Consider the following 72,089-nt stretch of genomic DNA (forward strand, 5'->3'; position numbering starts at 1 on the left):
AATGTGATTCATTTCAGTTTTTTTTTTTTTTTTTCAGGTAGCTTTATCAGTGGTTCATGCTTGTTCATCAAAAAGTAAAATACCCTCTTTGACCACCAGCTTGTAATTGTCCAGTATTTCACTTTTTACATTTTAATGAGGGTGAATTGCCCAAAATGTACTACAGAAAAAGAGTACAAGCACATTAGTATAAAGTTGGACCACAGCAAGACACTTTAAAAGCAAGGCTAGGGGCGTGACCGGAAGCGGACCTGCATGGACGCTTACTGAGGTAGCTCTCTCCTCAGCCCAGCTACAAAGGCACATAAGGGGGACAATCCGCACCCATCCGATGGGGAGATCGAGGGCCACCCGCTCCACGGCTAACAGGGGACCCTCCGTCATCCCTCCGGGGCCCGGACATACTTTTCACCGCCAGACGCTCCGGCCGGCGGGCCTCCTAAGATGGCGCCGGCCACGCTGGAGGCGACGCTACAGGTCCCATCCCCGGCCTCGAGTGAGAGAAGCGGCTGCCGAGCGGGCACCATGGCGGACGGGACGCCTCCTCCACCCAGGGCAGCTGACCGGATCCCCGCAGCGGTGAGTGATACGCCACTCCCGCCCACATACCAGGCCGCCAGATTAGGCCCGAGGCCTACTACGAGGCCCCTCACTCCGGACGCATGTGAATCCAACCCCCCACGGCACTCGGAGCAGCACGCGGCCATGAGGGACCTGAGCCCACCACAGTGGGGCCAGAGGTCTCCTCCACGCAAGGCGCCCGACTGGGAGCAGGACAGTGGGGAGGCCTGGGGGGTGGCAGGTGGCCGCACCAGGCCGGGTCAGTACCCGGGGTACTTGGAGCACGGATCCCCTCCCCCCCTCCACGGACACACAATGCACGGGGGCCCTCCCTAGGCTGCTGCGGGCGACATCGGACCCCCTCCTCCCCACTAGTTCTCTGGGGTCCCCTCCTTCCATAGAGGACACTGACTTTCCAGCCCTCCCCCCGGGAAACCCGCTACCCTGGCCTCGGCGGGGACATGGGGGAGTGGCGGAGCCCCGATCGGACCTAGGAGTCCGGTCCCCACCACCCAAGTCCCAGAGACTGTCCTCCACGTGGGCCCCTAGCCCACAGCGGCACTGGAGTGGCTCCCCGGCCCCTGTTGGGCATAGATCGGGCTTAGACCCGTATCGAGAAGTGAGGCAGACCCGCACGATCCCCCTGGATCCACCACCTCCTCAGCACGGGGCGTGGGACTCTCATACCGGGCCCCCCCCAGACTCACGGGAGACAGACTATGGACCCCACGGACCTCCACTGCCGTCCCTTCTGTTTCCAACTGGGGGTGACCCTGGAGGGCCCCCCCCCGCCCCTGCACCCACAGTGGCAGCAATACCTACAAGCAATCCCCACTAAGGAGGACTTTAAGCAATTGATAGAGGATGTTAAATCAATCTGTCGCTCGGAAATACAAATGTTGCACTCCGGTCTCAAGCACTTAGCGGATCGGGTGGAGATGGCCGAGGAGGAGATACAGGAAACTAAAATAGCGATCCACAGGACCCAAGCACAAGGTGCCGACCATCGAATGCTCCTGAGGGACATGCAGCGTCATGTGGGGGACCTGGATAACATGGGGCGTCGGCATAACATAAGGGTGAGGGGGATTCCAGAGGCGGACGGGCCGGAAGATCTCCAAATTATCCTGCAAGAAATATTTAATAACCTTCTTGGGGAACCCCCCTCCAAGTTTATTGAAATGGACAGAGCCCACAGGGCCTTGCGCTCTAAAGGCGCGACTTCTACCCCCAGGGATGTCATCTGTAGAATTACTTTGTTCCACATTAAAGAGGACATAATGAGACAAGCCCGCCTGGCCCGGGTGGTGACCTTTCGCGACATCCAAGTGCAGCTCTTCCCAGACCTATCCTGGCTCAAACTGCAGAAGCGTAGACTTCTTCAACCGTTGCTCCGCACATTGCAGGACGCCCATATTCCATACCGCTGGGGATATCCGTTCGCTCTTACATCTAAATATCAAGGCAAGACGGCTACCTTGCGGTACCCGGAAGATCTACGTACCTTTTGTGAGGACCTGGGGCTTCAACCCCCCCAGCTGCCGGACTGGGATCTCGTGGCTGCGCAGCCTTCCACCCCAACCCTGGGGCAGAAGGTCCCCTCCCGTCAATGCCCTCGCAACCGGGAGGCACCTAAGAAAACGGCCCGCCAAGAAAAGGGCTGAAGCTCTGCATGGTGGCAATTTTTGTATATCTTTTTCTCCTTTTTTGATCCCGTAGGCCCGCGGGGCGCAAGGGATCGCGGCCCGTTTTGTTTGTTGGTTGGCCGGTGGACTGATGTCCGGACACTCCGAACTTGCCCTCTATTTCTGCCGTTTTTTTTTTTCTCCCCCTACCAAGTGCCTTCATGTTGAGTTTTGTTTTTCTTAAGGCTGATGTAACTGTGAGACTGAGACCATGGGTTTTTCTCTGTCTCTGTGTCACCCCCCTTCTACCCGGATGCATTGGTGTTGCATCCGGGATCTTGGGAACTGCCTGGCGACTGTCGTCGCAGGGGCGTTTCCTCAGCTCCCCCCCACCTCACGCCACCGGCTTTATCTACGCCTCCTGAAGGGGGGGGCTGGACTCCCATGCGGCCGCCAGGCCCGGCCCACGGGTTCGGGTTCTGGTGGCCCCCTGGGAATCCGATCAGACCTGAGCGATCTGCCTGTTCATGGTCTCCTATGGTTCAATTTTGTAATGTACAATGGTTGTTTATTTGCTGTGTACACCTTTGTTTGCGATACTAACCTCTTCTTTCTCTCTCCTTCTCTGCTTTTTCCTCTCCCTCTCCCCTCCCTGTTCTCTCACTGTGTCGTGGTCGGTGGGCAGCGTGGAACTCCCTCTAGAGCCCCTTCTCCGGAACAAGCAACCTCCTGGCCCCTGGCGGTCGTCTTGCATGGTGGATTATGGGTAAGACTCCGCTTACATTATCACCCCCCTGACACGACTGATGGCTAAGATTTTATCCCTAAATGTCCATGGACTGAATTCTAACGGGAAACGGCATCTGGCACTTAGGGAATTCAGGCAGTCAGGAGCGAATATAGTCCTTGTCCAGGAGACACACTTTGATAAGGGGGGGTCCTTCGCTTTCGCCTCTAGATATTTTCCTTTAGCTTACCTATCCTCGGGTCCTCACAGGAAGGCCGGCGTGGCCATCCTGATACGTCGTGGAGCCCCTTTTACCTACCTCGATCACTATGGTGATCCCGGGGGAGGCTTCTTGATACTTAAGGGCAAGTGGGGATCCCAGCCGATCACCCTATGCACCCTGTACGCCCCCAACGTCCGCCAACATAGCTTTCTCTCCAAACTCCTGTCCCGCTTGTTCAAGACGGACCATGGTTACTTAGTGGTGGGGGGTGATTTTAACCTGGCTCACTCCGCTATTGCGGACCGCTTGGCAACGTCGACCCGGCCTCCCTTCGCTAAAGCACTTAGGGATTCTAAACTATTTCGCCAGCTGACCCGCAGACACGCTCTCTTTGACGTCTGGCGGGCCCTTCACCCGGCGGACCGGCAGTACACGTTCTACTCGGCCCCGCACCAGCTGCACTCCCGCATAGACTACTTCTTTACTAACAATTCCACACTGAGAGTGGCCCGCCGGGCCCATATCCTACCAATTTCATGGTCGGACCACGCGCCGATCCTATTAACACTGGATCTAGCGGCCCCTGTAATTAGACCCTGCAATTGGAAACTCAACACCTTTCTCCTGCAACATTCCCCATCACAGGCGGAACTGGCCTCAACCTTGAAACTCTACTTCGCTGAAAACGCAACCCCGGACGTTGCTCTCCCCACTTTGTGGGAGGCCCACAAGGCGGTCATCCGTGGAAAGTGCATGGCTCTTTCTTCTGCTTTTAAAGAAGGATGCAGAGGCCGCTAAATTGCAAACGGAAAGGGAGCTGGGGCAGTTAGAAAGGGATATGCAGGCCTCTCCGTCACTGCGACTCCTCCGGAAGATCACTAGGCTTCGCATGGTGCTTAAGGACCTGGCGCTTCGCCAGGGTAGAAAAGACCATTCTGCGGGTTAGGCAGACGTATTACGACAGGGGCAACAAGGCGCACTCTCTCTTAGCGAGGAAACTTAACGATAAAACCCTCCTGTCCACCCCACATCAGATTAAAACTAAAAACAACACCGTCGTTTCTCACCCTAAGGAGATAGCAGACACATTTGCGAAATTTTATGAGGAGCTGTACAACAGCGACGACATACCCAGTGCTCCCCTGTTGGCGGAGCTCTCCCAACGCATGCACCAATACTTGACAGACAGTGGGATCCCCCGCATCCGAGACCTGGATCTGGCCTCCCTAAATATGCCCATCACGGAGGAGGAAATAGAACTGACCGTCAAGTCGCTACCGGCTCATAAATCCCCGGGTCCGGACGGTTTACCCTACGAATACTATAAAACGTTTCTGCCTCTTCTGCTCCCTTACTTGGGCAGATTGTTCAATGCATTTCTGTTAAATACCCCGGTCCCTCCCGATATGCAACGCTCCTTCCTCACCCTGATTTCCAAGCCCGATAAGGATCCCATTCTCTGTGCCAATTATAGGCCCATTGCACTCCTGAATGCAGATCTGAAGATCTTTACGAAACTCCTTTCCCTCCGGCTCAATAGGGTCCTCCCCTCCCTCATCCATAAAGATCAGGTGGGATTTGTCCCTCTTCGCCAAGCCGGCGACAACACCAGGAAGGTCATAGATTTAGTCGACGTGGCGAATAGGGGGGGCACCCCGTCTTTGCTTCTGAGTTTGGATGCGGAAAAGGCATTTGATAGACTGGGGTGGCCCTTCATGTTCGCCACGTTGCAGCACATGAGGATGAGGGGACCGTTCCTGCGGGCCATACGCCACCTTTATTCCAACCCATCCTCCCAGGTTAAGACCCCCTTCGCTACCTCCTCTGCATTTTCGGTCTCCAATGGCACGCGCCAGGGCTGTCCCCTATCGCCTTTACTATTTGCTATCTGTGTGGAACCCCTGGCGGCGTCCATCCGGCGGAATCCGGATATCAGGGGCGTCCCGGTTCGGAACAGGGAATTTAAGGTGTCGTTGTTCGCGGAAGATGTCATCCTCACCCTGACCCAGCCCAGGATATACCTGCCTAACTTACATAGGGAGTTGGACCGCTACAGCGCCCTATCGGGCTATAAAATTAATGCATCCAAATCGGAAGCCCTCCCGGTAAATATGCCGTCCCTGGAGGTCGAACATCTCCGAGCCACTTTTCCGTACCACTGGAAAACCGATTACCTGAAAAATACTTGGGGATTCATATCACCCCGACCTTTGACTCTCTGTATCAGGCAAACTTCCCGCCCCTGTATGGCGTTATTAGGCAATTACTTTCCCAATGGCGGAAGCACCAGATCTCCCTCTTTGGTAGGATAGCTTCGGTGAAAATGACGATTCTCCCGAAACTCCTCTACCTTTTCCAGACCCTTCCTATCCCAGTACCATATCACCACCTGAGAAAATTACAGGCGGACCTGCTTGATTTTACATGGAACTACAAACGTCATAGAATCCCCCGCTCGGTAATGACAGCCTCTCACTCAGCCGGGGGACTGGCGTTTCCGGATCTTGTAAAGTATCTCCAAGCGGCTCAGCTCCGGGCAGTGACCTCCTGGTTCACCCAGAGGTCGTACAACAGATGGACGGAAATCGAGAAGCTCTGGATGGCTCCAGTGCACCCTAATAGTATGCTATGGAGCGCCCCAGCACTGACTCCCCGGACCCAACTGCTAGGATCTATGTCCCATCTACAGAGCCTATGGCGCAAGCTTTCTAAGATATATGTTCTGTCTTCGGACAAATCGCTCCTGACGTCCTTCCTGTACCATCCTAAGATGCCAGATAGCCTGACGTATGCGATGTCCCACCCGTGGTCATCCCGGAACCTCTTTCATCTGGGGACCTTAGTGGACCCCAGATCGCGGAGAATGTTGTCTTATGCTGATCTTCAGTCCAAATTTGACCTCCCGAGACAGAGCTTCTACAGCTATCTGCAGATACGACACTTCGCCCAGACCATATCCTCTGACTTGCGCTTCTCCCCTCCCTCCGCTTTTGAGACCATAATCCTAGAGGGCACGGCCCAAAGGGGATTGATATCAGCTATATATAAAATCCTTAATGCACCCCCGCTAGCTCCGGTAGGCAAACATGCTTATATGCTCAAGTAGGAGGAACAGCTGGGGGAGGAGATAACGGATGAGCAATGGCAGACGATATGGTCCCAGGCCTCGAAAAGCTCTCTATGCACGCTCTATAGGGAGAACGCGTACAAAATTTTGTTTTTCTGGTACATGACCCCGGACGTCCTTCACGCCATTTACCCTACCACCTCTGACAGATGCTGGAGGTGCTTGACCCACAAAGGCACGCTGTTCCACATTTTCTGGCAATGTCCCCTGGTGGTTCCCTTCTGGGAGGGGGTCCGGCGCCTCTTGTCTGATCTCTTGGATCGGCGAGTGGTCCTGGATCCTAAGACCTTCTTGTTGGGCATCCCTTTCCCTAAATTGACGAAGTCCCGCAAGAAATTGTCACGACATATCCTGACAGCGGCAAGATGCCTAATAGCCCTACATTGGAAAAAGGTGCTGCCCCCCGCTCTCGGAGCACTCCATGCTAGAGTCCAGGACGTGGAGTTGATGGAGAGGATGACCGCCAGGATACGGGACAGGCTCGAGGCCCATGATGTGGTCTGGAGCCCATGGAACTCCCAGGAGAACCAGATGTGAAAAACCCGCAGGGACCACACACAGTGACTATACCCCCTGCCTTTCCTTACCCCTCCTTCCCCACATTCCCCTCCCCCCTTTTTCTTTTTTCTTTTCCTCCTTTGCTATTCTCTCTCTCTTTCTCCTTACCCCTCTTACCTCCTATCCTTCTCATCTCTGCTCTCGTTTTTCTTCTCTCTTTGCTGCTTGATATTCCTATTTCTTTCTGCCAGCCTCTCTTTCCCTTCTCATCATGGCTGGTGCTCTTACGTGCCTTGTTGCTCCTCTAGCACACTACTTCGTGGATGCTGCTTCTCATGAGAGGTTGATACTGTTAGTAGATGTTCATGACTGGGTTCGGGGCTACCCTACTGGACCCTATGGTGGGTAACGCCACTCGTTGATTAACAGGGTCGGCCCGGTTGTTCGCGGGGGGCCCCCCCGGGCTGGTAGTTGCCGGCCCTGGGGGGCCTACTGGGACGGGCCAATGGGTGGGTGGTCCCTGCAGCCTACTCTTTTCTGTCCTAGCTGTTTTACTATGATGTAGTAATGCATGACGTGTAATGCACTCTTTGAAAATAAATAAATATGTTATTTGAAATAAAAAAAAAGCAAGGCTAGGCCTAACTTTACTAAAGAGACAAACAACACAGACTGAGAATTAAGATACTGCAGAGATTCCGAAGTGCAAAATTGGCCAGTAGCAGGACCGGTTTGATTAGGGATAGTAAACAACAATGAGAATTAACATACAATTTCCTAACTGACCCTAAGCTCTCCTTATATAATTTTTCAGGTGCAGTATGCCTCTTTCTAGACATAGTTCAAAGGCAATGCGATGCACTACAGTTTAAAAAATGCTCCCAAGCAAACCTGTGTTTAGATTCGCTGAGACCACAGATCTTGAACCCATGGTAGCTGCGATCCCCATCCCTAGTGGACACCTGTCTATGACAAAGGGGCATAGCTAAACAAAACTATAGTTGAGACTTGAGAGGACTTAATGCCCAAAGTCATGTACAGTTACTTGTATATTTTCAGATTTTTTAAATCAAGATTTATGGTCACTCCTGATTTTAGAATTCTTAATAGTCTTGATTTCCTCAAAGCTGTCTTCACATCATTATTTCTTAATGTGTAGATAAATGGGTTTAGGAGCGGAGTGAAAGCAGTATACATAAGAGCAAGGAATTTGTCATACTGACTACCCTTGGGTCTGACATATACAACAATTGCAGTACAATAGAACAAGCTGGCTACAATAAGGTGGGATGAGCAGGTTGAGAAGGCTTTTTGTTTTCCTTCTAAACTCTTAATTTTCAAAACAGTTGTAATTATATGAACATAAAACCCCAAAATGAGCACAAATGGGACCACTGTTGCAAATATCGCAGCTGTACTTGTAACTATATTGCTGATAAAGGGGTTGGAACAAGCCAAATTCTGCAATGGAGCCAAGTCACAGAAGAAGTGATTAACCTCATTAGGACCACAGAATTCCAACTGAGCTGTGAATATTGTAGGTATGAAAGCTATGATAATTCCAATAATCCAAGGAGCACCTGCAAGTTTAACACATAGCGATTTATTCATAATAACTGTATAGTGCAAAGGTTTATTGATGGCTAAATCACGATCAAATGCCATGGCAGCAAGAAGATAGCATTCTGTTACTCCAAGAGCATTAAAAGCATACAACTGTGCAAAACATCCCCGAAATGATATCTTTCTGCTAGTTTCTATCAAATTAGCTAGAAGTTTTGGGATGGTGACTGATACAAATATAATTTCCAAAAAAGCAAACGTACTAATTAAAAAATACATAGGTGTATGAAGTGTACATTCATGTTGTACTAATATCAGTATGGCACAGTTCCCTAAAATGCAACCAATGTATGCCCAAAAGATAACCATGAACAGTAAAGTTTGGAACTGCTTCAAGCTGGAAAAAGCTATAAGAATGAATTCTGTCACTGCAGTCTTATTAATATTTATGTCACAGAAAAGCGGTTCCTGTGAAGAAATACATACATTTTTACAAGCATTGAACAAATATATCACTGTATATTAATATTTTTTGTAAACAAGATGAAACTCCATCATAAATTATTCTTAGTGCTTTATTCCATGAAACATTAGCTAGCTACGTGCATATGGGGGTTTACTAAAAGAAAATAGGCTGTGCATCCTGAAAAGTGAAGCTTTACCCAATTTGCTAAGCTCTGGAGCAACTGCACTTTCAAAGTACCCAATCACATGCAAATACAATGGAAAAAATACATTTTTGCTTGCACATGATTGCTTGATAGAAGTCAGCACAGCATTTGTTCATTTCTAATCCCTGGAACAACTGCTCTTGCAGAGTGCAACTGCATTCTTCAAAGTGCACAGTGTATTTGTCTTTAGTAAATAAATCCCATTGTCTGCACCCAACATACCACACTTCTTGTGCACATGTCACCCTCAATGAGCTTGTTCACAAGGATTGAGTAGGTAGCATGTCATATTCACTATAAACATTCTTTCATATTTTATTTGAGAAACATTTGTGAATCTAGGACACTTTTACTGATCTCCTGGTCTGTGTACCAGGATACTGAGCCCATACTGGAGTTGTGGCAAGTGAGTACCTCAGTGGTAACTTATTTTGTTTGCAAGATGGGTGACCTAAAAAAAAGAAAAGAAAGTATGATGACATGTCTGCATTCCACTGTGCATAATTGGTATGATCCATGAAAGCCATATTCCTAGATTGTGCCCCTTTGTATTCATTGTATACCAAGTCTTTAGTTATAAAGAAGTAATTGAAAGTTGGATGGATGGGTGGACATATAGACAGACCGAGAGAGGATTGTATGGATGGCCAGATGGGAAGGTTGAGGGATACATGTTTGAAGAATGAAAGGGTGTGGATGGATAAATGAATGGTAGGTGACAGGAAAGTATGGAGGTGAACATGCTGGAGTAATGGATGGATGAGAAGGAACGATGAATGGGTAAAAGGAATGGTAAAGTAAGAATAGTTCATGTAAAGCTAAGTTAGTAATGTTCCTTGTGTAAAAACTATATGGACCCTATTCCATCCTCCATTTACACCTCTGTTCCACATCTCCAAGAGTGACTCCACTGAAAACATTTATCATGTAACAGAAAATAAACAATATTCAGTACACATTTCAGATCAAAGTTTTAAACAAAAATATTCTGGAATTAATAAATCTCCAAGTGTATTTCCATATTTGCAGTCAAATTTGAGGAATTCCCATTATATGTTTATTATGTATTCCCATTCACAGAGCATGCCTAGAAGTTCTTTTTTTAAATGAATGTTTTGTCTTCATTAACATACCTAGCCTCTAAACCCTTTGTTAGGACAGACAGCATTCAAATCTAGTTACAATTGATCATGAAGATCTACCTGCATAATGCAGTCAAGCAGTGTCAGCCTGTCCATAGGGGCACACGGGCACCGCCCCCCGTCCATGCGTCCAGCCCCTAATCTACATGCAAGGCGCCAGACGCATGGATTCTAATGAGGGTTTTTTTTAAGTACACTATTAGAGCCAGAGGCTCTAATAGGCTTTAAATAGAGTGGACACAGCACCCGAAGCCCATCCAGTTGTGTGACACTAGCAAATAAATATTCACTAGTGTCACACTAAATCTCCTCCTGACTAATCAGGAATTTTCCCGATTAACTGAAATGAGAAGATATGCAGGCCACTGGGAGGAGGAGGGCAGAAACGCGAGGAGAGGAGACGCAGGTGAAGCCGTTCGCCCAGGGTAAGTGCTTGTAGTCGGCTTACCGACCAACTCAGGGGGGAGCTGCAGGTGACCCGACCGGGGGAGAGGCTGGCTGTGCACTGTTTTCCGCCCCCCCCCCCCAAAAAAATACCACTGGCTGCCACTCTAGTCAAGGATAATTATAGCAAACTTAGCTAACTTGCCCCCTCATAAACAGAGAGAACTACGCATGATATTTCCTTGCTGGAGGGTCCTGAATAGAGCACCCAAAAAAGGTGAGCTGCCATTTTAAATAATAATTTATGCTACGTGGAGGAGGACATGTAGAAAATCTAAAAAAAGGTGTTACCCCAATTTGGCTGAAAAAGTGGAAATACATGTTAAGTGTTACAATGTATGTAAGTACAGAGCAATCATGCAAAGAAAAAAAAAATCCTACCTTTCATGTCTGTGTTCCAATGTTCTCTGAGGACTCCTGAAATGATACCATGAATCATATAAACAAATTATCTTCATAGTGGATCTGAAGAGGTGGTGGCCTTCCTCCTGTACCTCTCTAACAATTATGCTCAATTGACATGTTTATATTTGTACTCGGAGTCAATCTGTGGATAGTAAAGGAAAGAAACAAAGAGCAACAGAGAACATAGACCTGAAGTGTGCCGGGGTCACATGGTCAGTATGCCTAAAAGGGGGCATACCCAAGTATGAAAAGAAATTAATGAAATGAAAAGAAAAACTGAATGGGTGGGTGGGACATGAGAGCCAGCTACCACGAGAAGGAGGAGGCAAAGGAGGGCAGGCTTTATGCAGCCTGACTCCTCCTACAAACACAGGCTGACCTGTGGTCAGCCTTACACTTGTACTCTGAGTCACTCTGTGGATAGTAAAGGAAAGGAAAAAAGAGCAACAGAGAACATAGACCTGAAGTGTTCCGGGGTCACGTGTTCAGTATGCCTAAAAGGGGGCAAAAATAACACAGTAGAATGAAAGCTACCAACCAGTCTTATTACCCACTGAATATACCCATGACCTGCCAAATTGGCAAATGCTTGTGGTATCTCAAAAAGTGGCACTGGGACATGCCCAGAGAAAACAAGATGACCTCCACCTACCCAGCTACCAAATAATAAGGGCTGGGGCCCCTGGCGCAAAGTCGCCGAACCTACACCTATCCTGAAAGAAATAGCCAAAATAAGCTTAAGGGTCCAGACCCTGATGACCAAACAAGGGGGCGGCAATGGAGTATGCATACGGCTGCGGAGAGGGGAAAGTCAGGAAATAACAGAGAGGACCATCCCAGGATTTGACAAATGTAGTATTGACGAGCTGGTAAAACCTACACTGAGCACCACTCCTTGCCAGGCTCCAAGAACCTGATAACAGTGCAGACCCCTGATTGCTGTGTCTTGCAAGCATGCAGATGTAACAGTAAAGGCCGGGGGGCCAAACCAGTTGATTGGCCAGAAATAAGCGAGACCCTGAGCCAGAAGCGCCATTCCCCTGCTTTGGGGACCGCAAAAAAAGGCCAGCTACAGAGCTGACTTGAGCTTCAAGCTGATAACCAATGCAAAAAAGGAGACCTGAGAGCATGTAAGATATGTCATGAAGAATATGACCCACAATGGGAAGGCTGCTGAGCACAGCAGGAAGGCTGCTCTTCTGGATCACCTGAAGATGGCTAAAAGAGTGCGCAGAAAATAAAGAAAAGCCTGTCAGAGGCCTTCAACAAACATGAAATGCTGAGTCTCAGCCAGATACGCGCCGAAAGTGCTATGGACCGATACGAGCTGGAAGAGACAAAAAACATACGCAAATAGGGACTGGATAAAACCAGTCAGGACTAGGAATCTTGCCCGGACTACCTAGAAAAACATCCCAAGCAGTATCATGAGCCTTTCTGGTATACAAAATAAAAACTAAATGATCAAGGCTGCTGCGTCAGCCAAATGGGAACCCAATGCCTCTGAACGCTGGAGACTGAAGAGAAGGCGTGACGCTGGCATCTGCATCCGAGACCTGCACCTATTGGTACTGGCCTAGGCACCGAGAGGGTTCCGGAATCCACCAAAAAAAACCTGAGCCAGTAGCAGCTGTAGGGGCTGCAATGGCTGACTTACTAATGGTACCATACTATTACGCCACTCCTGGCCTGCCGTAGCTAGGAAAAAAATGTGGATTTGGGACAGGGAAGAACCACAGTCAGCGGGGTAAACTGCTCCGCACTTGACGCGCAAGGGAACAGTAATCTAAATAACTTACCGAGCCAAAGCAAGGAAAGCAAACCCCCCACATTGAAATACTGGCAACAGAGCAAAAAGTTGAAGCTAGCTATGTGTGAACAATGAAGCCTTGGAATAGACTGGGTTCTAAGAGAGGGTGAGCTATCGAGCTTTGACCCACAGCTGGAAAAGGAGTGAAAGAAGCTAAATCCCCCAATCTGTGCTGCTTGAGACATGAGAAATGAGAGTAAAAAGGGAAAATTAGAGTAAACCTGGGAAAACGAGAGAAACCTGGGAAAATGAGAGAAACAAGAAAAGGTGAGATGGCATAGAGACAACAAAATGCATGAGACACACAAAAAGCATGACACACACAAAATGCACGAGAAACGTAAATTGCATGAGAAACGTAAGATTGGTTCAAAATATGTAAGCAGCATAAGAACAGATGAGGAGACTTGCCACAGAACAAGTCAATTAAAAACGATCACCTCAATCTGTTAAACCCATAGACGCGATGGGTAACCTGCAATGGAAGAACCTGCACAACCCAGCTGTGTGAAAATGACCAGAAAACATAGCAGACCATAAGCTCATGACCTAACAACACCCCTGGAACCTGATAAATATGAGAAAGACTAACAGCGCATGAAAATGAACCCAATGACAACACCACCCTACTAAATGCAGTAAACGAGCCAGAGCAACCTGCAACACCAAGACAGGAAATTAAAAACAAACACTCAGGGCTAAGGCACCCACAGAACGTGGTGGGTAGTAATAAAGGTGTAATGGTGAACGTGCACGTATGACGAATGGAAAACAGGCGAGAAGATTGTGGGACAACAATCAATTAAAAGAAACCTCAGCCTGTATAGATCTGTAGACGTGACAGATCTTGAATGTGAGCACAAGGAAAATGGAAATGCAGCGAAATGAAAGGAAACAACGTGAAAAAAAGGCATGTGAGATGAAAGGCAAGAAACACTGGAGACGTAAGAAACACTGGAAACATAAGAAACACTGGAAACTTAAGAAAACACGAAAGAACATGAGAAAAGTAAGGAAAACGTGAACTGGCATCAGAAGCGAGAGAAGAAAAAAAACGTGTCCGGACGCGGAGCAAGGAGGACGTGCGGTGGCTGAGCTCCGTACAGGCCGGGAGAAATCCACCGCCATCCATCCCTTAAAATCGGGGATAACAATACATCAGACCTGTGCTGAGCCCGGGGACCGCGGAGCTGTTCCCCGGAGGCCATCTGACGGGGCATATCTATCCTGAGCGGCGTACACATACCGGTCACATCGCAGAACATTTGGCGCCATATTGTGGCCTACGAGATCACCGGCCCACACCAGCCTCTGCCACAGCGCCACCGGAGTGAGGAGGCAGCACGCCCGGTGGACACACACCGCCACTCATCCGGAGACAACGCGGCCGGAACAACAGGGCACAGTGTCCAGCGGACTCCCTGAGCGACCATCCAGGCCCTGGAACCGGCCTATACCATCACCAGGCCACAGTGAGTACAAGGGGGGCGGAGCCGGCGGCCGGAGTGAATGGTGCGGTGAGAGAAGAGCTCCGTCGCATCAGGAGAATAGAAGCGACTCACAGCAGCGTGTGACAGCCTAAACCGGCTCACATCCACGGCGGAAGACGAGATCACTGTAATCCTCGTGATGGCCAAGACAAAAACCAGAGAGGGACCCAGAAAATTGACGGATTTTTACTCCGCGATCTCGGCCGGGATCATCCAAGATGGCGCCGGTGCAGAACATTCTACCTCACAGCTGCTTCCTCATCACAGTGGCGCGGCAACTCAGGGGGATGGTGAGTCCCTTGATAGCAGTTTTACCCCGCTATCTCCCCTGTCAGCCTCCAATAGTCCCCTGAAACAAAAAAGGAGACTCTGCTCTCCAGATGCAGAAGGAGGTGAGCTGGGGGATGAAGGGCAGGAGATGGACCAGTCTGATGTATATACTCAGAAATTAGACGCTCTTCCTGCCTCTGGTCAGCCCCTGACTGATACTATTATGAAAGATATGATCCTCACCCTGAGGGGGGCTATACAGCAAGACATGACAAAGGTTTCCCGCACAGCGCACAAAGAGATGAAGGCCCTGAGTGGCAGAGTCCTCCATGTGGAAACAAAAATGAGCGATTTCTCTGCGGCTCATAATGAATTAGTAGATGCGCATCTGGATTTAGAAAATGAGCTTAAGGCCCTTCGCCTAAAGGTCACCGACCTCGAGGACAGGTCACGCAGGAACAACGTAAAGTTTCGGGGGATCCCCGAATCAGTGAAGCCTGCTGAACTGCGTCCGTTCCTCCAACAACTGATGAAAACGGCATTACCATCCCTCACACCTGCGGATGTCATCATAGATAGGGCACACAGGCTACAGAAACCACCTCATCTCCCTGACACGGTGCCTAGAGACGTCATTGCCCGAATTCACTATTTCCACGTGAAAGACCAACTTATGAGAGTTTCCAGACAACATAATACCCTCCCTGATCCGTATTCAAGGATCGCCATCTACGCTGATCTCTCACAAGCCACCATGAAAGCCAGGAACAACTTGGTTCCAATCACTAAAGCATTAAGAAATAAAAAAATTTTGTACAAATGCGAAACTTTTGCTTGAACGTGGAGGAAAATGGTTTACCATTTCGTCTCTGGAGTCTGGATTGGAGCTCCTGCAAAGATGGGGACTGATCCATAAAGATGCTTGCCATACTTCCTCAAGCCCTGCCACCTCCAGGCCTAGTTCTATTGATTATCGCAATGCCAGGGAAAATGGAGCAGGCTAGTCTCCAGCTTGATCGCCTCTCCTGAAATGGAGGTGACAACATCCCTCGTCTTCACTACAGCAGTACACACCATTTCCAACTGAAACAGAATACTCTTGATGTTCGGCTGTATTGGACCGTATCAAAACTATTTCTCCCCAATTCCGTTTCTGGGATTATCCCAAATTCATTCGATTGACTTTAATTCTCTCTAATTTTCCTTTCTTAGTTTTAAACAGTTTGTGTTTGACTCATCCAGGTTCTTGGATCTTTCCTATGCCTGCATTGGCATGCCCTTTGTTCCAATCCTCTGCTTTGGAAAATGTTCTCTTTACATTGCGCTTATCCGATTTCACCACTAGATACCGACTAGGCTTCTCCGAAAACAGCTATGTCCATTAAAATGTTATCCATCAACGCTAGAGGACTCAATAGCCCATTCAAGCGACGAACACTGTGGAAGACGGCTCAGGAACAGAAATGTGATATTCTATTCGTGCAAGAGACGCATTTTTCAAGTCAGAATCCCCCCAGATGCTCTCACAATAAATATCCGCACATCTTTACGGCGAATGACTTTGGCAAACATAATGGTGTCTTGATTGCCATCAGAGACTCCGTTACATTCCATCTCATAGACAAATTGATAGACAGTAGTGGTAGGTTTATTATTATTATTGCTGAAATCAATCACAAACTCTATACCTTGGTAAATCTTTATGCACCTAATAAGAAATCGATGAGATTTATTCGTAAGACAGTACAAAAAGCTAAAGTATTACAAAAGGGTAGTTTACTGATATGTGGGGATTTTAATATGCTTATGAGTGAAGCAATGGATTCCTCCTCTGTGGGGCGGAGACACAGACCTTCTCTGGGACAGTACTGCCTATCCGAAGAGCTGTATGACCCATGGCGATGCCTCCACTCCACAGAAAGAGATTTCACATACTATTCGCCGGCCCATCGACACTATTCTAGAATTGATTTTTTTCTCACCGACAAATATCTGTTACAAAGCATACTAAAAGCTAATATACATAATATTACATGGTCTGACCATGCCCCAATTACGATCGAAATAACCGACTTACATCAATCAAAATCTGTGCCCTTATGGCAAAATAATACTTACCTTCTCTCCAAGCCTCAAATTCAGTCAGAAATAAAAATTAAACTTGAAGAATATTTTAGATTGAATGACCAACCAATAACACCCAGAAATATGATCTGGTGTGCCCACAAGGCAGTCTCCAGGGGCACATTGATTCAAATTGCTGCCAGAGAAAAGAGGAAAAAGTCGCAATGCATTACACAACTGCAGGTTCAAATCTCTGACCTAGAATCGGAACATAAACGCACAGCAGACCATTTCATACTGCAGCAATTAAACTCCTGTAGAGAGGAACTTAGACAAATATTACAACATGACTATGACATCTACTTTAAGAGACTCAAACTAACATATTATTCCCAATCCAACAGGGCTGGCAAACTGTTGGCCTCACAACTAAAGAAGCGGGGGAACCGTGCTAATATTTCGGTGCTTAAACATCATATTGACAACCAACCACATCACAATCCCAAAGACATTGCCAACACGTTTAAAGATTTTTATGAATCGTTATATAACTTGAATTTAGATAAACAAGTTCACCAACCCACATTGGCAGACATAAATACATTTCTGCATAATATTGCCCTTCCCTCTCTGGATCAGGAATCACTACAACACCTGAACACACCCTTTACAGAGGCCGAAATACAGGCGGTGATTAAAAATTTACCTAAACATAAATCCCCGGGGGCGGATGGCTTCTCGGCCGAATATTACCAGGCATTTGAGCAAATACTCACTCCCAGATTAGTAGAGATTTACAATTTAGCCGCACAAACTGGTACATTTCCCAAAGAAATGTTGCAAGCGATAATAGTGACAATACCAAAACCCGGAAAAGACCCCTCCCATCCCCAGAATTATAGACCCATTTCCTTGTTAAATACTGACCTCAAAATTTATGCCAAAGCACAGTGAGTACAAGCACGGCACCCCCCCCCCCCCACAGCAGACTTATTTCACTATATTTAGTGGGCGCATACACTCTATGCTGATCTGGGGAGCAGATACTGGGGGCATAGGACTCAAATAAAGGGGAGTACAGCTACACGGCCACCAGAGTAGGGAAAGCCTGAGGCTCTGGCCTATTCACTGGAGACGGCGGCCATCTTGCTACTCCAAGCACACCCTGCATCTCCCCAACTAGCTCCGCTTGGAGTGTAACCACCTAATCCTACCCCAGCTCAACCCCAGCACTGGTGCACACCCCACTAATAATACAGTTCTCCTACCCAAGAACTGGCAAACTCTATCACTGGGGCAGTGGCCTGGTGAGCAACACACATGACTGTAATGTAGAGAAACCCTGGTGACCAGAGGGGCCTGTGCACTGAAAACAGACCTGATAGACGAATATGTCCACGCAATCAAGGAGAAGCACACACAGATATATCCTCCGTTCTCTGGGAACACCCCAGAAGGAAAAAAAAGAACTCGCCAGCAAACCTTAGCAAATTTAAATACTGTGGAGGGAGTAAAAGCTCCAAAATGGCACTGACAGAGAAACGGTATTGTTGAGGATATGGAAGACTACGAAGTCTCCCTATCAGCATCTGAAGACTCAGCCGCAGGCAACGGTAAAACCGACCAACTTCTTACTTACGCGGCTATGACAGACATTGCCGCTGATATCAAAAGCTCTTTTGCTGCAGCAATCACAGATATTAAAACCGAGCTAATGAGACTCACTGAGCAAATGGCAATCTCAGACAGAGCTGGGAAAAGGAGGGACAGAGCACTGGTCAGACTGGACGAAATCACAAATTCGCACTCCCAACATTTGATCGATATGAACAGGCAGATTGAAGACCTGGACAACCGTGGTAGACGGAACAATATCTGAATCAGAGGAGTGCCTGAAACTGTATCCCCAGACCAAATTAGACCAGCCCTAATCGCCATCTTTAATCTCTCATTGAACGGCCGGAACAATCCCCCATTGAATTTGACAGGGCACATAGGGCTCTCAGACCCAGAGCGCAGGACAGAATCCCCCCAAGGGACATCATCTGTTGCCTATCTAACTTCAGCTTGAAGGAAGACATCCTCCAAAAAGCACGGATGAAGGAAAGGATAGTGCACGAAGAAGCCACGATTCAACTTTTTCAAGACCTTTCACCCATCACACTTAAAAATAGAAGAGCACTACGTCCACTTCTACAAGTACTGAAGCAAAAAGGAATCAACTACAGATGGAAATTCCCATTCGCGCTACAAGCAAACTTCCTGGGGAAACAACATATGCTAAAAGTCCCTGATGACCTCCAAACATTCTGTGAGGAACTACAAATTACACCGCTGGAACTCCTGGACTGGTATGCTGAATTCCTCACACCACCGGCAATTAACAACCTACAATTCTCAGCGGGACCTCCTCACGCGCAATCGCCTTATCAGCCAGGCAAGCATCGCAGAAGCACTGACAGACACAACTTCGAGTCCTCAGCATCCTCTAAAAGTGCTAGGAGCCCGAGAGGAAGGGAGCCAAGAGGCTATTGAAGTGGCCAAACCTTCTACAATACACATCTTGGCTTGAAGCAAATTACTACCCAGTTCCCTAGTATAGCACTTTGATATGGAACAACCCACCTTGTTTTGTTTTGTTTTTGAGCAACTCGCCCATTATCCCACCTGGCGGCTGTTACTATTTTGCAGCAATAGGGGAGCCCACAACCCTAAGAGCTAACATTTCACAATCCCAGGGTTGCTCTTTGAGATCCACATCAGCAACTGTAACAACCTGTCTATATGGGGCCCCCCCTTTTTTTTTTCCTTTTTTTTTTTCTTCCCCAAACATGGTTTGACTTACATATTCTGCAGAGAGACTATAATAATCTGCAGCAACACCGTTCACTTCTATTCTATTATGCTTTAACTTTTATCTTTTATTTAGGTTCTGAGAATGGCAAAAGTGTTAAGCGTCTTGAATGGTGCCACTTGCACATGTGACATTCCCCCACATCCCCCGAGATGGTGTCTCTCTTAGGACTGCAGAACCGTGAGTAACATTGCACGAGTCACCGCTTTATATCCCCCTCCCCCCAAAATAACAAGGGGGAAAGTATATCCTAGTGGCTTACGGCAGGGAGCAGCGTCAGGTTAACCCTAAGGACACTATTTAATACATCTTGACTGCACCTCTTTATGCATAGCCCAGGCAACCATCAGCGAAGATCCTCCTCTCTAATGCCGCGTACACACGACCAGACTTTTCAACATCAAAAGTCTGATGGAATGATTCCGGCAGACTATTCGATCGTGTGTGGGCTGCAGAGGACTTTTGATTTGCAAAAGTCTGACAGACTTTAGAAATGGAACATGTTTCAAATTTTTCCGAAAGAACTCCGCCGGACCCAGTTCCTACCGAGAAATCCGCTCGCGTGTGTGCTAGTCCGACGGACAAAAAACGATGCGAGGGCAGCTATTGGCTACTGGCTATGAACTTCCTTATTCTAGTCCGGTCGTACGTCATTACATTCGAATCTGTCGGACTTTGGTGTGATTGTGTGTGGCCAAGTCCGTTCATTCGGAAAGTCCGTCAGAACTCTGTCAGAACTCCGTCAGAACTCCGTCGAAAGTCTGTCGGACCTAAGTCCGGTCGTGTGAATGCGGCATTACTCGCTTTGACATATCTTGCTCTGGGACTGTAAGAGTGGACTGGGCCTATATGGGACAGAAACCAAACTGTGCCTTACTGTGGAAATAGACACACCTGTTATTGATCTTGTGGCTCCCCTGCTTGATGTGGGAAAATCACCGTCCTTGCACAGGGATTAGGATACCCCCAAAGTACACGGGGGTGTCTGGTCCTCAATATGCTAGGCGGAGATGTGAAAGTCAAATGCTCAGGATTTGAGTTAAAAGTTTAAAGTTTTTTAAGCTAGTATCTGTTATACAGCTTGGCGCCTAGGCCATAGTTTCTTTTGAACAGTTTATACAGTGTTTATAATGTTAACCTCTTCTGCAAACTGGTTAATGGCAACTCGTACACCACATTCCCCTCTCTCCCCCCATTACTCAAGTTTACTGTAGCTTATAATAGATGCTAATAGATGGTCTCAGATACCTTACCTACAGATAACCTCTTGATGGGGTTTAGAACCGTAAGCTGTGCCGAGCTCCTCCACTGGTCACCTTCATCACTGCTACAGAGCAGTCCAACGAAACAGTCGCTGTTAGACTGCTTATTGATCACCTCCCACTCTCCCCCAAAGGGAAAGTACTAACACATACGCACATTAGTTAAATCCCAAACTGACCCACCACCAACTGGTGGCTGGTGGGTACTCTTCTTCTTATACCTTAACTACTTACGTCTTTTATCCTCCTCTCCCCCCTTACCTTACCCCCCCACCTCCCTACTCCCATTCCCCCCCCTTCTTACCCACACGCACGTACGCAATTTCCTTCTCAGACCCAAAGCATCTTATTCTAACACACTCTGCGTCACCAACATCTTTTGTGAAAACCATTCACAGACGCGGCTTCTCCAGAACCCACCCATCCTAGATTTAAGGCCAAGATGGCATATGCTTTCTTAGGGAAAACACCAACTCTTATCTCGCATAATGTAAATGGTCTGATTATTCCAGAAAAATGGTCCAAATTGTTTAGAGAACATAAAAAAGTATGCCCCTTAGTGGTATTTCTACAAGAAACCCACTTCAAAGACAAGCGTATTCCTAAACTCACTGACAATGTATACACAAAAGTTTACCACTCTACCAACCCCCATGCCAAAACAAAAGGAGTGTCCATCCTTCTGAACAAAGACGCGCCCTTTGAACTGAAGCACCAACTTATTGACCCTGAGGGAAGATATTTGTTTCTGAAGGGCACCTGGGAGGGATCCCATATAACACTTGCTAATGTGTACTTCCCGAATACCTCCCATGTGCCATTCTGTAGCAAAATAATTGACGAACTTAAATGGTTTGCGGAGGGGTGTGTTCTTCTGGGCGGGGACTTTAACATCCCTCTTTCCCCCCTCAGGGATACCTCTTCTGGACACACCCATGTCAGTTACAGGCTTCCCAAGTGAATGAAATCGCTACTGCAGTCTCTAACTTTGGTTGATGCATGGAGATCCATTCATCCATCAGAGAAGGACTTTACCTTTTTTTTTTCGCACCTCACAAACGAAACTCAAGAATTGACATGATCTTTGTCTCACAAAGAGACCTGGGCAACTTACTCGCAGCTGAGATAGGCATTATTGCCCTTTCTGACCACGCACCCACAGCTATCTCAATAGAACTGGGTGCACACCACAAACCTGCATTTAATTGGAGACTCAACCCTACACTCCTTACTGACCAAATAGTGAGAGATGACATCCACAACACGATTAATGGATACTTTCACAACAACACTGACAATGATACGAACCCGCTAAACAACTGGGAAGCCCACAAGTCAGTGGTGAGGGGCGAACTAATAAAATGGGACGCCAGGAAGAAAAGGGAAAATGGGAGATATTACAAAACTATCCCAACAAATTGCTAACTTGGAATTACAACATAAACAATCTCACTCTCAAGAGCAACTGACTGAATGCAGAAAGGCACTACGCCTTCTACTAGATCTCAAAATCAAAAGATCCCTTTTTTTTCAAAAAAAATATTTTCTACGAACAAGGGGACAAGGGTGGGAAACTACTAGCTAGGGCCCTGAAGGAAGCAACACTATCAAGTCATATCCATGCCATAAGGGACAAAGAGGGGACTCTGAAATATAAATCTAAAGAAATGGCAGACCTGTTTCACAATTATTATGCCAAATTATATGATCTGCCGGCCCAACACAAACCATCCCACATAACTCAAAACAAAAAGCAATCAAAGACTTTTTGGGAAATGGTAACTTACCTTCCCTGGCAAGCGATGACGCACACAAGCTGGATGACCCTATATAGCTATATCAGAAATCTCAGACGCAATATTAGATTTAAAAACAGGAAAGAGCCCTGGCCCTGATGGTTTTACATCACAATACTATAAGACTTACACAATCTCTCTCTTGAAACCTCTCCAATCTGCTTTTAACTTTCTAGCAAAAAACAGAAACAACTCCAATTCATTCCTAATGGCACACATAGCTGTGATACCCAAACCTAACAAGGACCACTCCGACTGCGCAAACTTCAGACCCATCTCACTCCTAAATGTTGATTTCAAGATCCTGGCCAAAATACTTGCCAATAGATTAAAACCCCTTCTGGCAAAGATCATAGGCCCTGAACAAGTGGGATTCATGCCAGGTAGGGAAGCTCGTGACAATACTACTAAGGCACTGAATCTAATCCACTTTGCTCAAACCTCTAAAACAGCCAGAATATTGCTTTCTACTGACACAGAGAAGGCTTTTCGATAGAGTCTCCTGGGACTACATGATGGACACCTGTATCCATATTGGACTAAGGGAAAACATGCTATCATGGATCTCAACCCTCTATCAAAACCCCCAGGCCCAAATTAAAGTAAATAACATACTCTCTGATCCCATCTCGATCCACAATGGAACACGCCAAGGATGTCCTCTATCACCACTCCTCTTCATCATCACCTTAGAACCCCTAATAAGAACAATCAATTTACACAGAGATATTCAGGGCTTCATAGTAAACGATAGAGAATACAAAATAGCCGCATATGCGGATGACCTTTTACTCTTCATCACCAACCCACATATATCCTTACCAAACCTTCAAAAAGTGTTTCAAACCTTTGGGTTTATTTCTAATTTTAAAGTGAATCAATGGAAATCTGAAGCACTCAGCCTTACCCTCCCACCTGACCAACTTAAAAGACTGAAAGACAACTACCCTTATAAATGGGAACAGACCGCACTCAAATACTTAGGAATAAACTTAACTAGCAACCTTGACGCTTTATACAACTCCAACTTTAAGCCTCTATTATCCACAATAATGAAAGACCTGCTGAGGTGGCAACCAAAAAAATTCTCATGGTTTGGTAGGGCATCCATTTTGAAGATGAAGATACTGCCTAGACTATTGTACCTATTTAATGCTCTACCCATAAAAATTCCGGAAACCTTTTTTAGCACTCTTCTTAAAGCACAGAGAAGCTTCCTCTGGGCAGACAGAAAACCCAGAATCAATTTCACTTTACTAACGCTTCCCAAAAGTAGGGGGGGTATGAGTCTTACTGATTTTAAGAAATACTTTCAGGCTGCACATATCACCAGACTCATAGACTGGCACTGCCATGGCCCAAATAAAGATTGGGTCCAATTACTGATCGAAAGCACAATCAATATTTGGCACAAAATAGCGAGTCTATACAAATTGCATCCATCCCGGGCCCACTGACACCACTTGCCAATAACCCTGATTTCCCACCGGGTATGCACCACAAACTACCACGTGACCTCCTCATTCACCACTGCATGACAAACTTGAAAATTAAAACATTTGACGCACTTAGCTCGGAGGTGGGCAGGACATTTCCTGGCCTATGGTTTTACATGCAATTACGGGACTTTGTGGTAAACAGTAAGCACAAATCCAAATTTAGCCTCCCATTGACGCAACTGGAATCTATATGCTTAAAAAGATCACCGGTAGCTCACACCACATCCCTTGCCTACTCATGGCTAATTTGTACGCCACACGCGGATAACAATAAACACAAAAGGAAGTGGGAACATGACCTTAAAATGAAAATTTCTGAAAAGCAATGGGAAAAGGTGTGTATTCTGACACACAAATGCTCGTTAAGCTCCAAATACCAAGAGATTTCCTATAAGGTCCTCACTCGGTGGTATCTGACACTACAAAAGGCCAGGAGATGGTCTCACCCCACCTCGGATAAATGCTGGAGATGTAAAACTTGTATAGGCTCATTTATACATATTTGGTGGGAATGTCCTCTCATCAGCACCTACTGGGATGAAATTAAGACATGGATAAAACGTATAACGGAAACTAATCTCGAACTTAACGCAGCTGCGTGCCTGATCAATTTAGTCCCAACTACCTTAAGCCGGTACAAAAAAAATCACTCTCTCGACACCTACTCGTTGCTGCGAAAATGCTCATACCCATCTATTGGAAAACCCCCACAGTCCCAGGAGTTAAGGACTGGTTAAACAGAGTGCAATACATTTTTAAAATGGAGGAATTAGTGGCAATAAAAAAAGAGAACAGCACATCCTTTAACAAAACCTGGCAACCTTGGCTGGCTTTTACCCTCTCTTCCGATTGCCAATTACTTATGGGCTGAACTTCCCTTCCCCATTACTCTAAGGAGAAAAAGGAAATAGAAAGGAGAAAACAGAATGATTGAGTTATACATGCTCCTATTAGATACATATTTAACCTAAGGAAATGAACCCTAGTGCGATGGTATCCCCCCTTTGGCCTCCAACCCCCTTTACCCTGTACCCTTTTTCACCCTTCCCCAAATACATAATCTATCCCGTGGTATCACTAGTTTCTATTTTATCTATTTGATTTGGTTTTATCTTTTGTTCTAATTGAGATAATTGGTTACAACATACATGCTACCTAATTGTATCAATGCTTGTATACATACCATTGTTGACAACATTTATAATTCTATGCTAATTGTAAACATACTTTCAATAAAACCTTTTTTGATTGTAAAAAAATAAATAAAAAAATTGCATGTATGACGTATGGAATACAGGCGAGAAGATAGTGGGCCATCAATATAAAATGACGCCTCAGCTCTATAGAACTATAGCCGTGACAGACCCTGGATGTGAGCCCTAGCTAATGAAAAGCAGGGAACTAAAGGTCTGTGAAAGGAAATGCGAGCCACATGGGAACATGTAAGAAACATGGGTAAACGTAAGAAACGTGGGAACACGTAAGAAACATGGGGAAACGTAAGAAACATGGGGAAAACGTAAGAAAACATGGGAACACGTAAGAAACATGGGACACGTAAGAAAAACATGAATTGGCCTGAGAAGCGAAAAAAATTGCATGAGGAAACCATAATTGCATGAGAAACCAAAACTATATAAGAAAAACCGAAACTATATGAGAAACTGAAACAATATGAGAAACCGTAACTGCATGAGGACCGTAAATTGCATGAGAACGTAAATTGCCTGAGAAAACGTGAATTACAAGAGAAAACGTAAATTGCACGAGAAACCATGAATTGCATGAGAAACCGTAAATTGCATGAAAAACCATAACTACAGTATATGAGAAACCATAAGCTGCATGAGAAATGTAAATTGCATGAGAAAACGTAAATTGTATGAGAAAACGTAAATTGTATGAGAAAGTAAATTACATGAGAAAACGTAAATCGCATGAGAACTTAATTTGCACAAGAACGTAAATTGCACAAGAATGCTAATTGCACGAGAAAATGTAAATTGCACGAGAAAATGTAAATTGCCCGAAACATGAACTGCACGAGAAAAGGTAAACTGCCTAAGAAGACAGGTGAGTCCAGGGCCTCTCTCCATTAGGTATGGGTTGTAGGAGGCCCACTGGAAGGTGTCGTGGAGTCTTACTATGAGCACACACGGGACAGGCAGCTACGAAAGCAGTAACATCAACCCGTAGACTAGGCCACCAGAATTGTTGGGAGATGGCCCAAATGAGTTGATTCTTCCCAGGATGGCCAGCTGCCTTGGGAGAATAAGTCTGGAGCACTGCAGTATGGAGACTCTCTGGGACAAAGCAGCGGTCACAAGGTTTATCAGGAGGAGCATGGACTTGAGCAGCAAGAATTTTGTCACCCAAAGGAGAAGTAAGACTGGTGCGAACCGTAGCTAAGATACGATCAGGAGGAATCATAGGAACCGTAACCGACTCCAACTTGGAAGTGGAGGAAAATTGTCATGACAAGGCATCCGCCCTTACATTCTTAGTACCAGGTAAGAATGAGACAATGTAATTAAAGCTCGACAAGAAAAGAGCCCATTGCGCCCTTCTGGGAGAGAGTCGCTTAGCCTCAGACAAGAATGTAAGATTCTTATGGTCAGGTAGAATAAGAACAGGCACAGTGGTACCTTCAAGGAGATGTCTCCATTCTTTCAGGGCTAAAATGATCGCCAACAGCTCTCTGTCACCAATCTCATAATTGCACTCAGCAGGTGACAATTTCTTGGAAAAGTAGCCACACGGATGCATAGCACTCTCAGAGTTAGGACGTTGAGACAGAAGGGCGCCAACTCCAGTCTCAGAAGCATCAACTTCTAGGATAAAAGGCAACGTAGGATCAGGATGTGCCAACACAGGAGCAGAAACAAAGGCAGCCTTGAGAGTCTCAAAGGCCTTAATGGACTCCGGAGACCAACTCTGTGGGTTACCATTCTTTCTGGTCATATCAGTCAGAGGCTTGACCAGAGACGAGAAGTTACGAATAAACTTCCGATAGTAATTGGCAAAGCCCAGGAAACGCTGCAGAGGACGTAAACCCATGGGTCGAGGCCACTGTAGGACTGCCGAAAGTTTCTCTGGGTCCATTGAAAAACCAGCAGTGAAATCACAGGAATGTAACCTGTTCATGATGGAACTTGCACTTCTCCAGTTTACAATAGAGATTGTTCTCTCTTAGTTTCTGAAGTACACGACAGACATCTGTGTGGTGGCTCTCCAGGGACTTGGAAAATATGAGTATATCATCGAGATAGACCATCACACACAACTGCAACAAATTCCTGTAAAACTGCCGTAGCGTTACAAAGGCCAAAAGGCATTACCAGGTATTCATAATGGCCTGTTCTGGCATTAATTGCAGTTTTCCACTCATCGCCCTCCTTAATGCGCACGAGATTGTATGCCCCTCTCAGGTCAAGCTTCTTGAAAACCGTTGCTCCCTTGAGGCGGTCAAATAACTCAGTAATCAATGGAATCGGGTAGGCATTCTTAATCTTGACACGATTGAGACCCCTATAATCTATACAAAGTCTCAGTTCACCGCTCTTCTTTTTCACAAAGAAGAAACCAGCACCAGCAGGAGACGAGGATTTGCGGATGAAACCTCGAGAAAGTGCGTCAGCAACATACTCCTCCATGGCATTATCCTCCAAGACCGACAAAGGGTAAACCCGGGCCACAAGGAGGTATGGAACCAGGTTGAAGGTTAATTGCGCAATCATAAGACCGGTGTGGAGGCAAACTACTGGCTTGACCTTTATCAAAGACATCGCCAAAATCACGGTACTCCTCTGAAAAGGAGGGAAGTGAAGCAGTGCACAGGACCTTGGATACCTTCAGGAAGCATGTCCTGCATTGTGGTGATCAGGAGTGAACCTCAGCACGGAGCCAATCAAAAGAGGGGTTGTGCCTCTGTAATCAAGGATAACCAATAACCAGCAGAAATCTGGCAGAGGAAATCACTTGGAATTGGATTATCTCATGGTGAAGAGCCCCTACGGCCATGGACAACGGAACCGTCTCATAAGTCACATGGACAGGCTGTAAAGGTCTCCCGTCAAGAGCCTCAATGGCAAGTGGAGTGTCACGCAGCTGCAGCGGAATCGAGTGCTGCGAAACAAATGCAGCATCAATGAACAGGCCTGCAGTCCCAGAGTCGATTAGAGCCTGTATCTTGATGGACGACTCAGCCCAAGAAAGAGTGACCAAAACCAGGGGCTTATCCTTCTGGATAACTGGGGACGAAACAACGCCACCTAAGGTCTGTCCATGAGAGGACCCCAAGGTTTGGCGTTCCCTGGACGGGTAGGACAAGACTTCAAAAAGTGACCTGCCTGGCCACAATAAAGGCACAATCTCTCCCTCCTCCTAAAGGCTCTCTCATCCGCAGAGAGAAGTGTGAAGCCCAGGTGCATGGGTTCATCTTGACTGACCAACTCAGTACCAGGAGGCATGGGAGGTGAGGGAGGCATGGGTGGGACTACAAAGCTTGGAGGCAAACGTACAGGAGGCTTCCGCAAGTGCTCCTTAAGAGAGAGTCTTTCTCTGAGTCTGGAGTCAATGAGCATGGCAAACGAGATCAAGCTCTCCAGCTCAGTGGGTATATCTCGGGCTGCTATCTCATCCTTGATGGAATCTGAGAGATCATGAGAAAAAGCAGCCACGAGGGCCTCATTGTTCCAAGCAACCTCTGCTGCCAAAGTACGGAATTCAATGGCGTAGTCGGCAACAGTTCTCGTACTCTGTTTGATGGAGATGAGGCACTTGGCAGCAGAAGCGGAGTGTGCGGGAACGTCAAAAACCCTTTTAAAGGAGGCCACAAACTGAGGGTAACTCAAGACATCAGGTTTTTGCGTCTCCCATAGAGGGTCAGCCCAGGCCAAGGCTCTCTCAGAAAGCAAAGATATCATGAAATCTACTTTGCATCTGTCCGTGGGAAACGCCTGGGGCAGCATTTCGAAGTATATCTCAACCTGATTGAGAAACCCTCTGCATTGAACTGGATCGCCCCCAAATCGCTGGGGAAGCGGAGCAGAACCAGACATACCTCTTATAGAGGTAATACTTGAGGCGGGTGCCTGCACAGAGACTGGTGCAGCTGCAGGGATGGCCTGCAACTCAGGTTGTACCGGAGCAGCCACCGTGGGGGATTTCAGGTGAGCCGTGCGATACAGGAGCATTTGTAAAGCCAAGGCAAACTGATCCATGTGGTGATCTTGCTCATCCAATCTGGAAAAAATATTACCAACAAGTGGACTGACTGTATCTTCTGAATTCATGGCCTTCACGTACTGTCAGGAACCATGAAACAGACAGAGACAGAAGTACAATCTAATCACACTTGTTTATTAATAAAAATGAAAAGATAAATAGGAAAAAGCGTAGTCAAGCAAGCCAGAGTCCAGTAGCCAGATCGGGTAGTCAGCCAGTCCAAAGTTTATAAACCAGATCGGGTAATCAGCCAGTCCAGACGTCAGGGATCCACAGAGAGCAACTGCAAGCAGGATGGAAGCCAGGAGGGATGTTAGCAAGCCAGTCTTGAAACAACAGCAGGAGATGGTTCCTAGTGATGTGACCAAACATGAAGGCAAAGGAGAAATTAGCTGGAAGACTTTATATAGACAGGCCAGACGAGCTACATCGGGAACAGCTGGTAACTGAAGAGAGAGAAGAGAGCTGGCAATTAGCCGACAGCTGAGCGGCCAGCCCAGAGGAGGAAGGGCTAAGCCAGCCCTGACACACTGGCAATGAAGGGGTTAACCAGGAGGTTGCAGTGTAGGGGTTAAGTGTGTCCTAGGGGCGTGTTACTAACTGTGGGGAGCGTGGCTGTGTGTTAGTGATCTCTGCTCCAATCACATGGATCAGAGATCACTGTCACTTGTTGGTAGGCAGAACGGGGAGATGCTGTTTACTTCCGCATCTCCTCGTTCAGCTTACCTGTGAGACGATCGCGGGTATCCCCGCATTGATCGAGTCCGCGGGACCCGCGGTTGGACTCACGGGGCGCGCGATGGCATGGCAGCAGTTTCAGATGGATGTACCTGTACTGCAATTTGCCTGTCCGTGCAAATTCTGCCGACGTACATCGTCGTGTGCGGTCGGGAAGCGGTTAAAGCAGACCTTCAATCATTTTGTTTTCACTTTCCATCTAGTAAAGCTTCCTCCATTCTTGTTTTAACTTTGGATAGTAAAACATTTTTTTTTCTACCAGTAAATACCTTATACAGCCCACTTCCTATTTCTTGTCTGGTAAAAAGCCCAGGCTTATGACATCATGCACAGCTCTCTCTCTCTCTTGCCAAGAAGGGAGGGGGGTCACTCATACTAGGGCAAATGAGGGCTGCAGAGCTAAAGGTGTTCTTCTGTGTTAATCCACAAAGTGAACAGGCAGCAGCTTCAGCTGCCCACAGTTAAAATGGATGCAGTCAGACTTAGTGGAGGGATATTTCTGCAGCATATTTGGCAAGTACAGAATCACATTATATATAAAATAATATGCAAAGTGGTTGGAGGGAAGCTTCAGAATGGCAAAAATGTTTTTATTACAAATTATGTGAGCAGACTGCAGTTCTTTTTTAACTGAATGGCATGTAATTTGTGATTGTGTGTCAAGTGATTGTATATGTTTAGTATGACAGGTTTGTTATTTAAAAAAAATAAAAATTAACATGTTCTGTTTTTGATTTTGGTTTTTGGTTCTGGTTTTGAACAGAGCAGCCCTGATCCTCCTCTTTTCGGGTACCCAGCTGGTGCTCCTGGCTCTTCTCTCTCACCTAGTGCTCACCATAGCAAGCCACTTGTTATGCATTTGCATGTGCTCACTTAGTAAATGAGGTAAAGCTTCACTTTACAAAAAGTACCCAATCACCTGCAAGAAAAAAAAAAAAACAGCATTTTTGCTTGCACACGCTTGGATGATTGAAGTCTGCAGAGCTTCTGCTCATTTACTAGGCTCTGGAATAACTGCATTTGCAGAGTGCAACTGCACTTTGCAAAGTGCATAGTCTGTTTGCCTTTAGTAAATCAACCCCATAGATCACAGTTTGGCCTCATCCCCCACTACCTCCTCCCAGGCTGTGACTGATAATGGCTCCTGCTGCTGTGTCTGGGCCAATGAGGAGGAAGAGAGCTGGAAAAGTTGATGCTCACTTTTTCTGATGGGAAACGTTGGTTGTGAGCTTGTTGGCTGAAAGTCAGACTTTCCGCCAACAAATGTTGGCTAGTAGGTTCTCAAATTTTCCGCCACCAAAACTTTGTTGTCGGAAAGTCTGATGGTGTGTACACAAGTCCATCGTACAAAAATTCACGCATGTTTGTAATCTTGTACGTCACCATGTTCCCACGTTCACAATTGTTGGCCATTTGTGGGGCCGTGTGTATGCCAGACAAGTTGGAGCCAACAACCTTTGAAGAAAAATCCACAGTTTTGTTGTTGGAAAGTCCGATTGTGTATACGCTGCATTAGATCAAGATCAGGCTCAGGTAAGTATAGGAGGGGGGGGGGGCTGCAGTCTTTAGAACCACTTTAACTTTTTTTCACCCTTTGCTGTGTCTCACTGTTGATGATCTCCTGAATCCTCCTACATGCATGCACTGCAAATCAAACCACACCTATATAGTGATGCTAAAGCCTCCATCAGAAGCCCATATGACAGGGTGACTAGTCATTAGTCACTAGTCACTAGTCATCATCAAGGAACCCTTCCTGAGAAATGTCACATGGACCTTCATGGCAGGATCACCAGACACTGTTGCAATAAAAACAACAGGTTTACAAATTTGGTAAATTACCTTTAAAATTATATTAAAGTGATATTAAAATCCTGTTTTTTTTTTTTAAATAACCAGCGTGATATCTTTACCTGCTCTATGTATTTGGTTTACCTGCTCTATGTAGTTGGTTTTGCCCAGAGCAGCCTGGGTCTTGTTGGGTCCCTCGCTGGTACTCCTGGCCCCTCCCTCCTGCCTAGTGCCCCCAGAGCAAACAGCATTGGCTCTGCATGTCCATCACCTCCTCTCATGATTGGCTTGCTGGTTGTGATTGACAGCAGTGGAAGCCAATGGCCTCAGTCAATGAGGAGTGAGCATTCCTGGAGAGCCAAGGCTCTTGTACACATCGCTGGATCGAGATGGGGCTCAGATGAGTATTAGAGGGGCTGGTACACACAGAAGGTAAAACATTTTGAGCCTTTAGAACCACTTTAACATGTTAAAGCTTATTTGAGAATTTAGTGATTGTGTTAACAAATACTTTAAGGCTATGCACAAGATAGGATTTTCCGACAACAAAACCTTGGATTTTTTTCCGAAGGATGTTGGCTCAAACTTGTCTTGCATACACACGGTCACACAAATGTTGTTGGAAATTCCGAACGTCAAGAACGCAGTGACGTATAACACGTACAACGAGCCGAGAAAAATGAAGTTCAATAGCCAGTGCGGCTCTTTTTCTTGATTCCGGGACTTTTGTGTGCTGGAATTGTGTACACACGCTTGCCGGAAATTCCGACAACAAATGTTCTATGGAGCATGCACACGGTCTGACTTTCTGACAACAAGCTCACATCCAACATTTATTGTTGGAAAATCCTATTGTGTGTACAGGGCATTAGTGTTCGATGGGCATCTGGCTTGTGTATAGTGTTAAAGATATATGTATGGTGTTTATCAGCTCATTTAGTAGACCCAACAGTTTATTCCTTAGAAAAAAACATAAAATTAGTCAAACAACAAGAACGCTTATAAACATAGCAGGCTATCTACATGAGGGACTTACTCAAGTGCCCCACTGTGTCTAAACAATCCAATGTAGCTAAACATTTTTGGTATGTAAACATGGACAATATGGATTTTTTTTTTTGATGAGTTTTGTACGTAGGAGAGATTTATGCTGTTGTTTATTTCAGCACAAGACCTTTTGGAAATTTAACGTGGTAGTAACCTGCCATAACAGTTTAAATTTACTGTCCCCTGAAAATAACTCAACACACAGCGATTCATGTCTAAAACACTGGCAGCAAAAAGTGAGTCTATCCCTAAGTGAAAATGTCCGAATTGGCTCTATAGTGTCAATATTTTGTGTGACCACCATTATTTTCCAGCAACCCTCTTGGGCATAAAGTTCACCAGCACTTCACAGGTTGCCACTGGAGTCCTCTTCCACTCCTTCATGACGACATCACCGAGCTGGTGGATGTTAGAGATCTTGTGCTCCTCCACCTTTAGTTTGAGGACACCCCATAGATGCTCAATAGGGTTTAGGTCTGGAAACATTCTTTTGTAGTCCATCACCTTTATGCTCAACTTATTTAGTAAGGCAGTGGTTGTCTTGGAGGTGTGTTTGATATTGGTATCATGTTGGTTGATATCATGTTGGAATACTGCCCTGCTGCCCAGTCTCTGAAGAGAGGGGATCATACTCTGCTTCAGTATGTCACAGTACATGTTGACATTCATGGTTCCCTCAATGAACTGTAGCTCCCCAGTGCTGGCATCACTCATGTAGCCCCAGATCATGACACTCTCACCACCGTGCTTGATTGTAGGCAAGACACAATTGTCTTTTTACTCCTCACCTGGTTGCCGCCACACACCCTTGACACCATCTGAACCAAATACGTTTATCTTGGTTTCATCAGACAACAGGACATGGTTCCAGTAATCCATGTCCTTAGTCTGCTTGACTTCAGCAAATGGTTTGCAGGCTTCCTTGTGCATCATCTTTAGAAGAGGCTTCCTTCTGGGATGACAGCCATGCAGACCAATTTGATGCAGTGTGCGGCATATGATCTGAGCACTGACATTCTGACCCCCCACCCCTTCAACCTCTGCAGTAATGCTGGCAGCCCTCATATGACTATTTCCCAAAGACAACCTCTGGATATGATTCTGAACACGTGCACTCAAATTCTTTGGTCAACCATGGCGAGGCCTGTTCTGAGTGGAACCTGTCCTGTTAAACTGCTGTATGGTTTTTACCACCATGCTGCAGCTCAGTTTCAGGGTCTTGGCAATCTTCTTATAGCCTAGGTCATCTTTGAGCAACAATTATTTTTTTCAGATCCTCTGAGAGTTCTTTGCCATAAGGTGCCATGTTGAACTTCCAGTGACCAGTATGAGAGAGTGAGAGTGGTAACACCAAATTTAATACACCTGCTCCCCATTTGCACCTGAGACATTGTAATACTAACGAGTCACATGACACCAGGGAGGGAAAATGGCTAATTGGCCCGATTTTGGACATTTTCACTTAGGGGTGTACTCAATTTTGTTGCCAGCGGTTTAGACATTAATGGCTGTGTGTTGTGGACAACAAAGGTACACTTATGCAAGCTGTACACTCACTACTTTACATTATAGCAAAGTGTAATTGTATTCAGTGTTGTCACATGAAAAGATATAATAAAATATTTACAAAAATGTGAGGGGTGTACTCACTTTTGTGAGATCCTTTAAATAGCCTGGTTCAGGGAGGAGTCTTTTTCTCTTGGGACCACAAGCTTCAGCTGAGAGCAGGGACCTGAGTGCTCCAGGGAATGTGAGCATCTGCCACAGCCTAGGTGGTGTGGAAAGTCTAATGAGCCAGCAGATCCACCATTGCCAGCTCCCTGTTGGCTGAACGACTGTTGGAGGTCACTCTCCTCATTGCCGGTACAGTTACAGTGGAATCCCAGTGTTGCTAGGTGCATGGTCCCTTTACTGGTTGTAGATCCTTCATGAGCCTGTTCCGGGACATCCCATTTCTTTGAGCCTTTGCATCATCAGGATTGGTGAGTGGACAGAAGCTCACCCTGTGCACACCCCACACAAAGACACTGCATGCAGACACCTTTATCTCATCTCTTTACATTAAAGCCTCAAAAAATAAACACTTTGCACATGCTATTTTCTGTTGCTGGTCAACATTGCACAGCAATCCTTCTGGGCCCTTGTTGAGCTAGCTGAAGACACTGAACATTTACATCACAAAGACTCCTCCTGCCTCCTCTTCTCCCCCACTTAAAAGACTGTGCACATTATCTACACACATTAAGGGGAACTCTACTTAGAGAATAATTGTTGCACTTTTTGTAATTTGTTGTTTTATAATGCCACAAACGTGTTGGGCCCGTGACATCAGGATTTAAAGGGAGCAGTGTGACATAAAATATCATTCTCTTCTCTTCTATATCTGGGGCCATAGGTTCTTTCAGGACCTACTGGTTACTACAGTTTGACTAATTGTGATTTTCTTTGCATCTATACCGAGAGTTAAGCCCTGAACACACAGTTGGACAATCCGACCACAAAATCCGTCGTATTTTTTCCAACGGATTTTGGCCCAAACTTTTCTTGCATATACACGGTCGCACAAAGTTGTCAGAAAATCCAATCGTTCAGAACGCGGTGATGTAACACGCGTATGATGGGACTATAAAGAGGCCAGTAGCCAATAGCTTTCATCTCGTAATTCATTCTGAGCATGCAAGGCACTTTGTGCGTCGGATTTGTCTACACACGATCAGAATTTAAACAGATCAGATTTTGTTGTCGGAAAATTTTAGATCCAGCTCTCAAACTTTGTGTGTCAGAAATTCCGAAGGGAAAAAGTTCGATGGAGCCCACACCCGATCGGAATTTCCAACAACACAATCCGATCGCACATTTTCCGTTGGAAAATCGGACCATATGTACAGGGCATTACACTTTCAAAACACAAAATATGCAGATTGCAGCAGCTGTCAGGTGATGTTTTACAAAGAAACATACTGCAAAACAAAATTATTTATTTCAATGAAGCAATTTTCAAATACCAAAAATTTAGTTTGCAATAGCTTTAGTTAATTCTTATAAACTAAAAACAGTGGCTATTCAATAACTTCAAATACAATGTAGCTTTCAGATTTATTTGGAGAAAAAAGAAAGAAAAATGCATCCTGCAAAAATCAACAAACAAATAAAAATTGCACATTTAGATTGCATGCACATGAATATACTGAGCAGAAAAGTCAAGCTTAAAAATGCTCATTCTGGTGCATATGTACATGCGTTTATGCATGTTAAGGCTAGGTTTACACTGCTGCGATGTCTGAGATCGGATGTGATTCACACCGTACTGCAGTGCAAATCACATGCGATCTCTGTGCGATGCAATTTCAGCCATACAGATAGTATGGCTAAATTCCCCACGCATCCGGCCAAAACTCGTACAGGACCCTTTTTTGGTCCACAGCAGAATTGGATCGCATGGGTGTTCACACCATGCGATCCGATTCCTGTACGAGTTTGCAGATTGCACTGCGATCTGCAAACTGATTTGGAGGTGTCATTAACTTTTAATTGACACTCCCAGCAGTTCGCATAGGGCAGTGTGAACTGCCGCCGGGAGGCATGTGACGCGGGAACCCGCAGTAGATTTGCAGCGTTGCCGCATCACAGCAGTGTGAACCTAGCCTTATATGGCATTTGGAAGCATATGCACATAAATTCAGTCTATCGGCTGGAATATTCAGAGTAAAAATTACACACATATGTGCAGGCTTATGCACAGTAACATGCAGATGTGCATAGTTTATGCCAGTACGCTCCTCTCCGAAACAGTGCACTAATATACAAATGTAAACGTCAAAACGTACAAGGACACACTGGGGTTTATTTACTAAAGGCAACTCCACTTTGTACTACAAGTGCACTTGGAAGTGCAGTCGCTCTTGTAATAGTGGAAACCTAAGCTAAATGTGCAACTGCATATTGATATTGTGGGATGGGTAGTAGATTTGATTTTAACAGGATTTTTTTCACCTTTGTCTTTGTAGTTGTTATAGTGAGAGAAAATGATTCATATAATACAATATTTTCTAGTGTTACTTTGCTTAGATATGTACAGTAATTCCATTTTAGTCTGCTGTAGTCTAATTTACAAGTGATGAGTGAGTTCTTTTTTTTTTTTTTTCATTATTCATACTGATTGACTTTAGACTTTGGAGAAATCTGCTATTTGCCGTATTTATCGGCGTATAACATGCACTTCTTCCCCCCCTAAAATCAGGGGGAGATCGGGGGTGCGTGTTATACGCCAATCCCCCACCGATTGTGAGCTCTTCTGCCTTTTCTGCCTGTCTCGGCAGCTTTCGGCTATTTTCGGCCGCTCTCGGTTATTTTCGGCCATTCTTGCCGGCTTTCGGAAGCCGCCGAGAACGGGCGAAAGCCGCCGAGAACAGCCAAAAGTAGCCGAGAACGGTGAAAGCTACCAAGCGCTGCAGAGATACACAGGACATCCGCTCTGTATCTCGACGGCGCCATTTTTAAACGGAAAGCCTGCAAAAGAAACTGACAAGGCTGCAAATGACTGGGAAGGATGCAATGGAAGGCTGCTAATGACATGCAAGGCTGCAATGGAAGGCTGCTAATGACATGCAAGGCTGCAATGGAAGGCTGCAAATGACTGATAAGGCTGCAATGGAAGTCTGCAAATGACACTGACAAGGCTGCATTGATGGGCATTTAAATGTAAGTTTTTTTCCTTAAACTTCAGTCCTAAAAGTTTTTTTCTTTAAAATTCCCTCCTAAACTTGGGGTGCGTATTATACGCCGGCGCATGTTATACACCAATAAACTATTAACATTGAAAAAGTTTGCAAAAAATTTCCAAATGCTTGCTTGTAATGAATTAGCAATACAACTTAAGCAAAAATGTATTTAAAGTTAGTGGGCATAGAACATACAATACTATTTTGCAACCACAACAGCTGTCGGCAACTATGTTCTATGTTCATAGAGGTGAAAGTAAACTTAGAATTAAACAATAACTCTAAAAGCAGAGTTATACGTTTCTTGATTCCATGTAGTGTGAATATAATTACAGGTGCAAATTATGTAATTTTCATCACTAATGCAATAATGTAAATCATGGCCGATTACAGATAACCAAAGAAATGTGTATAGGACAAAACTTCTAAAACTTACTTCTGAGCTTTTTCCCATTTTGCATTAAATAAGATGTTGGTTGAGCTCTACGGCATGGACTGTTGATGAATGACAAGTATGAAAGCCAGAATATTTAGACTCACATATATATGCTTTAGAAGAGTAAATGCAGTTCACAATTATCATGTGTGTTTGATACGGAGAGGATTATTTTCCCATTGAGATTTGACAACTGAGAATAGGAACCAGCAAAATCCAGTGTGTATAAAGTTTTTAGTTTTTTTTTTCTTCAGCAAAAACTTACTGATAATAATTAAAATTTTGAGTATAATGCTCTAGTGTAACCACTGGTTTTGGATAGGTTACTATTGCAAATGCAATATAGGATGAGGATATCTACAGTCATGTGAAAGTTCATGCCAACATTCTTGTGTAATTTTTACACTGTGGTGAGATTCAGCAGATTTGTCTATGCATGTTTTCAGGCATTTTCCCCCATTCCACACTAACATTCAATCCTTGAATCTAAAAGATTCAGAAATACGTGTTTACAAGCTGGACACATTTCACGGCTGCAGTCAGGGCTGCCAATAAGGGGGTACAGCCCTGACCTCCCATGCCAGCCCTATCAGGTCAGCAAGGGGGCCCAAGTGAGTACAGGAAGGCTGTCTGTTCCCCTTTATCACTGGCCTGTCCTGTGACACTGTAGGGGATGGTGGCAGGCAGTAGATAATTCTACATTGTATCCTTCCACTGGGAGACTGCAATGGCCAATAGAGATACCTAAGGTGCTTGGCTCTCAGCCTGCAGCCAATGAGTTGAGTAAGTATGGAGGAGCACCAGGTAACAGATGATCTGCATCTTGCTCACAGCACAGCAAAATTCTGCTGCTCAGCTGACCACATCTATTCATCTTCAATCATCCTTCAATGGAGTGTGGCCACTCTAAACAATATTCTATAAACAGCCCTGTAGAAGAGGGAGGCTATTCTCTGAAAATGTGTTTGCTCTACTATAACCTCTGTCACTCCAATAAAGTTTTATGATGAGCCACCAAGCCATATGATCATCTTCTACCTGGTGCTCCCCCATATTTACTCAAGTCAATCCAGAAGGTTTGACCTATATACCGGTTACATCATTGATCTCACCTCACTATTAGGGGGGTGGCTTCATGCTGATGGTGCCAGCCCGGCACAGCATATATTTGAGGTGAGGGAAGGGTCCACTTCGGAGTCGCAGTGGCTCCTCCTCTCTCTCTCTCTCTCCCCACAGCAGTGATCGGCTTTCCGGCCATGTGACCATTGCACTTGGGGAGATGGTTGGCATTGTTGATTTGGTTACCCTAGATGAGATCTCCTTGGTGACAGTGCCTCAGTCTCATTTCCGATGGGTTGGCTCCCCAATCCGTGAGGTAATTTCCAGGCCCCGGGTAGCTGTGTCATCGCTGTGGTTATGTCTCCTTGGTGACGACGCTGCTGTCTTGTCTTCGGCGGGTTGGCTTTACATCGCTTGATGTCATTTCTGGGACTCTAGCAGCCGCGCGTGGTTACGCCGGCTTTTCCAACTGGTCCTGTCAATCATTGTAGTGAGTGAGGCAGTGGCGTTGTCCGTGTGATGTCACATTTTGGCACCTTTTGGGCCACTTTGTGCCTATTTAATGCCAGGAGCCCAGGGGATGTCAGCTCCATCCATTTTGTGTGTGGGTCATATGAAAAAAGGAGATGGTGATTCATACTTCTAGGAGGACTCACTTCTTTGCTGGACCAGAGCCGTTGGGTGGCGTGGGTTTTCCAGATTCGAGCACTCCCTTTTTTGTGCTCCATGTAAGTCCTTCCTATGCAGTATCAATATATTGGTCTTTCTAGCCCCCCTTTTTTTTATCCTGCTAGTTAGACTGGTCTAGTTAGATTCAAGTCAATTTTGGTATATTCAATCATTTTTATTTTTGTATATTTTTCTTTCTATTTTGGTATAGGCCCCTTTTTTACTCCCCTTTCCCCAGATGGTTTTGGGGGTCTAAAGTACAAACAGTGGAGCTATCGGTAGTTGGACGTCCTTTTTAAGTTCTTTACTCTTGGGCCCCTTAATGCGGTGGAGGATTTAAACCGATCTTGATGGAGTGCCTAGGATGGAGGAGTGTTCCTTTTCAGAATCAATAGGTTGACATGTATGTGTTTTTTATTGGACGTTATGGATACGCCAAACAATATATTGTTTTGAATATGTTTGTATTTTTTGTACTGAAATTATACTCTGTATTTTCAGAAAATGGCTTTTTATCTCTGATGAAGAATTTATATGCACTTGTTTGAAACGCGTTGGGCTCTTCAACTACTTATCATTACAGTTATGCTGTATTTAGGTCTTTGTTGAACTGTAGTTGAAATTTGCTACTTTCTAATGTCACACCTATGTGAATTTATACGTTCAATTTTCATTATCTTGGTATCAACCATAAAATCACTATTTTTAGGATTTTTTTGTATCAATAAATAATTAATTTCCTTTATATATAAAATTTCTTCTTGTTTTATATTGCCTTTAAAATCCCAATATTGGAGGTATTAAATTTTTGTGTATGTTAAGGGACAATGGCAATTACATGCCGTTCCACATGAGCCTAATTCATTTCTACAATCGAATAGGGTGGGGCAGGTGGTACAAAAGGTTGTAACTGTGGGGAATGAGCTGATGGAAGTGGTAAAATATTAGATGGAGACGTGATAGGCTTCCCTGAAGAGATTCGTTTTCAGGGATCGCCTGAAGGTAGCAAGAGTAGGGGATAGCTGGACAGGTTGAGGTAGCGAGTTCCAGAGGATAGGAGAGGCTCTGCATAAATCCTGGAGACAAGCATGGGAGGAGGAGATGAGACAGCTCGACAGTAGGAGGTCTTGAGAAGAGTGGAGAGGACAGTTTGGGATATGTTTGGAGACAAGATTGGTGATGTAACTTGGGGCAGAGTTGTGGATGGCTTTGTAAGTTGTGGCTAGTATTTTGAATTTAATTCACTGGGCAATCAGGAGCCAGTGTAGAGGTTAGAGGAGATGGTTGGCAGACACTGAGCGGTTGATGAGGTGGATAAGTCTGGCAGCAGCATTCATGATAGACTGAAGAGGAGATAGCCTATGGAGAGGCAAACCAATGAGAAGGGAGTTGCAATAGTCAAGGCGAGAGACAACAAGGGAGTGAATAAGGAGCTTGGTGGTTTCATTTGTTAAAAAGGGGTGAATTTTAGAGATGTTACAGAGGGGAATTCTACAAACTTTGGACAACGATTGGACTTGAGACTGAAATGACAAGTCAGAGTCTAGGATGACACCTAGTATCCTGGTGTGAGGGGAGGAACTGATGGTTGCATTGTTGATTTTGATGGAAAAGTCATGAATGGGGGCATGGGGGAATATTAGTAACTCAGTTTTAGGGAGATTTAGTTTTAGGAAGTGGTGCGACATCCATGCTGAGATGTCAGTAAGTTAGTAATTTGAGAGGAGACTGAAGGAGTGAGGTGAGGAGTAGAAAGATAGATTTGGGTGTCATCGGCGTATAAGTTGTATTGGTAGCCGTGGGCGATTGTCAAGTGATCAAGGGAGGAGGTGTAGAAGGAGAAGTGAAGGGGTCCAAGAACAAAGCCTTGGTGGACCCCCACAAAAAGGGGAGGAGGAGAGAGAGTTGTAGGTAACACTGAAGGAGAGCTGTGATAGATAGGCAGAGAACTAGAATAGAGCAGAATCTTGGAGGCCAAGGGAATGTAGTTTATTGAGAAGGAGCAGGTGGTCAACGGTATCAATGGCTGCAGAGAGGTCAAGTAGAAGGAGTATTGAGTACTGTCTGTTGGTTTTAGCAGTTAGTAAATCGTTAGTGAGTTTTAGTAAGACAGTTTCCGTGGAGTGCTGCAAGCGAAAGCCAAACTGTAAGGGGTCAAGATGGTTATTTTCACTGAGATGGGAGCTAATATGGTTGTAAACTAGGCGTTCTAGAAGTTTATAGGTGAATGGGAGCAATGAGAGGCTTTAAATTGTTCAGGTTGGTGGGGTCCAGTGAGGGCTTTTTAAGTATAAGAGTGATCTGCGCATGCTTTAGAGGGGAGGGGAAGATGCCACTAGAGAGGGAGAGATTGAAGATGTGAGTGAGGGAGCATAGGATAGAAGAAGACCGTAGTAATTTTGAGGGAACAGGGCCCAAGGGACAATTGGTTAGGTGGACATCTGAGAAAAGTTTTGAAACCTCTTCAATAGAAGCCAATTCAAGAGAGGAGAGTGTTGAAAGTGCTGTTAAGCAAGGTATGTTTGGTGGAGAAGATGTACACACAGTGGAGGTGTCCTTACAAATTGCATCAATCTTGTATTTGAAGTGATTGCCAATTTCATGGGCAGTGAGTGAGTTAGTGGGTAGAGGGGGTAGGGGATGCAGCAGAGAGTTAAAGGTTGAGAAGAGCCGACAGGGACTGGATGACAAGGTATTAATAAGAGAAACAAAGTAGGCTTGCTTGGCAGCATTGTGGCAGACATTGTTTTTTAGAAGGGCAGATTTATATGGGGTGAAGTCTTGCAGGCATTTGGTTTTACACCACAGTCGTTCAAGAGCATGGCAAAGTCTCTTGAGATGTCTAGTGCTGTCAGTTTGCCAGGGATGTAACGGTGGGGCCTGATTCTGCATGTGGTTAGAGGAGCAAGTGCATCTAATGATGATGAGAGTGAACTGCTGTAGACAGAGGTGGCCAGATCAGGACAAGACAGTGGAGAAATTATGTCATATATGTGGTCATTAGCAGAATAGAGAAAAGAAGGGTTAAAGTGGCGAAGATTCCTACAAGTAATTGTTTGCTGCTTGGAGGGATGGTTGCTTGGAGGCAAGGATACAGTGAAACTGATGAGGTTGTGATCAGAGAGAGAAAAGGGAGTGTTGGTGAGGTTGCAAGGATTGCAGAGATGGGAGAATACATAGTTACATAGTCACATAGTTAGTAAGGTTGAATAAAGACACCAATCCATCCAGTTCAACCTGAGTGAGTGTCTAAAATTGTCCCTATCCCTGTACATTGCACACTCACATTGGTCCCTACCCTCAAGGAACCCACAATCCAAGGTCCCCATTCATATACTAGGGCCGATTTTGGACAGTAGGTCAATTAACTGACAAGGTCAAGGGTATTACCATAGGAGTGAGTGGAAGTATGTGTCCATTGGGTTAGGTCAAAAGAAGAGGTTACGTTGAGAAGTTTAGCTGTAGTTGGGCTGTTAACATTGACAGGAATGTTGAAGTCACCAAGAATTATAGTGGGTATTTCAGAGGAGAGAAAGTAGTGTAGCCAGGCAGCAAAGTCATCAAGAAAGCCAGATACTGGTCCGGGAGGTTGATAAATTGCTGCAATCCTCAGAGAAATATGAGAAAACAGATACAGTGCATCTCGAAAGAAGAGAGGGATAGAGAGGGAGGGATAGAAAGGACTTTCTGTCCATTAGGTCTGGAGGAGTGAGTCCAATGGAGGCCACCATGGGATAGGGCAGCAGGAGAATCCGAATCAAAATTTTGAAGCCAGGTTTCAGTTATGGCGAGTATGTTAAGGCCATGAGAGATGAAGAGGTCATGTACCAATGTAAGCTTGTTATAGATGGAACGGGCGTTCCAGAGGGCGCATGAAATTGGTGGGCTGCTTTGAGGAAGCAGGGGGATAAGAATTAAACTGAGTGGATTGGGGTGGTTACCAAGGAGGGGGGGGGGGGTATTTGATATGTGGCTTGCAGTTGGAACATGATGGACCAGGATTAGGAGAAATGTCACCTGCGACTAGGAGAAGGAGGATGGTGAGAAAAGCAAGATGGGAGTGGGGTGGGCATGAGCACACGTGTCTAGTGGCCTGGGTGTTTATGTCAGCATGTGGGTGAAGCAAATGCAGGAGATGATGGGTGCAGTAGTAGGGAGAGGGTAGGAGTGAGGGTGATGTGTGCATGCTGCAGGGTAGAGGGGAGGGATAGAGTAAAGCCGCGTACACACGGGCGGACAGTCTGGCCTACTTAGTCCGCCGAAACACATTTCAGCGGACAGTCCGCTCGTGTGTGGGCTTCAGCGGACTTTTTCAGCGTGCAGTCTGGCGGACTAAGTATTTCGGAATTTCCGTAATACAGTCTGTCGGACTCGCATTTCAGCGGACAATCCGCCCGTGTGTGCCAGTCCGCCGTACTTTTGAAATGAGCGGACTTTTCCCGCCCGGAGAAAAGTCCGCTCATTTCGAGCGGGTATCCAGGTAGGCGGGGCCCGCGACGGAGACGTCGCTGGCCCCGCCGCCTGGTATGGACTTAAAGGGGAACCCCAACGCCGAAAAAAATCGGCGTGGGGTCCCCCCCAAGTCCACAACAGATCCTTGTCCGAGCACGCTATCCGGCCGGCTAGGAAAGGGGGGCGAGCGAGCACCCCCCCCCCTCCTGAGCCATACCAGGCCGCGTGCCCTCAACATGGGGGGGTGCCTTGGGGAAGGGGGGGCCGCGCGGCCCCCCCACCCCAAAGCACCTTGTCCCCATGTTGATGAGGACAAGGGCCTCTTCCCGACAACCCTGGACGTTGGTTGTCGGGGTCTGCGGGCGGGGGGCTTATCGGAATCCGGGAGCCCCCTTTAATAAGGGGGCCCCCGGATACCGGCCCCCCACCCTATGTGAATGAGTATGGGGTACAATGTACCCCTACCCATTCACCTGTGAAAAAAAGTACAAAAAAAACACAACACAGGGTTAAAATATTTTATTGCACAGCTCCGGGGGTCTTCCGTCTTCGGGGGTCTTCTCGCCGGACTCCTCCGCTATCTTCTTGTAGCTCTTTTGCTAGCGGAGGAGTCCGGCTTTCTTCCTCGCCGCCGGCCTCTTCTCCCGACTTCGGGGGTCTTGTCCCCCTCTTCGGTTCTTCTGCCGCCGCCGCCGCCGCCGCCTTCCGTTCTTCTTCTTCTTCTTCTTTGAAAGACATTATATGCTCTACAAACTATTACTACCTTGTCTCTTCCCATAGTTATCTAATTTATTAAACCCTACTAAGCACACTGATATAAAGTTACTTATGAAAACACACACATTGCTGCTAGTAAAACACTATCTTATTTATTTCCCATTAATTTAGGAAAGCTAACATAAAGTAATAAAAGGACATTACAATATCACGCAGCTTACATTCAGAACATACAATACAATAATATGAAAGATACTTATCACACGGTCCTCTGCGAGGCTTTGCTGCATCAGCTAGGCTCAGACCAGGACAGGGCCTTCACCATGAGGTTTAGGCCGGAGCCATCTCCCAAAGTAGGCCGAGATCACCACATGGCAGGGTCTCACAGCAAACAGGAAACATTGTCTGTGTGTGAGCCTTTTTCATACAAACGTACACACCCACTCGTAGCCACCCCCATTTGCCTTCCATCCAATAGATTTCGCCAAGAGGCATTCCTTCACATGTATGTCCATTCCTCAGGAAGCATGCTGTGTTGTCTCTTACTCCCTTTTAAGCCTGCAACCACACACACATCACAGCAGGGGGGGTCCGAGTCCAGCTATTGTTCTTCTGATTACAAAGCTTTCATGTGGTTCATTCATTTGAGGCTAAGTGGTTACCTCAACAATAAACAGATAACATAAGTATCATGTGAATTTAATCCAACATATGCCGCTTTGCGCCTGAAAGGCGCATACAACCCCTCTTCAGACACGGTTCCTATTAAACAGTCCATAACTGTCCTAACGTGTGAACCAGTACCTATGGAACAGTCCTTAGCTGTGTAATGTGTTGTGGTTTTCAACATGTGCTTCAGAAACCGCTCCCGTGGAACAGTCCATAATGGTCTTACCATATTGTGTTTTTCAACATGTGCAGAAACAGGTTCTATGGAGCAGTCCATAATTGTGTTACCGTGTGGTGCTTCCCAACACGTGCCGCTTTGCCACTGAGTGATACACCATCATCATTCTTCAGCGACAGCTTCCATGCCACCATTCTGGATCTTCGGTATCTTCAGGACGGCAATACGGGCAGGGGGTGTCCATTCACTCACCAGCACACATTCAGAGTAACAGATCAACCAGCTTTCAAATACCGAGTCTTGAGGAGGGCCTTTCTTGCCCATATTACTAGCCTACAATACCCATAGGTCACACTCTACCACAAACATAAATCAACTTATTACCATAATATATATACCTATATATGTATTACGCACCCTGCTCCCAACCTCCTATAACCTTTTACTGTAAATACGGGTCGGGATTAGGCAGGCTTGCTCGCAGCGGCGTTGCAGGGCTCTGACTTGGCAGCAACGTCTCCAATTTGTACACAGAGAGCTCACCGTCAAATCGTCCCTCAACTTGCATAGACAACTGGGAGACCCTTCTAGATAAATATCGCTTAACTACACATATAAGTTTACAACAATTACCAAACCCACACAATTCCACCCCTGTGCCTGGATTTCAGAGATCATGCCCATTGTACCATGCACCTCTACCTACGGTTAGGTTCAAGGAACCCTCTAGTCCCTTGACTAACACTACACCGGTATTCTTTAGGACAAAGAAACAAAAACTCGCCTATGTCCTAAATAATACCTGGGTGCCTTCCCAGCAATGACCTCTCCATCCAGAATACAGAGAGAAATAACCTCCCAACATTATTCGTTCATCCCCATGTATTGACCTGGCCTACAAAGGACATCATGGTCATGCTTCCGACAAAGGGAAATATCAACCTGCCTCCAGCGTTCATCTTCTCTGATCACATGTGTGATATAGCCTCAAATGCAACAAGATAGAGTCCCCAGTCAGTAAGCCCATTGATGCCACCAAATATACAGACCAAGTCTGCACTTCTGTATATGAGAACATACAGCATAACACCTTTCACAATCCAACTTAGTACCACCCATACAGGCATTCGACCACTATTTTGGATTAGTGTAAGCAACGTGTTTTGGCAAAATCTTACTGAGCGGTGACGCTAACTCATCAGGCCACTGCCCCTCATACAGAGACAGTACAATCAGCTTGATGTTGGCTGATATTTCCACCTGCCACAGAGTGCGTGCCAGAGCCAATGACAGGTTTCTGTCCTCCCTACCAACCTCTCAACATGGTTGACAGAATCCGGAGCCACTCTAACCTGAGTGTTTCTGTGACTTCATTGAATGTTATCAAGGATACCACCAATCTCCCGGGGTAACAAAGTCACGCTCCTTCTCTGAAGCTATGGCTGTGAGTTTGTTCCTCAGGAGGCTGATGTCCACTCCATTAACAACACCCATCCCAGCTATTGTTCCCCCCCAATATAGTGCTGAATACATCCCTCCTCTTTCGGGTTACTCCTCAGAAATAAGCATCCTGCATGGACTTCATTCTCATCTTTGGGAGTAAGTCACTGGTACAATAACCGCACCTGATTCAGTGTATACTCAGCACATATAGGGTGATAGGTTTTTGTCAACCACCATGAGATGTTGCAGCACCATGTGGTGAAGTCCTACGGTACCCTGGTAGCCAGCGTTTGTTCCCTTTATTTTAACGGAGCATGCTCCTATGCATATTTACTGGCATTATCTGTGCAGGGTTTCAACCTCTCAGGTGAGACACCAACCGGGCGTATCTTCCTCATGTCTAGTTCTGGTGTCCCGCATGTCCTGTAACCGAAAGCTTCTCTCTAGGACCGCTAGGATTGAGACACCACCCCTACGAGGAAGTTTTCCCCCATTGATGTGTCACCTGGCACCCTTTAGTCTGATCCACAGCTACCTTATTATGCATAAGCGCCAGTATGCCTCCTGGGTACCTGCACCATATTAACTCCGTTATACCAATACATGTAATACATTAAAACCTTTCTTCTTTCAATTCCTCCTTCCAACAAAAAAACACATATTTTACATTTTCATGTTTTGACGGATTGGATGTGTCATAACTCTTCCCCAACCTCCAACCCATTGCACATGTATAAATAACATGTTTGCATTCATCAGGAGAGACTTCAGCAAAAATATTTCACAAGTTCTCTTGCTAGGCACAGTCTTTCAGATTCAGCATTAGCACCAAATTGTCCATACGAAAAAAAACAGGTATTAATCTGAATCTTTCAGTTTTCCTTCTCTCCTGATGTTTATTGGAACTAATTTGTGGTATGGTGTGGCACAGACAAACTGCCAACCAGATGATCATCTGTCATCCATGTTCCAGAAGCCTCTCCAATTCTCGCTCCACTTGGATTCTGGAAGTGAAAAACAAGAGCAGTATCAAATTCTTATCCACAATATCTGCTCGCTTACCATGCTTACTTATAGTTCCCTCCTTGGAGCCCAGGACCTCAGTATTCCTGGCTTCTGCAACTCTGACCAAACTATCCAAACAACCATGACCTCTTTAGGCTACACCCACTGTAAAATGGATCCCCATGGTATGATCAAAAAACGTTTAAAACTGAACGTCAGTGTTGCTTCTCAAAAACTTCAAATTTTACAAACTAAAAAAAACAATGCATCTATCTGTATCTTTACGATGTATGCACTACCCCTTTTCAGGTGACTGGTTCTAACTGAGGGCATTGTCAATTCCCCCCCTTTCAGGTGGATTAGACCTACTACTTTTCCACCTGAATAAAAATATAACTAACATAGAGGACTAAACCAATATCAACAAAAAAAATTTTTAGAAGAAAAAAAAAAAAAAAAAAAAAAAAAAAAATAAAATAAAAAAAAAATAAAAAAAAAATTAAAAAAATGTAAAAAACTTAAAAAAATCTGGCCATGATCACACAAACAACATGACAAGACAACCATCATACGACAAGACAACCATCATACAACAATGACAAACACTCAACTTTTAGTTGACAACATCCATGGACTTTTCTCCTGCAAAGAGTGCTTATTCCAATCTGAAATACAATTAGTTAATGGGGAAAACGAAAACCAAAACAAAGCATATGTATCATCACAACATTTTAGCTTCATTTGTAACTCTTTTTAGTACTATTTATTTTTCATTGTTTGCAAACAATTACTAACTAATGAGCTCATGGTACCATGTGATAATCGATTATGCATTTACAATAACCTAACCCATGTTCATATATTTTACCACTGTTGTTCTCACTTTGACAGACCTGCAAACAAATGCAAATGTTAGTATCTAAAGCCATTTAACTTCTTTCATGGTCTGTGGAAAAAAACACAAAGACAGTGATTACACACAATTATCATGACAATTGACTTTTTAAGTCCCCAAAGCCTTTCCCATTAATGCAATATAGTTGCCATACCTTTCTATACTACGCAGTGGTATTGGGAATCTTTGCCATATTACCCAAGAAAAATGTCAATGCCATTTGTGTCCAATTACATACAAGCCAAAATGGTAGATTAGCCCAGGGCGCAAATATTGGAATGTTCATCCAGTCTTGTTGCTGGCTGTGCTTAGGGTGTGAACTGTCATTCCTTATCTTTCCTTCAGAACTGTGTAATCTGTCCTGGCTGCTATCTTTCATATCAGGCCTTTGAGTTACCCTGTCCCTGCCCTGGGTGGGGGTTTTCATTGTAGGTACTTGTATTTCTGGGGTTTCCTGTTCAATGCTAGCAATTTTATGTCTATGTCTATTCCATTTACTATGTCTGAACTTTCTCTGCCTTCCTGTACCTCTGCTTATTACGGACACATCTGCCTTTGACCCATACTCCCTTTCCCTGGACTCTTGACAGAAGTCTCTGAGAATATTGACAAAATTTTGGTAGGATCTAGCATTCCTCAGAGCCATTCTAGTGGGATAGCTTACATAACACTTATTGGCCATTGAGTATATGAAACTTGCATCGTCCTCCAATAAGTCAGGACAGTTGAACACTTTCATATACAATGCAAGATACTCACTGCAGAACAAAATTGGGTCATCTCCTCTCCTAAATTTCATTCGTTGCAAATCACTCATACCATTATCACGACTGTCCACAATACGCTGCAACTCTTTCCTCCGCACCTCTGCAACTGCTACGTTATCATTAACTTGTGCCGATAACTGACCTACCAAAGGTCCTGGTAGCCATGCTTTCAGAAGAGAGCATGCATCCTCATTACTCAAATGGAATTTAACCACTAGAGCTTCAAATTTATTGGACAGACTCATTGGTGATTCCAGGGCATTAAATTCACCCAACATCTGGCACAAAGTAAGTCTCTCTTGGATTGTAATCAAACTCTCATTCTGCCTTGAAGCTATAGGTGCCATAGCAGACTGTGTTTCATCACGGCCCTTCTCCTCATTGATCGTGCAGATATCGGCCAATTGGCATGTTCCTTTGTGCTCATTGAGCGATACCATAACTTTCTCTGTAGTAAGAAGCTGGGAGCGTACATTTGCTAATTCTCTTTCTAAAGACATAACCAACTCCTCCATCTCTGACAATTTCATTCGCAATGACTCTACAACTTTGCTCTTCATATTACAGTCCATCCTGTAACTGTGGATCTGTTCTTGTAGTTCACCGTTTCTCTCTGACAAATCTCTTGCTTTTGCCTGCAATTCATCCATCTCATCACTGGAGGCTGTTGCAATCTTTAGAAGGTTTTCACTGACTTCCGCTATGTCCTCACTCAGATGCCTCCTCTCTACTTCCCACTTCCCCCCCATTTGCTCAGATATAACTTTAATTCTGAGCAAAACTGCAATTTCATTAGCCAACTTTTCTTTCTTAACTTTTTTTAGCTGTTTGCCCGATACTTTGCTATTATGTTGCTGACACTGAGATAATAGAGTCTTATACTGGCTTTCAAGAGTTTCATCTGCACATGAATGGTAACTGGCAGAGGCATACTTTTTAACATATGTATACACAAGTTCCATTTCACAACCATACAATCCACACAATACACACTTCTATTTGCACTAACGTACCAACACTGCATTGAGTACTAAATCAAACTCAATTATCGTTAGCTCTTACAACTCACACAAAACAAAAACAAATCGCTCTTCTAGCATTCTCTATTCTTAATTCGTTACCACTTTTACCTGATATCATTCAAAACCATTCAATTTTGCCTATCCATAGTACAGATTTACCACACTTAATGTGGCATTATCAGCTGCCTTGTATCCGAGCACTTCTGTCCTGTAAGTTCTATGCAGCTTTTAGGATTGCCACATGTTATCTGGGGTGCCAAATGAAAGACATTATATGCTCTACAAACTATTACTACCTTGTCTCTTCCCATAGTTATCTAATTTATTAAACCCTACTAAGCACACTGATATAAAGTTACTTATGAAAACACACACATTGCTGCTAGTAAAACACTATCTTATTTATTTCCCATTAATTTAGGAAAGCTAACATAAAGTAATAAAAGGACATTACAATATCACGCAGCTTACATTCAGAACATACAATACAATAATATGAAAGATACTTATCACACGGTCCTCTGCGAGGCTTTGCTGCATCAGCTAGGCTCAGACCAGGACAGGGCCTTCACCATGAGGTTTAGGCCGGAGCCATCTCCCAAAGTAGGCCGAGATCACCACATGGCAGGGTCTCACAGCAAACAGGAAACATTGTCTGTGTGTGAGCCTTTTTCATACAAACGTACACACCCACTCGTAGCCACCCCCATTTGCCTTCCATCCAATAGATTTCGCCAAGAGGCATTCCTTCACATGTATGTCCATTCCTCAGGAAGCATGCTGTGTTGTCTCTTACTCCCTTTTAAGCCTGCAACCACACACACATCACAGCAGGGGGGGTCCGAGTCCAGCTATTGTTCTTCTGATTACAAAGCTTTCATGTGGTTCATTCATTTGAGGCTAAGTGGTTACCTCAACAATAAACAGATAACATAAGTATCATGTGAATTTAATCCAACATTCTTCTTCTTCTTCTCCAGGAGATGTTGCCTTGACGATCTCTCCGGCCGGAATGCCAGGGACGCACTGCGCGGCCACTTATATAGGGACAATGGGGCGGTGTCACATGGCTTTATGTCACATGGGTTGGTCACATGGTGACCCCGCCCCCTTACGATGTCATAGTCCCCATGTGACATCAACCCATGTGACCAACCCATGTGACATAAAGCCATGTGACACCGCCCCATTGTCCCTATATAAGTGGCCGCGCAGTGCGTCCCTGGCATTCCGGCCGGAGAGATCGTCGAGGCAACATCTCCTGGAGGAGAAGAAGAAGAAGAAGAAGAAGAACGGAAGGCGGGGGCGACGGCGGCGACGGCAGCGACAGAAGACCGGGCCACCGCCTGTAAAAGAGCTATAAGAAGGCGCGGTGGCCCGGCAGAAGAACCGAAGAGGGAGACAAGACCCCCGAAGTCGGGAGAAGAGGCCGGCGGCGAGGAAGAAAGCCGGACTAGCTCCGCTAGCAAAAGAGCTACAAGAAGATAGCGGAGGAGTCCGGCGAGAAGACCCCTGAAGACGGAAGACCCCCGGAGCTGTGCAATAAAATATTTTAACCCTGTGTTGTGTTTTTTTTGTACTTTTTTTCACAGGTGAATGGGTAGGGGTACATTGTACCCCATACTCATTCACATAGGGTGGGGGGCCGGTATCCGGGGGCCACCTTATTAAAGGGGGCTCCCGGATTCCGATAAGCCCTCCGCCCGCAGACCCCGACAACCAACGGCCAGGGTTGTCGGGAAGAGGCCCTTGTCCTCATCAACATGGGGACAAGGTGCTTTGGGGTGGGGGGGCCACGCGGCCCCCCTTCCCCAAGGCACCCCCCCATGTTGAGGGCACGCGGCCTGGTACGGCTCAGGAGGGGGGGCGCTCGCTCGCCCCCCTTTTCTGGCCGGCCGGGTAGCGTGCTCGGACAAGGGTCTGTTGTGGACTTGGGGGGGACCCCACGCCGATTTTTTTCGGCGTTGGGGTTCCCCTTTAAGTCCATACCAGGCGGCGGGGTCAGCGACGTCTCCTTTGCAGGCCCCGCCTACCTGGAGACACGCTCAAAATGAGCGGACTTTCCTCCGCGTGTGTGGGCGAGTCCGTTCATTTCAAAAGTAGGGCGAATAGAATGGCGGACTTAGTCCGCCGTATTAGTCCGCTCAAAAAGTGCCGTGTGTGGGCAAGTCCGTTCATTCGAAAGTATGACGGACTGTCCGTCGGATTGTCTGACGGACTAAGTTGGCCAGACAGTCCGCCACGTGTGTACGCGGCTTTAGGAGAATTTAAGTATAGAAGGCACTGATGTGAGGAGGAAGAGAAGAAGGAGCATGATAGAGAGTGGAAATCTGACTTCATAAAAAATCTCAAATGTCTGCGCCTTGCCCCTGTCTGCGCCACCCCATAGGCTGCTTTAAATTTATATATTTATAGAAATTTACATTTGTATGTGCTGTTCAATTTTATATATATCAAGTGCCCCAGTATGGTACCTTCAAGGAGATGTCTCCATTCTTTCAGGGCTAAAATGATCGCCAACAGCTCTCTGTCACCAATCTCATAATTGCACTCAGCAGGTGACAATTTCTTGGAAAATTAGCCACACGGATGCATAGCACTCTCAGAGTTAGGACGTTGAGACAGAAGGGTGCCAACTCCAGTCTCAGAAGCATCAACTTCTAGAATAAAAGGCAATGTAGGATTAGGATGTGCCAACACAGGAGCAGAAACAAAGGCAGCCTTGAGAGTCTCAAAGGCCTTAATGGACTCCGGAGACTGTGGGTTACTGTCCTTTCTGGTCATATCAGTCAGGGGCTTGACCAGAGATTAGAAATTCTGAATAAACTTCCGATAGTAGTTGGCGAATCCCAGGAAACGCTGCAGAGGACGTAAACCCATGAGTCGAGGCCACTGTAGGACTGACGAAAGTTTCTCTGGGTCCATCGAAAAACTAGCAGTGGACATGACATAGCCCAGGAATGTAACCTGTTCACGATGGAACTCGCATTTTTCCAGTTTACAATAGAGATTGTTCTCTCTTAGTTTCTGAAGCACATGACAGACATCTGTGTGGTGGCTCTCCAGGGACTTGGAAAATATTAGGATATCATCGAGATAAACCACCACACATAACTGCAACAAATCTTGGAGGACATTGTTAATAAATTCCTGGAAAACTGCGTTTAATACCAGAACAGGCCATTATGAATACCTGCTAATGCCTTTTGGCCTTTGTAATTCCCCAGCAGTTTTCCACTTGTCGCCCTCCTTAATGTGCACAAGATTGTATGCCCCTCTCAAGTCAAGCTTCGTAAAAACCGTTGCTCCCTTGTGGCGGTCAACTCTGTAATAAATGGAATGGGGTAGACATTCTTAATCGTGACACGATTGAGACCCCTATAATCTATACAAGGTCTCAGTTCACCGCTCTTCTTCTTCTTCACAAATAAGAAACCAGCACCAGCAGGAGATGAGGATTTGCGGATGAAACCTCGCGAAAGTGCGTCAGTAACATACTCCTCCATGGCCTTTTCCTCCAAGACTGACAAAGGGTAAAAACGGCCACGAGGAGGTATGGCACCAGGTTGAAGGTCAATTGCGCAATCATAAGACCGGTGTGGAGGCAAACTACCGGCTTGACCTTTACCAAAGACATCACTAAAATTGCGTTACTCCTCCGACAGGGAGGGGAGTGAAGAGGTGCAAAGGAGCTTTGATACCTTCAGGAAGCATGTCTCACTGCATTGTGGTGACCAGGAGAGAACCTCAGCACGGAGCCAATCAAAAGAGGGGTTGTGCCTCTGTAACCAAGGATAACCAATAACCAGTGGAAACCTGGGTGAGGAAATAACTTGGAATTGGATTATCTCATGGTGAAGAGTCCCTACGGCCATGGACAATGGAACCGTCTCATGAGTCACATATGCAGGCTGTAATGGTCTCACGTCAAGAGCCTCAATGGCAAGTGGAGTGTCACGCAGCTGCAGCGGAATTGAGTGCTGAGAAACAAATGCAGCATCAATGAACAGGCCTGCAGCTCCAGAGTCGATTAGAGCCTGTATCTCGATAGACGGCTCAGCCCAAGAAAGGGTGACCAAAACCAGGGGCTTATCCTTCTGGATAACTGGACACGAAACAACGCCACCTAAGGTCTGTCCATGACAGGACCTCAGGGTTCAGGCGTTCCCTGAACAAGACTTCAAAAAGTGACCTGCCTGGCCACAATAAAGGCACAATCGCTCCCTCCTCCTAAAGGCTTTCTCATCCACAGAGACGCGTGAAGCCCATGTGCATGGGTTTATCTTCCCTAACCGACTCTGTACCAGGAGGCATGGGAGGTGAGGGAGGCATGGGTGGGACTACAAAGTTCTGCGGCAAATGTACAGGAGGCTTCCCTAAGTGCTTCTTAAGAGAAAGTCTTTCTCTGAGTCTGAAGTCAATAAGGATGGCAAACGAGATCAAACTATCCAGCTCAGTGGAGTGCTATCTCATCCTTGATGGAATATGAGAGACCATGAGAAAAAGCAGCCATGTGGGCCTCATTGTTCCAAGCAACCTCTGCTACCAGAGTACAAAATTCAATGACGTAGTCGACAACAGTTCTCGTACTCTGTTTGATGGACATGAGGCACTTGGCAGCAGAAGCATAGTGTGCTGGAACGTTAAATAACCTTTTCAAGGAGGCCACAAACTCAGGGTAACTCAAGACAACAGGTTTTTGCGTCTCCCATAGAGGGTTAGCCCAGGCCAAGGCTCTCTCAGAAAGCAAAGATAATGCCTGGGGCAGCATCTCGAAGTATATCTCAACCTGATTGAGAAACCCTCTGCATTGAACTGGATCACCCCCCAAATCACTGGAGAAGCGGCGTGGAACCAGACATACCTCTTATAGAGGTAGTACTAGAGGCGGGTGTCTGCCCAGAGACTGGCGCAGCAGCAGGGACAGCCTGCGACTCATGTCGTACCGGAGCAGCCACAGTGGTGGATTCCAGGTGAGCCATGCGACTCAGGAGCGTTTGTAACGCCAAGGCAAACTGATCCATGCGGTGATCTTGCTCATTTAATCTGGAAAAAATATTACCAACAAGTGGATTGACTATATCTTCTGAATTCATGGCCTTCGCCTACTGTCAGAAACCATGAATCAGGCCGAGACAGAAGTACAATTAAATCACACTTGTTTATTAATAAAAATAAAAGGTAAATAGAGAAAGCGTATTCAAAGCATAGCCAGAGACCAATAACCGGATCGAGTAGTCAGCCAGTCCAGAGTTCAATAACCAGATCGGGTAATCAGCCAGGCCAGAAGTCAGGGATCCAGGTAGAGCAACAGCAAGCAGGATAAGGAGCCAGAAGGGATGTCAGTAATCCAGTATTTAAACAGAACCGCAGGAGATGGTTTCTTGTGATGTGACAAGGGCAGATCTGAAGTGAGCTGGACAGCTTTAAGTAGGCAGGTCAGACGAGCTGGATAAGGAACAGCTGGTAGCTGTGGAGAGAGATGAGAGCTGGCAATTAGCCAACAGCTGAGCAGAGAAGGAAGGTCTAAGCCAGCCCTGACATCCTCCAGGTCGTCCCATTATTTCTGGGAGTGGTTCCTTAACAGAAAACTTGAGCAAATTTATTGACAGTCATCTCCGACCGTTTGTTATTAGTTCATTTTCATATACCAAGGATACTATCCATTTACTGCAACATTTAGAAGACTTACACATTCCACCTCATTCTTTTTTAGTCGCCATCGACGTCAAGGAGCTATATAGTTTCATTCCGCATAATCTAGGTCTTGCAGCAATAAAACACATCATATCACAGTCCCACAAAGACGACCGTAAATGTAATTATTTTCTAACAGATGCATTGGCTTTTATTATAACATATATATCATTTATGGCCGAAGCCCTATGGCCGATACATATCTGAACAATACAAGTTTATCATAAGATACCCTATATGAAATGGACCTGAAAGTGTGCCCTGGTCTAATGGACGGTATACCAAAATAAGGGGGCATACCCAGTGATTAGAAATGAATGTGTTTGAAGAGAAATGTTTTGAGAAATGCCCTAAAGGGGATGGGAGGGTGGGTATTGCGCACAGGAAACCGACAAAGACCACAGGCGAGTGGGCTGGTTAAATACCCCCCGGGCTCCTCCCATAAATTCAGGCCACCATACTGGCCTTCTTACTTATGGCCAAAGCCCTATGGCCGATATGTATCTGAACAATACAAGTTTATCATAAGATACCCTATATGAAATGGACCTGAAAGTGTGCCCTGGTCTAATGGACGGTATACCAAAATAAGGGGGCAAAAACACTAAGGTAGGGGTAAGAGAGTTTTATTGTTTTCAGCTTTATCTTTATTGAGCCAGTTGGGTGAATGCCCGAGACATTTCTACCTGTGGGTTAGGGATGTATCGAGCGAAGCAGGCCGATTTCCACCTGCCCAATCTTTTGATGACATGGTCCGGGACCCCGTGCCGGGATGCGGATGAAGCTGCTCCGATGCGGAAGGAATGGCCGGAGTACTCACCGGGATTGAGGAGCAAATTGCGGAGGAGAATCCTTACATGCTTAATGAACTGGCGGTTCGTTAATGGTTTGACCGGGAAGGGCAACAGAGGACTAGAGTCCGGGAGCTCGGGTAGTAGAGAGAGTAACTGCGAAAGCACAGTGACCGGGCTACAGGCGTTGTTGGTTTTGTAGAGGTGGATATCTACGCCGGTGCCTGCCTGCTGAGTCTTGGTTACCGAGAGGTGGAGAATGAAGTGGTCCTGGTGACGGAGCAGATGACGTCTGCGAAGGACTGGACTGTGTGTGCTGCTATGGGTGAACTCGCTGGGCCGTAGAAAGCCATAGTAGGCTAGATAAATGGCCGCCTGTATGACCAGACTGGGGAGAACACCGAAGGGGTAGCTGATAAGCATGGTGGACATGTCCCTGAAGATGGAACTGGTGATGGGGAGCCGTTTTGACCTTGTCTGGTGGTTGCTGTTTCTGAATGCCGCGCAGGACGGCTCGGATAGCGTGAGACGAGAAGATGGATGGTTTGGTAGGATCCTGTAATGAGAGGTAGTGCTGTATGCCAGCTAAGTATAACCGGATGGTGTTGAAGGACAAGGCCAGTTGACTATGGCAGTATGAGGTGAAGGCTAGTATATGCCTGGCATCTGTTGGGGTGCCTACTGAGGAGGCAACCAGAAATGTATTGAACGCTTTCCAGGCTACCCGGTAGGCTTTCAGAGTGTTGTCTGCGAGTGATCGGTTGATGAGCCGAGTGGCTCCATGTAGATTAGGGATGAGCTTCGTGTTCGAGTCGAACGTACGTTCGACTCGAACATTGGCTGTTCGTCCGTTCGGCGAAATCCGAACACTTGGTCCGTTCGCGTCAAAATTCGCATGGCGCTCACGGCCCACAATGCACTGCGATGGCGCAGTGCATTGCTGGCTCATGATTGGCCAAGCATGCACTGTGACCCCGCATGCTTGGCCAATCGCAGCGCCAGCAGCGAGGAGAGCCATGATTGGCCACAGGCAGGATGCCTGTGGCCAATCATAGCTGAGGCTGTGTAGTGCACGCCCCACACTATATAAGGCCGCCATTGAGGCGGCCTCGTGTAGTGTGTTAGCATCTGAAGCAGTGGGTGTTCTGTGTACCTTCAACACAGTACACACCGATCGTTTTTGGCTGATTTCCTATCTTGCTGTTGTGTAGTGGTTATTGTCTGTGCCCTGACCTCAGTATACACCTCTATATTCACTATTCACTTCACTATATTTATATATCTTTAATAATAGAGCTTGCAGTCAGTAGTGTTAGGAGATAGTGCGTGCTGTCTGCGTGCTCTGTACCCAGTACATACCGCTATAATCCACCTACATAGCTGTTCTCTATTTGAGCCCAATTGCCATCTGCAGGAGTTATTGTAAGTTGTGTGTGCCTCCAGCACAGCACAGTATACATCTGTATATACCCTTTTATCTCTGCTGTTTTCTGGTTATTGTCTGCGTGCCCTGACCGCAGTATACACCGCGATATTCACCTAACCTATATAGCTAGTGATCTATCGTTAATAATAGAGCTTGCAGTCAGTAGTGTTAGGAGATAGTGCGTGCTGTCTGCGTGCTCTGTACCCAGTACATACCGCTATAATCCACCTACATAGCTGTTCTCTATTTGAGCCCAATTGCCATCTGCAGGAGTTATTGGAAGTTGTGTGTGCCTCCAGCACAATATAAACTACCCAACTGCTGTTTTACCCAACTCCCTTCAGGCCATTACCATGTCTGGAAGGCCAGCAAGGAGAGGCAGACAGGCGCGAGCCGATAAAAGAGGGCAAGCAGGCTCTGTGTCTAGAGACAACAGTGCTGGTCGTGGACGCGGTGCATTGTCATCAGCACGTGGCCATGGAACATGCTTGTCCTTCTTTTCGGCAGCTGGACATGTTGAACCGCAACATGCCAACGACTTGGTAGAGTGGATGACCAAGCCCTCTTCATCCTCCTCATCCTCTCTCACCCAGTCTCAGGGTAGTCGCAAAGCAGCTGCCAACGCATCGTCTTCCCTCCTCTCAATGTCATCATCAGTGACTCCTTCCCTAGACCCACCACGTCCTCCTGAGGAGTCTCCTGAACTCTTTGAGCACAGTGTTGGGTACATGCTCCAGGAGGATGCCCAGTGTTTGGTGGGCTCTGATGATGACACTCAGCTAGAGGAAGGCAGTAGCGTGAGCGCAGAGAGAGGGGATGCTCAAGAAGGACAGCAATCTGGCAGTCATGTTCCACAAGCTGCAGCATACTGCCAGGTTTGCTACAGCGATGAAGAGGGAGGGGATGATGAGGGCACTGACTCCACGTGGGTGCCTGGAAGGAGGGAGGAGGAGGAGGAGGCACATGTCCAACGAGGCAGAATACCCTCCGGGGGCCAGCTTAGGGGCAGCACACCGACTGAATCACACCGCAGAGCTCCGCCTGTGCAGAGCGCTGCCTCTGCACGTTATTCTAAAAGTTCTTTGGTGTGGGCCTTTTTTGAGACGAGTGCATCAGATCGCACCGCTGCTATTTGCAACATATGTCTCAAGCGTATCATCTCACGTGGCCAAAACATCAGCCGCTTGGGCACCACATGCTTGACCAGACATATGTTGACCTGCCATGCAGCTCATTGGCAAGCGTACCTCAAAGACCCACACCAAAGAACAAAGCGGACCTCTCCTTGCTCCTCATCAGCTGGCATCTCCAACCCCACTAGACCTTCAGTCCTCTCTGAAACCTGCTCTGAGAGGAATGAAGGTGTAGAATTAGGTGTGTCACAGCCAAGTGCTTCCGGGAACTCTGCTAGCGGTACACCCACGTCCGATTATAGCAGGCAAATGTCCCTGCCCCAGCTGCTGGACCGGCGGAAGAAGTTTACTCCCAGCCATCCACATGCCCAGCGGTTGAAAACGTCACTTTTTCTCACGGAAGGCGATTCCGGCTCTCTACCGGCATGTGGAAGGCAATGTCCTTGCCTCGCTGGACAGGGCGGTCAGCGGTAAGGTGCATATTACCGCTGACTCTTGGTACAGCAGGCATGGACAGGGACGTTACCTGTCTTTCACGGCCCATTTGGTCACTCTTCTGGCTGCTGGGAAGGATGCAGGACAAGGTGCAGTAGTCAGAGGCGTAACTAGAAACCTCAGGGCCCCGATGCAAGAAATCAGGAAGCCCCCCCCCCCCCCGAAAAGCATGATTTTGATACTATATTTTTTTCCACTGTAGAGCAAAGTAAAACATTTCTGTGCAGCCTGTGTCCCGAGTGAAACCTGTGTCACCAGTGCAGTGGTGGTACTGGAGGGGGGTGGCAGTGGTACTGGAGGGGGATGGTGGTCCTGGAGGTGGGTGGCGGTGGTGGTCCTGGAGAGGGGTGGCAGTGGTACTGGAGGTGGTGGCAGTGGTACTGGAGGTGGGTGGTGGTGGTGGTACTGGAGGGGGGCTGATGGTGGTACTGGAGGTGGGTGGCGGTGGTGGTACTGAAGGTGGTAGCGGTCCTGGAGAGGGGTGGCGGTGGTACCGGAGGTGGGTGGCGGTGGTACTGGAGGCTGGGTGGTGGTACTGGAGGAGGGTGGTGATGGTACTGGAGAGGCATGATGGTCCTGGAGAGGGGTGGCGGTGGTACTGGAGGTGGGTGGCATGGTGGTGGTACTGGAGAGGGGGTAGCGGTGGTACTGGAGGTGGGTGGCGGTGGTGGTACTGAAGGGGGGTGGCGGTCCTGGAGAGGGGTGGCGGTGGTACCGGAGGGTGGGTGGTGGTACTGGAGGAGGGTGGCGATGGTACTGGAGAGGCATGGTTGTCCTGGAGGTGGGTGGCGGTGGTACTGGAGGTGGGTGGCATGGTGGTGGTACTGGAGAGGGGGTGGCGGTGGTACTGGAGTGGGTGGTGGTGGCACAGTCTGGAGGGGTGGTGGCAGTCTGGAGGGAGGGTGGTGGGCTGGTGGTACTGGAGGGGGGGTGGTGGCACTGGAGAGGGGATGGTGGCATTGGAGGGAGGGGTGGCACTGGAGGGCGGTGGTGGAACAGTCTGGAGGGGGGTGGTGGAACAGTCTGGGGGGGGGTGGTGGTGGTGGAACAGTCTGGGGGGGGGTGGTGGTGGCACAGTCTGGAGGAGTGGTGGTGGTGGCACAGTCTGGAGGAGTGGTGGTGGTGGCACAGTCTGGAGGAGTGGTGGTGGTGGCACAGTCTGGAGGGGGGGATGGTGGCATTGGAGGGAGGGGTGGTGGCAGTCTGGAGGGGTGGTGGTGGTGGCACAGTCTGGAGGGATGGTGGTGGTGGCACAGTCTGGAAGGGTGGTGGTGGTGGCACAGTCTGGAAGGGTGGTGGCACAGTCTGGAGGGGTCTGGAGGGGTGGTGGTGGCACTAGAGGGGTGGTGGTGGCACTAGAGGGGGCTAGTGGCAGTCTGGAGGGGTGGCGGAGGCACTAGAGGGGGGGTGGTGGTGGCACAGTCTGGAGGGGTGGTGTTGGCAGTCTGGAGGGGGGGGTGGTGGGCTGGTGGTACTGGAGGGGGGGTGGTGGCACTGGAGGGGGGATGGTGGCATTGGAGGGAGGGGTGGCACTGGAGGGCGGTGGTGGCAGTCTGGAGGGGGGGTGGTGGAACAGTCTGGAGGGGGGGTGGTGGTGTCACAGTCTGGAGGGGGGTGGTGGTGTCACAGTCTGGAGGGGGGGCGGTGGTGGCACAGTCTGGAGGGGGGGTGGAGGGCTGGTGGCACTGGAGGGCGGGTGGTGGCACTGGAGGGGTGGTGGCACAGTCTGGAGGGGTGGTGGCACTGGAAGGGGGTGGTGGGCTAGTGGCACTCGAGGGGTGGTGGTGGCACAGTCTGGAGGGGGGGTGGTGGCACTGGAGGGAGGTGGGGGTAGCGGCACTGGAGGGGGGTGGTGGTGGCACTGGAGGGGGGTGGCACAGTCTGGAGGGGTGGTGGTGGCACAGGAGGGGGGGGTGGTGGGCTGGTGGCACTATGGTAGCACTGGAGGGGTGGTGGTGGCATTGGAGGGAGGGGTGGCACAGTCTGGAGGGGCGGTGGTGGCAGTCTGGAGGGGGGTGGTGAAACAGTCTGGAGGGGTGGTGATGGCACTGGAGGGCGGGGGGCACAGTCTGGAGGGGTGGTGGTGGCACTGGAGGAGGTTGTGGGCTGTTGGCACTGGAGGGGGGTGGTGGCACTGGAGAGGGGGTGGTGGGCTGGTGGCACTGGAGGGGGGGTGGTGGTGGCATAGTCTGGAGGGGGGTGGTGGTGGCACAGTCTGGAGGGGGGGTGGAGGGCTGGTGGCACTGGAGGGCGGGTGGTGGCACTGGAGGGGTGGTGGCACAGTCTGGAGGGGTGGTGGCACTGGAAGGGGGTGGTGGTGGCACTGGAAGGGGGTGGTGGGCTAGTGGCACTCGAGGGGTGGTGGTGGCACAGTCTGGAGGGGGGGTGGTGGCACTGGAGGGAGGTGGGGGTAGCGGCACTGGAGGGGGGTGGTGGTGGCACAGGAGGGGGGTGGCACAGTCTGGAGGGGTGGTGGTGGCACAGGAGGGGGGGTGGTGGGCTGGTGGCACTATGGTGGCACTGGAGGGGTGGTGGTGGCATTGGAGGGAGGGGTGGCACTGCAGGGAGGTGGTGGCACAGTCTGGAGGGGCGGTGGTGGAACAGTCTGGAGGGGGGGTGGTGGTGGAACAGTCTGGAGGGGGGGTGGTGGTGGCACAGTCTGGAGGGGGGGTGGTGGTGGCACAGTCTGGAGGGGGGGGGTGGTGGCACAGTCTGGAGGGGGGGGGGTGGAGGGCTGGTGGCACTGGAGGGCGGGTGGTGGCACTGGAGGGGTGGTGGCACAGTCTGGAGGGGTGGTGGCACTGGAAGGGGGTGGTGGTGGCACTGGAGGGGGGTGGTGGGCTAGTGGCACTCGAGGGGTGGTGGTGGCACAGTCTGGAGGGGGGGTGGTGGAGCTGGAGGGAGGTGGGGGTAGCGGCACTGGAGGGGGGTGGTGGTGGCACTGGAGGGGGGTGGTGGCACAGGAGGGGGGTGGTGGGCTGGTGGCACTATGGTGGCACTGGAGGGGTGGTGGTGGCATTGGAGGGAGGGGTGGCACTGCAGGGAGGTGGTGGCACAGTCTGGAGGGGCGGTGGTGGCAGTCTGGAGGGGGGTGGTGAAACAGTCTGGAGGGGTGGTGATGGCACTGGAGGGCGGGTGGCACAGTCTGGAGGGGTGGTGGTGGCACTGAAGGAGGTTGTGGGCTGGTGGCACTGGAGGGGGGTGGTGGCACTGGAGAGGGGGTGATGGGCTGGTGGCACTGGAGGGGGGGTGGTGGCACTGGAGGGAGGTGGTGGCACAGTCTGGAGGGGTGGTGGTGGCGGCACTGGAGGGGGTTGTGGGCTGGTGGCACTGGAGGGGGGTGGTGGCACTGGAGAGGGGGTGGTGGGCTGGTGGCACTGGAGGGGGGGTAGTGGCACTGGAGGGAGGTGGTGGCACAGTCTGGAGGGGCGGTGGTGGCGAACAGTCTGGAGGGGGATGGGGTGGAACAGTCTGGAGGAGGGGATGGGGTGGAACAGTCTGGAGGGGGGGGGTGGGGTGGAACAGTCGGGGGGGTGTGGTAGAACAGTCTGGAGGGGGGGTGGTGGTGGCACAGTCTGGAGGGGGGGTGGAGGGCTGGTGGCACTGGAGGGCGGGTGGTGGCACTGGAGGGGTGGTGGCACAGTCTGGAGGGGTGGTGGCACTGGAAGGGGGTGGTGGTGGCACTGGAAGGGGGTGGTGGGCTAGTGGCACTCGAGGGGTGGTGGTGGCACAGTCTGGAGGGGGGGTGGTGGCACTGGAGGGAGGTGGGGGTAGCGGCACTGGAGGGGGGTGGTGGTGGCACTGGAGGGGGGTGGTGGCAGAGGAGGGGGGGTGGTGGGCTGGTGGCACTATGGTGGCACTGGAGGGGTGGTGGTGGCATTGGAGGGAGGGGTGGCACTGCAGGGAGGTGGTGGCACAGTCTGGAGGGGCGGTGGTGGCAGTCTGGAGGGGGGTGGTGAAACAGTCTGGAGGGGTGGTGATGGCACTGGAGGGCGGGTGGCACAGTCTGGAGGGGTGGTGGTGGCACTGGAGGGGGTTGTGGGCTGGTGGCACTGGAGGGGGTGGTGGCACTGGAGAGGGGGTGGTGGGCTGGTGGCACTGGAGGGGGGGTGGTGGCACTGGAGGGAGGGGGTGGCACAGTCTGGAGGGGCGGTGGTGGCGAACAGTCTGGAGGGGGATGGGGTGGAACAGTCTGGAGGAGGGGATGGGGTGGAACAGTCTGGAGGGGGGGATAGGGTGGGACAGTCGGGGGGGGGGGGGTGGAACAGTCTGGAGGAGGGGATGGGGTGGAACAGTCTGGAGGGGGGGATGGGGTGGAACAGTCTGGGGGGGGGGGATGGGGTGGAACAGTCTGGGGGGTGTGGTAGAACAGTCTGGAGGGGGGGCTGGTGACACTGGAGGGGGGGGTAGTGGGCTGGTGGCACTGGAGGGCAGGGGGTGGCACAGTCTGGAGGGGTGGTACTGGAGGGGCGATGGTGGGCTGGTGGCAATGGAGGGCAGGTGGTGGCACTGGAGGGGGGTGGCGGGCTGGCACAATCTGGAGGGGGGGTGGTGACTTACCGCCAATCAGTCGATGATGATGATCGATTCCCCCTCGATTCCCCCTCCTCAGAATCCTGCAGAGTGAATCCTGCAGAGTGACGTAAAGTTCCTCCACGAAGCGTGCCTCCTCTGCTCCTTGCTTCAGAGAGTGCCTTCACTGCATTGGCTGAAGGTTTTTTTGTGTCGCAGAGTCGCAAGTGCGACTGGGCCCTGTAATTTTCGCCCACTTCAGGGGGCCCACCGGCAGCCCGCCCGCCGCCCGAGGGGCCCACCTGACTGTCCGGCCGGGGGTGTGCGTGTGCGGTGTTATTAATGTCAGGTTCATGCCGTCCTTCACCAGCGTGAGAGAAGTGCTCGGTTGGCTCCGCCCCCGCCTATCCAGGGCGACTGTAAGGGGGGCAGGGGCGGAGCCAACTGAGCACTTCTCTCACGCTGGTGAAGGACGGCATGAACCTGACATTAATAACACCGCACACGCACACCCCCGGCCGGACAGTCAGGTGGGCCCCTCGGGCGGCGGGCGGGCTGCCGGTGGGCCCCCTGAAGTGGCCGAGAATTACAGGGCCCAGTCGCACTTGCGACTGTTGCGACCCTGATAATTCCGCCACTGGCAGTAGTGTTGGAGGTTGTTCCGCCACCACGCCTCAAAAATGCTACTATTGGTTGTGACACACCTCTCTCCTCCACCCCCTCCTCTTCTTCTTCCTCCATGGCCTCTTCCAGTGCTCTGTCCTCAGAACCAGCGGTGCTCCGTAGGCGTTGCAGGGGCTACGCAAGTACGCAGGCAAAACGATGCCATGCCGTGCTTGCGCTGGTTTGTTTGGGGGACAGGAGCCACACTGGGGCAGATGTTTTGTCAGCTCTGCAGGGGCAGGCCGAGAGGTGGTTGACGCCACGCCAGCTTAAGCCAGGAATGGTGGTTTGCGACAATGGCACCAACCTCCTCTCCGCCCTCCGACAGGGACAACTGACCCATGTGCCCTGTGTAGCTCACGTCCTTAACCTGGTGGTGCAGCGGTTCTTGGGCAGGTACCCCGGCTTACAGGATGTCCTGAAGCAGGCCAGGAAAGTCTGTGTGCATTTCCGCCGATCATTTAATGGCTGTGCTCGGCTGGCTGAGCTCCAAAAGGAGTTGAACCTGCCCAAGAACCGCCTTATATGTGACATGCCCACCAGATGGAACTCAACATTGGCCATGCTGCAGCGGCTGCACACGCAGCAGAGGGCCATCAATGAGTACCTGTGCGACTACGGCACCAGGACAGGGTCAGGGGAGCTTGGTTTTTTCTCACCACGCCAGTGGGGCATGATCAGGGATGCATGCACTGTCCTGTCACCGTTTGAGGAGGCCACAAGGATGGTGAGCAGTGACAGTGCATGCATCAGTGACACTGTACCTCTTGTCCACCTCTTGGAGCATACGCTGCGTGGAATAATGGACAGGGCACTTGAGGCAGAACAGAGGCAGGAAGAGGAGGACTTCCTTGCCTCTCAAGGCCCCCTTTATCCAGACAGTGTTCCTGCTGTGCCACCCATCACACAGGAAGAGGATGAGGAGGAGGAAGAGGAGGAGGAGGATGATTGTGTCAGCATGGAGGTGGAGGCTGGCACTCAGCATCAGCAGCAGCAGCAGCAGTCTTATAGGGATGATTTACAGTCCCAAGAAACACGTGGACTTGTACGTGGCTGGGAGGAGGTAGCTGCGGATCATGTTGTCCTTAGTGACCCAGAGGACTCCGGACCGAATGCCTCAGCTAACCTACGCTGCATGGCCTCCCTGATCCTGCAAAGCCTGCGGAAGGATCCTCGTATTCTTCGGATCAAGGAGAGGGACCATTACTGGCTGGCCACTCTCCTTGATCCACGGTACAAGGGTAAGGTTGCCGACCTTATCTTGCCATCGCAGAGGGAGCAGAGGATGAGACATCTCCGGGAGGCCTTGCAGAAAGCTCTGTGCAACGCGTTCCCAGAGACTGGGAGGTTACAAACTCCTGGTCCTGGACAACGTGCTGCTGAGGCATCGGTCAGAAGGAGCGGTGGAGAAGGTGGCCGTCTGACTGATGCTTTCAGACAATTTTTTAGTCCGCAGCCCCAAGGTACGATTGGTTCCAGCACCCATCGCCAGCGTCTGATTTACATGGTGCAGGAATACCTAGGGGCAAGGTCAGACTTGGACACCTTTCCCACCGAAAATCCTCTGGCTTACTAGGTCTTGAGGATGGATCACTGGCCAGAGCTTGCACAGTATGCAATTGAGCTACTGGCCTGTCCTGCATCCAGCGTTCTTTCGGAACGCACCTTCAGTGCTGCTGGTGGCTTTGTTACCGATCACAGGGTGCGCCTGTCCACCGAATCAGTTGATCGACTGACCTTCATCAAGATGAATCAGTCTTGGATCACCCACAGCTACCAAGCACCTGAAGCTGATGTAACCGAATAATATTTTTTGAAATACCACATCCCTTCAAGACTGCCTATGCTGAGTGACTGTCCTGTTATGTTGATTGTCTATCCTCTTCCTCCTCCGCTGATATGTTGGAAGAACATTTTTGGTTCTGGGTGATGCCAGCAGCCCAATTTTTCTGCCCCTGTTTAACAGGGGCGTTTAATTACAATTTTTGATGCAATGCTTTGCAGCAGGGCTAATTCCTGCAATAAAACTAGAGTATATGGCAGAGGTTGCAGTGTGGTGGCACCAGCACCAGTGCCTAAGGCCCAATTTTTCTGCCCCTGTTTAACAGGGACATGTAATTACAATTCTTGATATAATATTTCACAGGAGGGCCCCTTCCTGTGCCCACCCAGAGTAACGGTGAGGACTTATAGTGTTGTGGCACCAGCACCACAACCACCAAAGGTCAATTTTTCTACCACTGTTCAACAATGGCATGTAATTACAATTCTTGATATAATCGTTCACAGCAGGGCGCTCCAGCGCCCACCAAGAGTCACTTTGAGGGCTTACAATGTTGTGGCAAAACCAACACCTTGTTCCGCCATTTCCGCAGAGCATATAGGGCAGGCCCCTACTTACAAACATCTCCTACTTGCAAATGCAAGGAGACAGCAGCAAGTGAGATGAAAAAAGATGGACGACAAAACAAATTATACAGGGGTGATAACCCTTCCCTATGTTTTCCAAAAAGCTTAAAAATAGTTTTTTTGACTGGAGCTACACTTTAAAAATGTACCAGTTAAAAATTACAAACAGATTCAACTTAACACAACAAACCTACACAGTCCCTGTCTTGTTTGCACCACCTGTATACTGCTGTTCTGAGTATATAGGGCCTGGGGGCCACACTCATTTCCTTTTTTTAATATGGGTACAGGGTTCCCCTTAATATGCGTACAAGACCCAAATAGGCTGGTAATGGGCAGGGAGGGCTACCCATGCCATTTTTCTGAATGATTTTCAACCATATTGCAGGAACCAGATATAACATTAAAACCGCAAGCAGTTTTAAATGGTGTTATTTCCGTTAAATGTCATTTTGTGCAGGGACTGTTCTAAACACGGGAAACACGTGGCACTTCACAGGCATACTACAGACACCCCACAGGCACCATATTTAAAGGAATATTTCACTTTTTTTTTTCACTTTAATCGTCATTAAAATCAGTGCTCCCGCAAAAACGGACGTTTTTAAAACTTTTTTTTGCATTGACCCATGTCCCCTGGGGCAGGAGCCAGGTCTCTAAACCCTTTTTAGGACAGTATCTTGCATATTAGCCGTTAAAATTAGCACTTTCCATTTCGAACGTTCGAGTCCCATAGACTTCAATGGGGTTCTAACGTTCGTAACGAACCTGGGGTCCGTTCGAAAGTTCTGGTGCGAACCGAACCGGGGGGTGTTCGGCTCATCCCTAATGTAGATGCGGCTCTAGTCCAGGGTCAACTGAGACCAATGTGGGATAGGAGCTGACACCGTATCTGCTCCGGGAACCTGCCGGAAGAAGGACGGGAGATTAAAACGAGACAGTGCGTCAGCTGCAAGGTTGTACTTTCCTGGGATAAACGTGCAGTATACATTAAACTGATGTCGCAGAGACAGCTGCACCAGCCTGCGAAGGAAGGACATCACGGAGAGAGACTTAGACCTGCCTTTGTTGATAATTTCGGCTGTGGCCTGGTTATCAGTGGTAAAACCTATGGTTTGTCCTGTCCAGGTGTGACCCCAGAGCTGGGCGGCTGCTACAATGGGGTAGAGCTCGAAAAGGGATGAAGACTGACTAAACCCAGGGATCAAGAGTATTTGAGAAGGCCAGGGTCCGGCGAACCAATGGTGGCCAAAAATAGCCGCAAATCCTGTGGAGGCTGCGGCATCTGTTACTACCTGTGGCGAGAGAGGTGATATGGACGGGATGAACAGGGAGATACCGTTCCAGGTGGACAGGAACTCGTCCCACATTGATAAGTCTGCTATGGCTGCGGTATCCAGGCTAAGGACTTGATCCGGGTCTTGTGCCTGAGAAAGGCAGACCAACAGGCGCGAGATAAAGGAGCGACCTTGTGGAATTATTCGCATTGGCAAAGTTGAGCATGCCTAATAGCACCTGTAGCTGCCTCTTTGTACATCCCCTGGTGCAGGTGAATTCGTGGAGGACTGCCCTGATGCGGGTCAGTTTGTCGAGGGGCAGGCTGGCCTGCATGGTGCTGGTGTCGAGATTGACCCCGAGGAAGGTGATAAATTGTGCGGGCCCGTCAACCTTATGTTCGGCGATGGGGACGTTGAGATTCCCAAAGACGGTCCTTAATTTAGCAAGGTCCCTTGGAGGTATGCCCGGCTGTTCAATCAATAGAAAGTCATCCAGGTAATGGATAACTTGCTGACAACAAGCCTTGTGCCAAAGGATCCAAGCGAGAGACTGCGCGAACGTGTCGAACAGCCAGGGGCTGCTTTTGGAGCCAAATGTTAATTTAGTGGCAAAATAATATTGGTCTCTCCATTTAATGCCGTGCCAGCACCAGATGGATGGGTGAATAGGCAACAGCTTAAAGGCATCGGATATGTCGGCTTTGGACAGCCACGCACCTGTGCCTACTTTAAGGATGGCCTGAATCGCCATGTCCACAGAGGCGTATTTTAATGAAAATTCTTCTGAAGGAATCAGGGAATTTAGGCTGGGAATGTGGGAAGAATGAGGCGCAGACAGGTCGTACACCAAACGATTTTTATTCAAAAATTTGCCCTTGACAAGCCCAATAGGGCTAACTCTCCACATATTGAAGGGGGGCTGTGTGAAGGGGCCTATGACGAAGCCTCGTTCTACCTCGGTTTGCAGCAACTGGTCGATGGCCTGCTCGTCGGAAGCTGTTGAGCGGAGGTTTCCGCACTCGTAGGTTGTGTGGGGGCAGAGAGATGAGGCCGGTATGAAAGCCTGTTGTGAAGCCACCGATGAGGAAGGTGGCTAGTGAAGGAGTGGGGTGCATGGTGAGGTAGAAGCCCAAGCATAGGACGTCTATGCGGCTCAGTCATGAGCCCTTGTGAGCTTTAACCTCACACAGATTCCTGGGGTGCGCTCTGTGACATATGACACAGATGTGCAATAGGCGGCACTGGCTAAAATTACATGAGCCATAGTTGTAATTATTGCAAATGGCCACACCCCCCATGGTTCGGACCGAACGTCCAAACTTGTCCACTTGAGTCTTTGGTGTAGGGCCTGATGAGCCTTGGCCTGTACCGGAGGTGGAGGGGAACTCTACTGGGCGGCTAACCGTCATGTTGGCGCACCAGGAGGCGGTATGAGTGGAGGACTGGCAGATGGCACACAGAGGTGAACGAAGGCCGGCAAAATGCCGGCAGAACAATTCGGTGTCCATAAGGCTCCAGTCCGTGGGTGATTGGAACTGTGCCAGTTTAGCGCCTACTTTGGCGGAGAAGGAACGATGGTAATCGTAAAAGGCGAAGCTTCCGTATTTGTAACCTAGGTCCACCACTGTGTGGAGGTACAAGTCCAGCTCTTCCCTTCTGGCGTGGGATGCTGAACAAATGACGTCTCTAAGCATCCCAAAGGCTAGGGCAAACTCTGGGAGGGAGAGTTTGTGGTTCAGCCTGGGATCCTTGGCTTTGAGGACTACGGAGACGTCTCCCCATGTGTAGGCCTTGTTTTCTGCAAGGTCGTGGACTGAAATAAGCAGGGAGGCAAGGTTGACATCCTTGCTGTCCAAGATGTCCTTCCTTATGCCGGCTGGCACCAGATGTGCTGGGTGGACAACAGGACATGTCCCTGCGTTACCTGTCGGCAGTGGTGGCGGGACTGAAACTGGAACAGGGGTGGTTGTGGCTGGGTGAGCCTCTAGAAGCGTCACTCTGGCCTGGACGTCCGTGACCGTGTTGGTTAAGGACGACACCATTGAATGCAGTTGAGAAATAGCCGCTGAGATGGACTGGAGAGAAGCCTGAGGTGGGGTACTGGGCCCGGCTGTAGCTGGCGGGGTACAGAGGAGCCTGAAAAGCTCTGCCTTCCTAGCGGTAGCGGGGAAGGGAATGCCCTTGCGTCTCAGCTCTGCTGTCAGCCTGGGGATAGTCCAACCCCTGAAGGACTGTATGCTGTCGCTCACTGAAGGCGGGCGAGGAGACAAGGGGGCAGTAAGGTCTTGCGCTGCCGACTTGGGACATGGCTCCAGGTGAATCGTGCCCTAGGAGTGACGTCCTATCTCTTTGGGGATGAAGGATGGACGACCGGAACCTATAGAGGGTGACATAAGTCAAGACTGTTTCTCTATTTTACCAAGCGAATCCACCTGTTGCTGAGTGCTAAGGCGGGAGCGAACGTGTATACATATATATATATTGTCACGTGCCTTCACATACATATATATGTATGCCAGCATGGTTGCTGTCGCATTTTCCACGCCTTCCCCTCTCTCCTTTTTTTTTTTTTTTACCTGGGAAGATAACGTCCAAGCTGGTGCAGGGTGGACCTACTGAACTTGACTGACCTGGAGAGAGAAATAACAGATGACAACTGGTGAGGAGCCTAACAAGTAAACTGAAGAGTGACGTAAACGGCTGGCTAATACGAGCGAGGTGCACCAGTGAGTAGACAGTTTTCGTCATAATTTCTTTCATTATCACCACCATTTATTCATCATCATTTTTTTTTCTTTGTATTCTGCTGTCCCAATCCGA

General features: G+C 48.0%; 1 protein-coding gene across 1 annotated transcript; it reads right to left on the reverse strand.

Annotated features, from left to right (window-relative positions):
* Nucleotides 1-3,349: 3,349 nt before the first annotated feature.
* Nucleotides 3,350-38,067, reverse strand: LOC143943359 (olfactory receptor 10A2-like). Its single transcript, XM_077465086.1, has 2 exons — nucleotides 37,991-38,067; nucleotides 3,350-8,792 (listed from the first exon to the last, which is right to left on the reverse strand). The coding sequence occupies exons 1-2, from the start codon at nucleotides 38,006-38,008 to the stop codon at nucleotides 7,803-7,805; spliced, it is 1,008 nt and encodes a 335-aa protein (XP_077321212.1). The 5' UTR covers nucleotides 38,009-38,067; the 3' UTR covers nucleotides 3,350-7,802.
* Between the last annotated feature and the right edge of the window lie 34,022 nt (nucleotides 38,068-72,089).

This window comes from Lithobates pipiens, unplaced genomic scaffold (assembly GCF_037356315.1).
Source record: "Lithobates pipiens isolate NorthernLeopardFrog02 unplaced genomic scaffold, aLitPip1_a1.2 Scaffold_30, whole genome shotgun sequence".
NCBI classification, from domain to species: domain Eukaryota; kingdom Metazoa; phylum Chordata; class Amphibia; order Anura; family Ranidae; genus Lithobates; species Lithobates pipiens.